The sequence below is a fragment of the Nilaparvata lugens genome, chromosome X, assembly GCF_014356525.2.
Source record: "Nilaparvata lugens isolate BPH chromosome X, ASM1435652v1, whole genome shotgun sequence".
NCBI classification, from domain to species: Eukaryota; Metazoa; Arthropoda; class Insecta; order Hemiptera; family Delphacidae; genus Nilaparvata; species Nilaparvata lugens.
In genome coordinates this window covers 970,985-1,033,071 of record NC_052518.1, presented here as the reverse complement: position 1 = coordinate 1,033,071, position 62,087 = coordinate 970,985, and the positions used below count along the sequence as shown (strand labels likewise).

Genomic DNA, 62,087 nt, shown 5'->3' with positions numbered 1-62,087 from the left:
TATGAAAGTCTGTTTCCTCAATAGGACTGCAGGGGAGGTTGAGCCAGTGAGGTTTCTCAGCTTCTGGATTGACACCAAGCTCAGGTGGCACCATCATGTGGCTGAGGTATACAAGAGATTGTCCAGAGTGATATACCTCCTCAGGAAGCTGAGATACATCATTAGTAGGGAATACCTTGTCTCAGCATATCATTCGTTGTTCCACAGCCTCATCATGTGTGGACTTCTGTTGTGGGGGCATGCACCTCTTTTAGACATGAGTGCTACTGTTGCAAAAGAAGGCAATCAGGGTCATAACTTTCACGGGTCACATCAAAGATGTGGAGATTCTCACCATACACGGCCAGTACATTCTGTCCTCCTTGACCCATGTCAGAGATAATCTGCAGAGGCTTGGGAGAAGAGATTATATTCACACCAGTAGTATAAAAATGGGGAGTCTGGTGCACAAGTGCACCAGACTCCCCATTAACCTTAAGGTCATCCACGTCATCCAAACCTAACCTCAAGGTCATCCACGTCATCCAAACCTAACCTCAAGGTCATCCACGTCATCCAAACCTAACCTCAAGGTCATCCACGTCATCCAAACCTAACCTCAAGGTCATCCACGTCATCCAAACCTAACCTCAAGGTCATCCACGTCATCCAAACCTAACCTCAAGGTCATCCAGGTCAACCACACCTAACCTCAAGGCCATCCAGGTCAACCACACCTAACCTCAAGGCCATCCAGGTCAACCACACCTAACCTCAAAAATTAAAAAAAAAAAAAAAAAAAATGGGACATTGTGTCTTGTGCAGTCGTGCCACCAGTATGTGTGTGTGGGTGATTTTCGTGTAGTAATGAGATCACACCAGATGAATATGTCCATGGTAGACCTACTAGATCAAGATGTCCATGGGAGACTCTAGATCGACATTTTTTTTTCCTATTTTTTTAAATTTTTTTTTTGTTTTTTTTTAATTATTATTTTTTTTTTAATCTTTGAGGTTAGGTGTGGTTGACCTGGATGGCCTTGAGGTTAGGTGTGGTTGACCTGGATGACCTTGAGGTTAGGTTTGGATGACGTGGATGACCTTGAGGTTAGGTTTGGATGACGTGGATGACCTTGAGGTTAGGTTTGGATGACGTGGATGACCTTGGTGTTAGGTTTGGATGACGTGGATGACCTTGAGGTTAGGTTTGGATGACGTGGATGACCTTGAGGTTAGGTTTGGATGACGTGGATGACCCTGAGGTTAATGGGGAGTCTTGTGCACTTGTGCACCAGACTCCCCATTTTTATACTACTCACACCTAAAACACTCACCATGCAACAGATCTTGAGGTTCCTTGCAGCAGGCTGGCTAGTACACAGAGAGAGGCTTCCCATCAGCTGCAATAAATTTTCACAACAGACTCTCAATGGTAGTAAAAAATGTGCCAAGTGCAAGATTCTGCTCTCTCATTAGACAGAAATTGATCAATAAACCAATTTATTCATTGGCTGGCCTGTCTGATGAGCTGCTTTTTTAATCTTTTTAAACTGAGTTTCTTGTTTAATTTCTTAACTTCTTGAATTTCTTAAACCTGTTTATCAAGGACACCGATATCAAGTATCAGCATACCCCCACCTTAAACTTAGATCTGGACTCCAATGTTATATTTCAGTGTGTGAGGTATGCGACTGTCCTTGCAGCATTTGTTTTGGAATAATATATACAAACCACACAGTTGTCGCTGTATAATGGTTGCAGGAATTGGATCTTGAGTCCTCAAGTTTCACTTTTGCCACAAAGTAGAAGGAATCAGCAATCATTAAAAAATACAGATTCAAGTGGACAAATCACGTGCACCGTATGCCACCAACTCGTCTTCCACTACAAGCTTTGAAATTACAGTTGGATGGGAAAAGGGACTTCGGAAGACCGAGGAAGTGGTAGACACCAGAACAGGCTTTACAAGCCTAGTCAATAATGGATGATGATGATGATTGTAAGGTTCCATTATCAAAGAACTTGTCAACACTATAAAATGCCCCTTTCACCAAAAAAGAAAATTCATCTTTTTTTAAATATCAAAACAGCCATAGGTTATTATTGGTCAGATCAGCGTTTTGTAAATGTTCAGTTTGGTTGCCCTAGATAGAGACCTAGGTAGATGATAAATTAAGCTTAATAAATACGTTTGGTTCATTTATAGTGGTTTTGTATAAAATAATTATTGAACTAGCTTTAGCAAGTTCTAACTTCTGACTTACTGAAGGACAAAGTCGTTGTCCATCTATTTGTATAGATGTCCGTCTGTGACTATGCTACAAACTGTGGAGGGAGAAATGGGTTTCTCCTCTTCATGTTAAAAGTAATTTATCTCACACATTAGGTGTGTGATTCACTGTATGGTGTGTGAGTGTGTGTATGTGTATCTTCATAAAATTGAAAAGACAGCAGAGTAGTGCAAGCCGATCTACTAGTAATTGGATGATTGACAATTGTGACTTGTTATTATTTTGTTGAATGTGGTTGTGGAATGACAACAGTCGAGCAAAGGGTGGAGGTGACAGAGTACTACAACTGTTGGAGGGGGATTTCTGAATTAGCGGGGAAGGCCTGTCGATGGTACTGATCTCTCGTAGCGAATTGAAGAACTAACTGTTAGTCACCCACTTTACCCCCCTCTACACCCACTCGATACTGCTGGTCACCCATTAAGCGCAACGTTAGATGCATCCTCTGCTTTCTTCTCTGTGCTTTCGTATAAGTTCTGCGCACGCGTAAGATTGCCTCGAGAGAGAAAAATGAGTGACTTGGAAATTTTAGGCACTCTACGTATGTTACTCTCTATTCACCTGGCTCAGCTGTCCTTGCTCCAATCTCCCATCTACCAATCACAACGTCTCTCCCAAACCCAACCCCAACTCCGAATCAAAGAAGCAAGGTGCTGTTGAACGAAATTTTTGGACGTTCCATCTTCACCACAGATATATAAATGTAAGTTTGTAGCAGTGGTTATTCCTGTATGTATTTTACTTGGTTAGTTTTCTCTTCAATCGAATTAATTTTCAATATTTCATTATTTTCAGCTAAAATGCCGTTCTCACTCTTCAGATCAGTAAAAGCACAGGATGATGACGAATTAGTCGATCCCCAGGTCACCCTGAGAGTAAGTTATCTTTTCTTTTAATTTTATGTTGTTATTCAATATCATCCGTAGGCTAATCCAAGTATTCTAGATTTCTTCATATAAATATGATACATTTTATTGAGTATTAAGTTGATTATTTCCTTTCTCTATACCCAGAGTAGTAGAGGCTGTTTTAGCTAAGCTAAATTACAATTTAATCCATTAGATAAATTCTTCTCTCATCCAACAGTAATTCATATTTTACTTGAAAAAAGATTTGGATTGATAGTTCACAAAGCTCTTTCGATTGAGTTAGCAATCTTATCTGATGTTCAGAAACTATAAATAGGTTAGGTTCGGTTGCACAAAAGCGTAAGTAGGGTTAAATTTCAACCATGATTAAATGCCAAATGACCCAATTATAAAACTCTTCTCGAGGCATTTAATTATAATTGAAATTTAACAGACTTGCAACCGGGCCTTAGTGATTTCTAAAGACTGTATAAGTTAGTTTTACTTATGACCTCAGTTGGTCAAGTTCGATTTTGAATTCAATTTTGGAGACTTCCTAGTTCAGTCTTCATTTTTTTATAATCTCACTGATAGACTGATATGAGGTGCCTTTATTTTGAGGATGTAGCACCTCCACAGCAGGAATAAAAATGCAGATTACTTATATTGTAATTTACTGTAAAACTTTGACACCACCCATCTGGAAACCCCAGTCCTTGGCAACGACTTTAAGTATTCAAGTATGATCATTACACACCGTATACATTAATAAATTGAACTATTGGCAATAGTAACATATCATAGAGAACCTAATTGACAGTCTATTCAAAGTACATAGAAAATAGGTTACCAAACAAGTTTCATGAGAAAGATTAAATTTCTAAGGCTGGCCACTAACGACATTACAAGTCTGTCGAACATATCTGTTAATACAAGTTGTCATCGGCGAAAGGCTTCGAGTAAACAGCTCTTTGGCATAAAATCTAATCTCAAGAAATTTTGTTCGAAGCCTTTCGTTGATGATGCTACTTGTCTGAACGGTCAGGTCTGTTCAGACATGTTTGACAGAAATGTCCTGTCGTTAGTGGCCGTCTTTACCGTCGAGACAGGACAGAATGGTCTCCGATTGACGTCAACCATATAAGCGAAGCTGAGAACATTCTTTCATGTAAGGTCGCTGAGAAATCGGTACGGTAAGCGTGAAAACGGCCATTGGAAAAGCGATGGAGATTTATAAAATTATATGATATTTAGCTCAGACATATAAATATTGAACCACATCTCTGGTGGTTGATTGAACTACTAGCCTGAAGAATGCTCTGAATTTGTATTGTATATGATGCTGTGGTATTTCTCCATAATAAACATGAAGCTATGAAAAGCTCGAAACATTACTTTGTGCTTCGAATTTCTAAATAAAATGAGTAACTTATGAAGTGAAAGATTGACTATTGAGAAACGAACAAATTCATGGTGTAATGCTAGAGAAAACTAGACTCTTTTCATGAGAGTTCTATCGGTTAGTAATTTAGGGGCAGGATACTCTGAAGGTGCGTACAGACTTATGCGCCACGAACACGCGCATTTCGCTTTCCATAAGCTGATACTATGCTTATTATATCTGTATCTTACTGTTTCTGTACAAATACAGATATAATAAGCCGAAGATTAGCTGGTGAAAAGCGAAATGCGCGTGTTACTGGCGCATAATATTGTACGCACCTTCAGGCTCAACTCACACTTACGCGACTCAAGTCGAGAAGAGACTGCGATTCTAGTCTTTTCTCGACGCAGCATGTTTTTTCAAATGCTGACACTGGAATCATAGAGAAACAATAGCATAAGTAGATATCCCATGGCTTAGGGCGTTTATGTCGCAACTTTTACTGTTATCTCAGGCTGATAGTCCACGTAGTTCTTTCCCGTGAAGCTTTATGACGCTGGTAGTCTCTCATTATTGTGCCGCTCATACACTCTTACCCGGTCAAAAAAGTAAAAATCGACAGTAATCGGCTTGAGATAACAGTAAAAGTTGCGACATAAACGCTCTATACCATGGAATATCTACATACGCTATTGTTTCTCTATGCTAGAATCGACTGGTCTGAGTGTCACCATTTGAAAACACATGCTGCGTCGAGAAGGAAGTCTCTTCTCGACTTGAGTCGCGTAAGTGTGAGTTTAGCCTAAGATAGCCACACATTTATTAGACAAGCATAGCACGGCATGTTATCTAATAAACAGTACACAACTAAGGATTGGTCATTCTAGATTCACAGTTTTCTGCATTACGGAACTGTACATTTTTATGAAATCAAAATAAAAAATTCTTTAAAAATATGCCCCTGATCGTGTTTATTGACTTTTTAGTATTTTTAATAAGTTTTTTTGACTGTCGTATCATATTTTCTGTCTTGACCTTGATATTGATATAAATTTAATCTCATTTGTTTCAGGAAAAGTGTTCTGAAGAAGCCCATTGTACTACCTACAAAGCAAAACTGGACACATGCAATGCTCGAGTTCTTAGCAAGAAGCAAACCTCTGAACAGTGCGTTGAGGAACTTTACGACTTTCTGCACTGCGTAGACCATTGTGTTTCTAAAACTCTCTTCTCTCACTTGAAGTAAACTTAATAGATGTTACTTGTAGAATTAGTTTATCGTTTCCAAAGTCAGTAACCAGTCTTGTTGTTAATAACATTAAATTATGTAGCAGTCCTGAACTACAAAACAAAAGAATTCGAATGCATGTTTCTCAGTTCTCAATTATACAAAGAATATGTAATAAGTTGAAGAGATCGATTCACCTCTAAATGAGGAAATTTCTTGAAACATGATATTTTATTGATCATGTTGAACAATAATTATGTTGTCCTTCAGGCTTGGTTTTACTGCAAAATAAATACACTTGTTAAATAAACTTGAATTGTACTGTGTTGTTTCTAAAATACCCTTAGCATTACTTAGTTACCATAGATTTGAGTCAATAATCTATTGAGACAAAAATTCAGTCCAATCTCTTTTTAAAGAATATCGAACTTTCCATCAATATATCGATATATAAATTATTAGTACTCTAGTAAAGAGGGTACTAGTAATCTCTATAATTGAACAATTCAAGTAGGTAACCCTATTGAAGTACTTCATCGATTTATTAATATCCATTTTTTAATATAGCAATATTCACTATAAAGGTGCGTACAGACTTTCGCTCTGCTCCGCAATCGAACGTCACTCGAGCAGATCGATTGATGATCGACCGGGGAGCAAGAGTGGAACGCGAGAAGAGCTAACATCTCCCGTAACGTTCATGATCAGAGCGAAGGCGGAGCGTGTTGGAGGCGCGTATATCTGTACGCACCTTTAGGAGTTAAGCGAGTCTTGAAAATTAACTAATCCATAACCCCAACCCATGGGTGACATTGTCTCTTATTTTCAAAAAATATATACGGTATATTTAATAAAATGAAAAAAATATGTTCTTTCTATAATGAAAAAATACTCCAGAATACAATAAAAAATATTGTCAGTGATTTGTTTCAATTTAAGTATTGATTGCAAGCTATTTAAAATTTAAACTCCCCAAAATTGGTACAGTCACCTCGGTTTACCACTGTCTTGACTAAAATAAATGCACTTTTTGTGTAGTTGAGAAGTTCATATTGTGGTAATTATTCATATTGAATGAAAAAGAGTAAGAAATTGTCAAAAAAACACAGATTTATTGATATTTGGAAAGAACGGTTTCCAAGTATCAATAAATCTGTGGTTTTTTGACAATTTCTTAGAAAGAACGGTTTCCAAGTATCAATAAATCTGTGTTTTTTGACAATTTCTTAGTCTTTTTCATCCAATAAAATAAATGCTATTTTTGACATAAGAATTATACACAATTTGCTCTCAACAGTGCAATTGTTTAGAGCTTCAAAGGTGAATAAGGATGCGATCACATTAAATGTATATGTGCATGTCAGATCATGCATGAGCCGAAAAACAAAATTTGAAACGTGACTTGCATGTAGCTGCTCACACTGAACGCAACCAGCAAGTGCAAGCGTTCAATGTGAGTGTTCCTATTGCTCTTTCAGATTTTTCTCTCATCTGCACACTTGGCAAAGCATAACCAAGCTTGCACTTGCACATATAAGCATTCGAATGTGATCACACCCTAAAGCTGTCTGATTATCAACTTATGTGATGCATTATTTATAATAGTTATCTATTATTTATTTGATGCAACAATGTTGGACTACTAGTCGGATGTATAACCACTCCGATTACTTCAGTCTAGTCAATGGAAAGTAAAGGCTAGTCGGATGTAGGACCTCTACTTGATCGAACTCGTCCGACTAGACTTCCAACAACACCATTCACACCGTCCGATGTCCGATCCAACATTGAATGTTGGACCACTAGTCAGATAGTGAATGACCTGTTAATCTACGATTACTTGAAGGTAATGGTCGTATTTATTGCAATGTGTTTCATTCCGGGTTTAAACCAACAGCTGATCTATCTCCGTTCAAACCGAGGTGGTGCATAAGGTTCTCTAGAGATAAACACAGAGGAGGGAATCAGTGGCGTAACGTACACCCCCGCGGCGCGGGGGGGCCCGGGTCCCTAGGGGACCCGGATAATATGTAGGCTAATATAGGTTTTCTGAAAAAATAAAATTACCCGGTCTAGGGGGCCCGGGTAAGGGCCCGAAATGATAATTATATATTGCATACTTTAAAAAGAAAAATTAAATAATCATGGAAGTATAACTTTTGTTAAAAAAGCAGAAGTTTTATTGTGGAAAATGGCAGGTTTCATTCATTGTGTAGAAGAAATATGCAATAGAACAATGTTGGTTATAAATTAATATCAAGAGAATACAAGTAGAAAATAATGAATAAGGCAAGAAAGAAAAACAATCATTGTTCAAATCTACTCGTAATAATATAGTTCCATTGACAGAGCTTCAATGATTGTGTGCTGGTAATGATCGAGCTTATTGGAAAATGAGGAATGTTGTTTGTTTACAAATCATTAAAATTTATACATCCGGTGAGACAATCCAGACCAGACTGAGACTATTCAAACCACTTACTTATAGATAAGGTTTACTTCTTTACTCTCTGATTCAAACAAAGATTGTCAGAATGGTTCTAAAGTAGATCGTTATATTTATTTACTATCTTTAAGTAAGCATTGGAGGAAAGAAATTATTTTGAAATTAATTATGAACTTGGAGGCATGTAGGAGACATCAAATCAAATGTTTTTATAAATTATTAACTTTATTATTTTAATAATTCATGAATGTTAAGACTAGATACTACTTACTAACTCTAGTTCTAGCTCTAAAGGTTGGATTCTATATTTGTAGCTTAAAACATAATTCTTGACTTGAATTGTAGAATTCAATCGAGAACAAGTTTTATTTTTTCAACGAAGCTATGTAAGCTATGAAAGATGTACGTTCACATTAGAGTTTAATGCTTGGGATTAAGGGAGAAGGGGGCTGGAGAAGGTGGTACGATTTTAGAAGAGGGGCCCGGAATTTGTTTTGCGGGGGGGCCCGGTTTGGAAACGTTACGCCACTGGAGGGAATTTTATACACTAGAAAAACCTAATAATTTATAGTGGTTCCATTATCTAGGTTTTTATAAGAGAGCTAATAGAATCTGACCATATCCAACATCATTCCCAAATCAACGAGCTCAAACTGGTATCTCCACTGGACTATTACACTAATATCATCTAGCCTATTTTAAAAGGAAATTCTGTAAAGTAATCAACTGAAATGGTATGAGTTTCGTTTAATATTATAAAATGATTAACATTGCATTCAATTATACGACATGATTTTTACATTACATCTCTTATTAGTCACATACAGCAAAAAGAAATAAACAAACAATCAATCTACAGTTAAGCGAGGAATACTGCACATGTAAAGTGCAACATCACTGATAAGCACATCATTGATTACAAATAATTTTCATGTAAATGACTGCTTACACGCGAAGAAGCAAGCATGCTACAATATTCCAGGCAATCTGTCAATCAGCTCAAGGCTTAGTATCAAGAAATCCAATAAAACTTATTGCAACGAACAATTATATGGCACAAAGTGGAATGAGATGAAGATTGGTTGAAATAACCAATTTAATACAAAATGAATGCTGACGACCGAACATTCGCTAAATGTTCATGAAACGTTGAGATGAATATGTTGATGAACACTAAAAAATACTCAAGTTTATTAACAGCTCTCTACCCCATCATAGAGTGTTAAGTCATGTCATGTCTCGGTTCATAAGTATAATACAAAACTGTACACGATATAATCATAAATTGTATACATTCAAAAATGGTTAACAATCATTAATGTCAGGTAATTGATAACACCACTGAAATCGTTCTAAAGAAAAATGCAATTCCAAAACAGCATCTACTCCATGAATACATACTCTGTGATGTGTTAATACATAAGCAAAACTATTATTCAAACACGGAAATTTATTATACACATATATATGTGGCACGTTACATTTATAGTATAAAAAATAATATTTAGCATTGTATAATAAAAAAATGGATAATGAGCATTTTTTGACTAGGAAAAGGTCTTGGATTTGAAAATGTATTATTTCTTATTTATTGATATTATATACTACTAAGTTGAAAAGCAAGGTAATCGTAATCTATTATATCAGTTATATTAAGGAGTAATAAGAAGCAAAGAGAATACAGGCTTATTAACTGTTTAGGTCTAATAACTTGATTGAAAATAAACTCATTCAAATAGTTGAGAACTAAAAACCACTTGTATGTTGAAAATAATTTTGATTTAGCTTATGGATTAGATAAATGATCGAGTATATGAAAAGGGAAAAACACACACAAGTATTCACTAAAATTTCAAATACAAGACTTTAGATCAAACATTAGAGTAATAAAACTTTTGCACAAAAAGTCGCACACTATTGATCACACTAATAATTGAAATTATACTGATTCCTAGAATAAACTAAGAAAAATCATCATATTTTGAAGAGTGATAAATTAATATATAGGTACTTAATGGTATGTCATGAACTTGAGTTTTGAAATAATAATATTCATTGTTTGATTTATATTCTTAACCTTACTTTAAATATCACAAATATTGAACAGTACACTCTGTTTCAAATAGAAAATATAATTACACTGTAATAATATCAAATCAGGAGAATTACTTCTGGCCTTTTAGATTCCCTGGGCCAATATATCTTTCCATCAGTTGGAGCAAATCAAAACATTTACAAATAATCATTAAAAATATAAAATTTGTCGAATAAAATAATAATTATCATTATTAACATTGAATTTGATGGACAGTACACTCTTATAATAATATAAAAATTCAATAAGCATTTCGAACTATGGAAATATTCTACATCTATACTATTAGATAGAAGAACTATCAATATTAATTAAAGAACTGGATGTGGCACATTAGATTCTCACAATCTATTACATTTCTCGTATACATGGTTATTCAAGGATTTTTGGTAATTATCAGAATAATATTCATCTAAAATCTTAGATAATTAATTCTATTTACAATTCTATTCTTCAAAGAACACAAGCAGTGAATTCCAAAAACAAAATCTGAAATCACACAGAACTGGAATTTTGAAGCACTATAAACATTCGAATCTGATACAGTAACCACTTGGAAAAAATTTCTAGAAAAAAATTACATTTAAAAACACAAAAAACGTGCATTCACGTTTAGTGCTTCTCTAGGCAGATTCTGGGAACGAGTTTAAAATTATTTTCAAAAAAATGTCTCATGTTCACGTCTTTCAAGCCGATTTTGTTTTTCCCACATTTTTTGATAACGATTTATCCAAAATTTGGTTACATTTTGAGTGTTCAAATTTGGTCAGCTATGAACTAAAGAGTGGTAAGGGTTTGAAAATATTAGATAGAAGAACTATCGAAATTAATTGAAGAAGAATAGAAAAAAAAGTTCAATTTCCCATTTTGGACGTCATTAATAGAGTTCTAATTCGGCTCACAAATTGACGTTCTATGTAAGAGTATGAGGTACCATAGAGTACTTTGCATTTTCAAAAAATTATGAACTAGATACATACCTGAATTAAATACTTGGGCGAGCGAAGCCAGTATTTATTTTCAATATTATTGGTATAAAGGTTTGATTTCAGAATAAATATGCACCAAAAAATTAACTGAGAAACGTAGTTACTGATCATTCGTATGACTAAGCTACAAATTCCAATTCAAGTTCAAGGTATAATCGTATACTATATAAAGCATTATTAAATGTATACAACTGCTTCTACAAAGAACTATAATAAGAGTTCAATTTGGCTTTTCGAATATGAAATCTACCTCTATGTTCAACGTATATGAAAATAAATACAATACTATGAAACTAAATGAACAATGCTTCGTGTGCCAAATTAAATGCTTTATACTAAATTGGTTGAGTATACATATTCGATCACATAATTAGAGTATTTACTACATACAGACGAAAGCGTACTCATAAACGCTTTTATGAACAATAAGGAGGAAATTATTCAATTAAAATATAATTTAGATTGTTTTGAAATGGCATTTCTGAAAGGGATTGAACTAATTGTGGTAGAATTCACTATGCTACTTCTTTTCCGAGGAATCATTTTATGGTGAACTTGTACTCAATTATCAATAATTTGACAACTGCTAGTATTATTTTTTACCTCCTGATATTTCTAATAATAATACTAGAAGATATACTATGCCAGTAAATAGCTGTTGTAATATTGCATTTGAGATAGCAAGATTCCAAAATTTCCTAAAAATGGGGATGTCTGATTGCTAATGGATAATAAAATTCGGGAAAGAAATAGCACAAGGTTTCCTTATTTTTTCTCTCTCAATTATTTGAATAGATAAGTAGAATAATTTCCTCCTTTGAATTTTACTTATTCTCGAGAAACATAGCCTATAGAAACTCTTAAAGGCTTAAAGCTAAAGAGGTTATGCCTTGTAAAGTCCAATTTTAAAGCGGATCAAAACCTCAAAATGAGCAATAATTACACTTACACAATCACACACTTCTGTACACACTTAGAAAATTGTTGTTTGAACCCTTTGTCAAACCATATTTAGACATACATTATTGATGGTAGAGAGAAAAATATCCAATGATTTATATTTCAAAAATTCTTCGTACAATTTTGCTGAATAATAAAAACGCATAGTACCACCTATGGAATATAAGTCATTGACAAAATACATATCTGAATCAGGAGCTAGTATTCCATATAAACCACAAAAAATTCAGCACCCAATAAGTCACAACAATAACAAGCCCAACTTATTGCAATTTAATTTCATTCATTTATTGATTCAAGATACACAATTATTCATTAAAATAATCAGGGGAGGCACATCCCAAAACTGTTCCTTCCCAGAATTTTGTTGATTCATATACTAGTCCAGAAAGAAGGTTATGTCTTCCACTTTATAAAAATTTAGTGTCCAATTTACTGAGAAAACACAAACAAGAAATTTTGAATTTAGAAAGATTGATAAACAAATTAAATAACAAAATTACTCTTACTAAACATTTCAAACTGTAAAAGATTATATAACTGGCAATGCAATTTATAAGAGTTTGAGCTACAATTTCCTCATTGCAATTAGAGAGATCTCCCATTATATAGGAGGAGAGAAGATGGTTGCAAAGGACAGAATCTAGTGAGAACTCATCCAACAAAATTGGAATTTCCTTGAAGGGCTTCAGACAAAGATAATAATTTTTCAGTGATAATTCTTGTGTACAAAATATGAACAAAAAAGAGCTGGGTACATAGGATATACAATAGAAGATACTTTAATGATAAGTGATATTGTATAATGGATGAATATAATTAGATTAATAAGAAAATTGTTCAACAGATATATGATATATATGATCGAGTACAGGTTGGATAAAACAAGGTGAACAAACTAAAAGTAAACACAAAACAAAAGAACACTCAATGTCTAGATGTTTTTCAGTTTACTAGAAGAGTAATACAAAAGAAGTTAATTCAGTCAACAATGATATAAAATGACAGATAAACCATTTTATGATTTTTTGATTGATAACCTTTGACGAAATGCTTTGTCAATGATTAAATTTATAACCATAAAATAATATCTATATGAGGTTAAACCATTAAAATAATATCAATATGAGGTAGGCTAACAATATTTAACATTGAATTGACATGTGATGACAAATAACTGTGATGCAAATAATTCATAACTGCAATGGTCTATCCCTATGATTGGGTGAAACCCGAATGGGTTTCGTGATGATTATAAAGAAAAATAATGAATAAAGTCTGATTACATTTCCCGAAAAACTTCACTAGAATTGGCAAAATTGTTATGATTTACAAAATAATAAAAGGTATTCTTCCTCGCTAAATTTGCCAATTTTTGGGAAACAAACTTTCGAACAAAACAGTGAGCGCAAAACTCAAAAATTATAGAGGGAATCTCCACGTCCCAAAAATAATTGAAAAATAGAGTTTAAATTTTAAACAAAAATTGTTTAAAGAAATAAAATGATATATTTGTAAATAAGACAATTTTTTAGAGGGTGTTGCCCACCCAGGTTTTTGATTGGGTAATGTGATATATATGATAATGATGAAAGATGAGTGGACCTACAGTTTTAAGTGGGTCCAAACCACCGAATACATTGTACTGACAAAGATAAAATAGAAATTAATTTCTAATTATTTAAATAAATTGTGGCAAGTTCAAGTCTCATTATTTAATGAAGCTGAAATTTGTGTATTTTGTTGAAATTGTAACAGAATACAACTAAAATCTCTGAAACTTGTGTCTATGAGACTCAACACTTGGTACCTCCGTTATTTTACGAAATAGCTCAAGTCTTCAAGACGTTCAATTGCGTAGTAATTTATTGTTTGTATCCAGAGCCAAAAGGGCCCACGGATGATATTTTGTTAGTCAATCATCAATGAAGTTCATACAGGTTGCAAATAGAAACGAATTATCAGCCAAATAGTGCAGTAATAAATGAAAGGCACTTCTGACTTTCTGCATTACCATACGAACTTTTGATCATTATTCTAAATGTGTACACACACACATACGTAGGCTACTAATAATAAACGTGTAAGTTCACAAAATTTTTTGACTAAGATTATGCTTACAATAATTATTATTCGTATACTTATACTTCACAGCCGCTGGTCAGTGAAAACATCACTGTTCAGAGTCTTCTTGTTGACTTGTAGGGGTGGTAGTTATGTTCCCCGCTCCCCCCAGTTCACCACCATCGCTACAACTGCCCTCTCCTTCACCCCCCTCATCCAAGTCTTCTTCTTCTTCACAACTGCTTTCCAATTCATCATCCACGCTCAGCAAACTGGAGTCTACAAATAAAACAACATTTAAATCTAAGTTTATCTATTCTTTCAAAAACGATCATCTATTTATTTCAACAATTTTGGTAATATATCTATACCTACAGAAGCCATAATATATAGATAGAAGATATATATCTATAATATAATCTATTTACTTGAAAACTGAACTTTCAAAAACTGTATTTAATCAAGGAAACATAATAGAAACTTGGGTTGTAAATCAAAATGAAGAGTATTAAAATAAGTTTTTCCCACTAGAAAACAAGTTCACAAATGTTCAATGTGACCCCCTCCAGACAATCGAGTGATATCAATATGATACTCGAACTCGTTCCACTCCCTCTGCATTGGAGACAGAGCACTTCATCACTGGCCTCCAAGAAGCCCTGGCCTCACCCCCTGAGATTTTTTTCAATGTAGGTACGTTAAAGATAAGGTGTATCGACCGCCTCTACCAGCTAACATTGAGGAGCTCAAACAAGAAATAACAACATCTAACAAACTGTTACGCCCGATATGCTACTGAGGGTGTGCAACGAGTTCGAGTATCGCATTGATATCACTCGAGTGTCTGGAGGGGGTCACATTGAACATTTGTGAACTTGTTTTCTAGTGGGAAAAACTTATTTTAATACTCTTCATTTTGATTTACAACCCAAGTTTCTATTATGTTTCCTTGATTAAATACAGATTTTCAAAGTTGTGGTATTCTTTTTGAATCACGGTTTAGATAAAGATTGAACATAACTTGGCAAATTCATGGTGTATCTGCAAACATAATGTTAATTATTAAGTTTCTATTATGTTTCCTTGATTAAATACAGATTTTCAAAGTTGTGGTATTCTTTTTGAATCACGGTTTAGATAAAGATTGAACATAACTTGGCAAATTCATGGTGTATCTGCAAACATAATGTTAATTATTAAGTTTCTATTATGTTTCCTTGATTAAATACAGATTTTCAAAGTTGTGGTATTCTTTTTGAATCACGGTTTAGATAAAGATTGAACATAACTTGGCAAATTCATGGTGTATCTGCAAACATAATGTTAATTATTAAGATTCTAGATTTAATCATGTCCAACTATTAATGTAGCATATTGGTTGCCATGGAAAAATTTATAATGTGAAATTTTCAGCTTCAATACTATTATCAAAATTTTATATTTGTTTGCTTTATAAATGTGAATTGTGTTTAAAAATAAGTTTTCTCATTTTTAACTTTATAAAATAGAAACTCATGAAGTGAAAGTGCAAATTTTTACTGAGAAAACATGAAGAACCCAATATATAACCTATAAACTTGAGTGTTAATAGGAAATGACATTGGGTAATACGGCAAGGCAGGACATCCAAAAGGATCTCTCTGCCGATAAAAGCCATATGAATAGATAAATGTGTTTGCCAAGCTCCGTTCAATCTGGTAGAGTTTTGTATTTTTTCATAAATACAACCCTAAGGCTAGTTACACACACATCAATTTTTGTTCGTACGGTATTTTACCGTCCTTATAAATTCTATTAAATGAAACATATGATTTCAAACAGATGATGTTTGTCAAGCTCCGTTTAATCTGATAGAATAATTTATAAGGACGGCAAAATATCGTACGAACAAAAATCGACGTGTGTGTGCGCGGCTTAAGGCTGGTACACACTCATCGATTTTTGGACGTCCGATTTATTGCCGTTTACGGGCAAGCCACATGAGGCTTTTTTTACACTGGCGGCGGACGAGTCGGAAGGAAGCTCTCAATCGTCCGCCGTCAGTGTAATAACGCTTCATGTGGCTTGCCTGTAAACGGCAATAAATCAGACGCCCAAAAATCGATGTGTGTGTACTAGCCTTAACCACACACACACACACACACATCGATTTTTGTTCGTACGATATTTTGCCGTCCTTATAAATTATTCTATCAGATTAAACGGAACTTGACAACATCATCTGTTTGAAATCATCTGTTTCATTTAATAGATTTTGTAAGGACTGCAAAATACCGTACGAACAAAAATCGATGTGTGTGTAAATAGCCTCAGTGTTGTATTTATGAAAGATTCTCAAGAACGATCTTATCCAAGTAAGATTGGCAAAGCAATCAATGCCTCTGACTGGTTACAATCCTACTTGATTGGTTCTACTAAATCTGGTTTAAATTGGTTTAACTATAGTTAAACAAAGCGTGCATGGCTGAAAATATTCTTGGGAATTGTTTGTGATGCAGCTCTTGGAAAAATGGCCGTTCACCATTTAAACCCGCAGAGCTGTCTTTCAGACAATTACTTTATCAATTAATATTACACTATGTACATAAATGTTGTGTAATTTCTCCATATTACGGTGAAACGAAAGATATGTTGTCAGTTCTACATATTTCATTTGAGCCAAACTATAGTTTCAATGTACTTGAGGCATCATCATTATCAGTGGTACTCTTTGGTTAGACTAAACCAATGGTCGCCAAACTTATGAGCCTGTGAGCTAGAATAGAACTTATAAATCTTCTAGTGAGCTACCAAGAAATATTAGACTGAAGAAAGTACGGTACGCAAAATGAAATTTTCACACTTTTATTGCCTATAAAGATACATTTATAGTGTTGAAATCTACTTATCTCATAGCAAAAAGTATAACAAAAGTTGAAATGTACATTTCAATAAGAGCAGTGGAACTCTTTTTGGTCATCAATTATTTTCTTGATGTTTGGAGTGTACGTTGTAGCCGCCATTCTGATGCAGTTGTCCAAATGTTCATCGGTCAGTCTGTTCCTATATAGATTTTTTATGAATTTCATACTTGAAAAAGATGCTTCACACAAGTAAGTAGAGCTGAACATAGCTTTCAACCTCAATGCAACTTGAATAATATTTGGATATTTTTATTTGGGGACTTGAGACCAAATATTTCCAGTTGTAGAAAGTGATCTGAGAGACAGATCATTTTGAAAATCCACAAATTCCATTTCAACTGAAGCCTGATCTCCACCAAAATGTTTTACAACACAAGCTGCAAAATCTTCTGCATAGTTATCTACAAAAGATAGTTCATGAATTGTACCATATTTGATATGCTTTCAAAATCTTGAAATCGTTGATCAAACTGTTGTCTCAAGTCTGAAAGAATTGTAACGTATTCTTGGTTATTGCTGCGGTGCAGCGGAGGATTTTTCTCGTCGTTGATTTTCTTCAGACTGGGAAAGTGTTTATATTCAAACTGGACGACATTCTTTTGCACGAGCATTTGTGTAAGCTACCAAAAACTACCCCACGAGCTACCGGTAGCTCGCGATCGACTGTTTGGCGACCACTGGACTAAACTATGGTTACTTAAATGTTTGGTTACTTAACCTAACCAAACCTACCCAGTGACTAATGATGATGAACCTCAAATGCTTTGACACTATAGTTTCGCATAAATTATGTGGAACTGACAACATCGCTTTCATTTCACCTTAATTACATTATTATCTCTTCGAAGCCATATCTAGAGATGCGAGTCCATTCATCATGATCAGACTTAAGGCTGTGCAAAGGCTAGAAATAAATTTTCTACTCGTGATATTTTTCAAAGTTTTTCGATTTGTATATCATCAAGCTATCAAAATGAAAAAGTTTTCACAGGGAAAAATGTTTTTTTCTGATCATTACTTCTTGAGATATGAGCGCCTAAATATTAAATTTTTGGGACAGAACATTTCAAATTCGGTAAGAGATATATCCATGAGATTTAGAGGATAGATTCTTCATGGTATTGTTGATCTAGTAAAACAAAAAAATCTGAAAATACCAATTTTTAAGATAGCTATTCAATTTACTAAAAATAACTTCAAGTTGAGTTATTTTTGGTAAATTGAATAACTTTTTCAAAAATTGATATTTTAAGAAAATTTTTGTTTTACTATAACAACAATACCATGAAGAATCCATCATCTAAATCTCATGGATTTATATCTGACCGAATTTAAAATGTTTTGTCCCAAAAATTCAAACTTCAGGCGCTCATATCTATCATTACTTTTTGAGATATGAGCGCCTAAATATTAAATTTTTGGGACAGAACGTTTCAAATTCGGTTAGAGATACATCCATGAGATATAGAGGATAGATTCTTCATGGTATTGTTGATCTAATAAAACAAAAAAATCTGAAAATACCAATTTTTAAGATAGTTATTCAATTTACTAAAAATAACTTTAAGTTGAGTTATTTTGGTTTATTTTTGGTAAATTGAATAACTTTTTCAAAAATTGATATTTTAAGAAAATTTTTGTTTTACTATAACAACAATACCATGAAGAATCCATCATCTAAATCTCATGGATTTATATCTGACCGAATTTGAAATGTTCTGTCCCAAAAATTCAAACTTCAGGCGCTCATATCTCAAAAAGTAATGATCGGAAAAAAATGTTTTCTGAGAAAACTTTTTCATTTTGTTAGCTTGATGATATACAAATCGAAAAACTTAGAAAAATATCGGCAGTAGAAAGTTTATTTTTATCCTTTGCACAGCCTTAATATCCATTCACAAATCTTAGAAATAGGTCTACCTTATAAAACAGCACGTCGGTTTACCACAATATTAATATGGATTTTAATTGGTGTAATGCGGCGAAATAGTTAATAGGTGTAAGTGTATTACAGATGTATAATATTATTCTATTCAAATCAAGTTATATCTAAATCAATATTTACAATCATACAAAACCATACACTAGTTCCATATCTTCTTAAAATGTATGAATTCAGGGATACTTTCATGTAGAAAATAGATAATTACAATATAAAGAAATAAGAATCTCAGTACCCTTTTTTTGAAATATTTTATCACTACATGTTTCGGACATTTATGCAATTTTCAAGTTATATGAAGTAAATGGCATAAATGTCCGAAACATGTAGTGATAAAATATTTTAAAAAAAAGGTACTGAGATTCTTATTTCTTTATATTTATATTACAAGTAGCCCTATACAGAAAAGAGATAGATAATTACATTATATTAATTCTAATAAAGTAGAATTACAGTACCCTTAGAAATTAATAAAATAATAATACCGAAACGAGTAGTTATAATTTATATTCTTATTCTATTATTTTATTAATTTCAACGGATACTATGAATCTATTTTATCCATACACTAGTAGTATATTCATATTTTATATATTGAAACAAACAATTTGAAAACAATGCAGATAAAGCTTGCAATGTACCAAATATTAACTGCTCATTTCTTGATACTCCAGTGAGCGGACGGAAATTTCTTTCTTTGCGCACAGTACATTTGTCACGTCTATATTTTTTCTTTCTTCAAGTAAATTGTTATTTTTTTTTTAAATTTGTCTATATTTCAAAGTGTAATTAAAACAAAAATTGTGTTTTTGTGACAAATACTGTTTTCTATTATATTATTTTTTAAATTAATTTGATAATTATTTTATATATTTTAATGAATTGAGCATTTTCTCTAAACAACTTGTACTTTCACTTCATTTCATTTATTTATCGTCACATTACATCAATTTTTGAGTAACACTCATTTGACTGGTGACATGTCAATACTAGAACAAAATTATATTTAAAAGACTTAGTTCTAACTTCTTGAAAGTAAAATAAATAAATACACTCTATGATGTATCTCATCAAATTCACATGGAAAAGAAAGTCACAAAAATTAAGTTGCACTCTACAGCCCCCCCCCATTTCACAAATTAAAATTCGGCAGCAGAGTATAGGGCTTTCTCTACTAGCATTTTTCTGACTGTTAGTTTGAATTTGTTTATTGAATCTAGATTAGTAACTTCTAGTCACTAGTAACTTAATTTATACAATTGTCAATATTGTAGTGAAGACTGTTTTAGGCGTAATTCCTGTAGTCTTCCTTGTTTTTTAATAAATTAATTAATTATTTAATGAAATGCTCAGAATGTAATGAAGATAAACAAAACAATTTGAAAACAAGATGGAAAAAGCTTGCAATGTACCAAATATATTTACAATGCACAGCCTCTTCCAAACAATTAGAGATTTTTAAAATGTAGTAACATACGATTTTAGAATTATTCAAAAATATATAAGGCTTATACTTTTGGTACATTTCAAAATCCAATCTAATAATTATTCAACTTACTCCTAACAAAAGAATTGGTTGTTCAACTAACGATTTTCTCTAGTAAAGTTCATTACCAATGACATGTACATTTTCATGTATGTTTTGGAAAGAAATAAATGATTGATTGATTGATTGACATCAAAGTAGCTAACACTTCTTTCTTCGATTTATAAGAGGAATCTCTAAATTGTTCCAAATGTTCTTAAAAAAATAATATTTTCATAATCACTGTAATATAATCATCTAATATTCTAATAATCATCTCTAAATTGTTCCTAATGTTCTTAATAAAATCATATTTTAATAATCACTGTCAATACAAGCTCACAACTTATATATGTGATTTTAATTTTAATAGTCACTGTAAATAGAAGCTCTTAACAACCATTTTGAATACTCACTTTTCTAATCAGGGCTACTGAGATTAAACACAGTGAAAGTTATCCTTTTATTCCATCACAACACAGGTAGTTTCTACTCTGAGATTGAAAAAACACAGTTTTCATTTTGTCACATCCACATTTATTAAATTTGTTGACAGGACTGCAGATTCTTGTTGAAATCAACACATTACAGCTGAAGATGTGTTGATATGAGCACGAAACTGCAGTCCTGTGTACAAGTCTAATAAATGTGCATGTGACAAAAATAAAACTGTTTTTTCAATTATGGAAAAATAATTTCTTATTTAACATAGTTTCAACTCTTCAAGAACCATTTTCAAATGTAAACATTAAAAAATTTACACTTGAAAATGGCTCAATTGAAACAAGTTGTGCAAGTCTTATTACATAGTTTCAACTCTTCAAGAGCCATTTTCAAGTGTAAAAATTAAAACATTTACACTTGAAAATGGCTCAGTTGAAACAAGTTGTGCAATTCTTATTACATAGTTTCAACTCTTCAAGAACCATTTTCAAGTGTAAACATTAAAAAATTTACACTTGAAAATGGCTCAGTTGAAACAAGTTGTTTTGTAATAAAATAAAAAGGTACTTGATAACTTTTATTGTGTGTTAATAGTAGCTTATAAAAAAATTGAAGCATGATAAAAAACGCAAAGTTTACCTTGAGTGTTATCAAGTGCAGACAATCGAGCTATATTGTTGGGCCAAAATCTTTGTGCTGGAGCCTGTTTATTTGCCCCAGATTTTGTCTTTTTGTTGCAAGCTGTACCACTGGATGCTTTACTTGACTGGCCATTACTACCGGTCACACCTGAAAAAATCAAATCAAAATGATTCAAATATAATAAGCAACATGATTTAAATATAATAAGCAACATGATTTAAATATAATAAGCAACATGATTTAGATATAATAAGCAACATGATTTAAATATAATAAGCAACATGATTTAAATATAATAAGCATCATGATTTAGATATAATAAGCAACATGATTTAAATATGATAAGCAACATGATTTAACCCTGATTTAACACGAGAATGATGTTCCCGGGTTGACAAATAATTTTTGTATTGTAGCGCTCATCGAATTTCCATCTAGCTGTTTACCCTGTGGTCAATATTTGCAGTAGCAGAAGTCTTCGGGGTGATTTACAGCATTTAATTGGGATTTTCGTTTAATAATAATTAGAATGAAGTTCTATAGTACTATTGCTGTTACGATTCTCTTATCAGGTAGATTTGGTAGAGAGTTAGTGGGAAGGATATTTTAATATTCTTTCCGAAGAATGGACATTGATATGTCCAAAGCTCCACCAATTTATGTAGATGCATAACAATATAATTATCTATTGTTATTATATTACAAATTTCTTTTTCATATCATATACAGTTCAATAATTATTCTATTAGTCTATATTATGTAAATTCATCTATAATTTTGCTGTATTGTAAGCTATTGTATATAAGTGTATAAGCCAGTATATATTGTAATCTACATAAATAAAGTACTCAATCAATCAGGAAGTGAGAATTGGATTCACACACGGTAAATGGACATTCGAATTCAAGCTGCAGAAATTAAATTTCTATAAAATAAATCCTATATTCTAATGTAATGAATGTATTATTTTGACGATTGTATAACTTCTTAAGAACTCAGAAATCGTTGCCATAAAATTATCTATCTATCTAGGAAGGCTATTTGGCTGCACTAGAATTGATAAAATTGGAAATACTGATATAAGACAGGTTTTAACGGTTTTTCCACTGCTGGAAGAATCATACAAAATAGACGCAACTGGTGCAGTCATTTGAATAGAATGCCACTTGAAGTTCAGAAATATAGACCTACTGGAAAAAGATGTAGGAAGGTCGAGATATAATTTATTCAAGCCAAACTATAGTTTCAAAGCACTCAAGGCATCATTATCAGTGGCCAGTGGATGATAATGCCTAGAGTGCATTAGAACAATAATTTGGCTTAAATAAATTATACGGAGCTGACAACATATCTTTCATTTCAACTTAATATGGATAAATTCCACAACATCTCGGTTCCTAGTGTAAATTTTATAGATCAGGTACATTGCAACATTTAAAAACTCAATTTCAAACTTGTTTTTCTTCAAGTTTTGAATGAAAATAATGATTAATTACCATCAGCAGGTGAAGAAGCATCCAGCATTGGTTGCAGTATCCTACGGCGGGCATTGATGAACCAATTGTTCACTTGTAACAGTGTTAGATTTGTTTGAGCTGCAATTTGTCTTTTTTCATCCTCTGTGGGATATGGATGCTGTAGCAAATGAAAGAACAAATATTAAAACTACAGAAACATCACACTAGAACTCAAAACTAGCATTACTTTCTAGCACAAACAATACAGTTCACAGAAATATTTCAACAAGGAAACTGAACATCAATCCAAAATTGACAACATACAATCTGCATGGTCAAAAAAGGTAAACTTCAAGTTCTAATCCTACCATTTCTGTCGGTTTTGGGACTGTTCTAAAACGCTTCTGCCATTTCGTTTTTCAACTTATTTAGTGCTTCAAGGATTACAAACATTGCAAGTTTCTCTGTGGCAAAAATCACAATGTAATTCTTTCTCAATCGCTCCTTTATTCAATTGATTATTGTTTGATTGATAAATTTCAATTAAATTAATTTGATAGATTTGATAAATTCTTCTACAATAGAAACAAGAGGAATTTTAATAACTATAGCAATTCATGTATGTTGTATTTTACACTCATGACATTTATATTACCGTATACTTATAATATCAATTCATAACAATATCATATTATATCAGCCTTATTGCAAGGTTGAGTGGTTAGGACTAAAACGTTCTTACTCAGACTAATAAAGAATATTTTTATTTCATCAAGTTTTAACACTAGAATTACTACTTGCAGACTATATTGATTGTGAAAAATGTGAAATATTTACTCACTGGCTGGAGCAAGTTTTCGAATCACAGTGGGAACACTGTTGACAATCCAATGCGATTCGAAAGCATACTCCAGTCAGTGAGTAAATATTTCATATTTATCACAATTATTATACAGAGTGTCTGATAAGTCACTCCCTATTTTTATACAGCTATAATTTCTTTATTCATGAACCAATTTGGTTAGAACTACATTTTTTAGATAGAGCACTCCTTGAGGTTTTGTTTAACACCAATTTTCATTTGTTTCAGTTTAGAAATGCCCCCTCTCTTGACTGTGGAAGAACGAGCCAAAATAGCAGCTCGTTATGAGGTCTGGGGATCTGTGGTGCGAGTACAAAGGTGGTGGAGGGCTGAACGAGGGATCCATGCAACACTGGATGCAAAAACTGTTGAAAATTGCCATTCCAAATTACTAACAACAGGGAGTGTCACAGATGCAAGACGATCAGGAAGACCATCAACGTCAAGGACAGCAGAGAATGTTGACAGAGTTCGTGAAATGTTCATGAGGAGCCCTAAGAAATCACTGCATCAAGGATCTCGTGAAAGTGGTATTTCATATCTCTCAGTTTTAAACCATGGAAGCCACTAGATCCTTGATGCAGTGATTTCTTAGGGCTCCTTATGAACATTTCACGAACTCTGTCAACATTCTCCGCTGTCCATGACGTTGATGGTCTTCCTGATCGTCTTACATCAGCAACACTACCTGTTGTTAGTAATTTGGAATGGCAATTTTCAACAGTTTTTGCATCCATGGATCCCTCGTTCAGCCCTCCACCACCTTTGTACTCGCACTACAGATCCCCAGATCTCATAACGAGCTGATTTTTGGCTCGTTCTTCCACAGTCAAGAAGGGGGCATTTCTAAACTGAAACAAATGAAAATTGGTGTTGAACAAAACCTCAAGGAGTGCTCTATCTAACAAATGTAGTTCTAACCAAATTGGTCCATGAATATGTAGTGAATAGGACGTGGGAGTCGATGCACAAACGCTCTTCCAGAGAGTAGGCGTTTAGTGACGCGTTTTCCCTAGTTAACAATTCTCTTTGTAGAGGATTTGCGACACTTGCAATCGAGTCTTATGCGAGTACGCATTGATTTGGTGATCTCTCTCTCGACATCTCAACCACAGGGTGTGGTCGTGATCCTGCTTCTTCCTTCTCAAGGTATCTGAGCATCCTCAGTGATCATGTTGTGGTGTAACACTGGACTTCAAGGTAATAAACACGAACTTTATTATTGCTAAAAATGTGTCTTCCTTCTAACATTTCCGAGCCCTTAAGTTCCTCCGAAGCCTCCGAAACCTATGACCCGCTCGGGCCACTACAAATAAAGAAATTGATCTGTATAAAAATAGGGAGTGACTTATCTCAGACATTCTGTAGTCTGCAAGTGGTCATTCCAGCGTCAAAAACTCTTGATGAAATATATGGTAGTTCGTAATGGATAAAGATTTTTATTTTCACTTCAATATCATTTATTTAAATTGTTAACAATCTTGGGAGAATAAATTCTTGTGTTTTGATGTACTTACCACCAAGTGCTGAAAGAGCCAAGACCGCATTATACTAGTGGCTTGTTTAGGCAAAACTCCTCTTTTCTGCTTCTTCCTGCTTCCAAACATATCGTCATCCTCGTCTCCTGATCCACCACTTGTGGCTGAGAGTGAGCCACCTGCAATCACAAGGTTATTTAATTTAATCACTCAATTGTTTTAAATCACAAGGTTTTTTAATTTAATAACTAAATTGTTTTAAATCACAGGGTTTTTTAATTTAATAACTCAAATGTTTTAATAGAACCTAAAACTAATTAATCATGAGAAGCTGCAATCCACACAATTCCTTCTACACCTTTTTCAGTATTTAAGAAAATTGACACACACAAGGTACAAATCTACAAATGAATACATGCAAATAATATGACATCAAACAATATGCTAATTATTAATTTTGGTGCAAAAATGGGAGAGAATTGAAAGGTTTTTTTTAACTATGGTATCCATCTACTAGAGTGAGGTCCACGTTAAAATGGCAGTGGAGAAAGATAGGAGAACAACGTTGCTGAACCTCTGTCTTGTCAATGCCTTCTATAGACGGTAGCTGATACAGGTTTATCAATGTAATATTAACTGTTCATTCTTGTTTAAGGCTGTGCAAAGGCTAAAAATAAACTTTCTACTGGTGATATTTTTCAAATTTTTCGATTTGTATATCATCAAGCTATCAAAATGAAAAAGTTTTCCCAATAAAACATTTTTTTTCGATCATTACTTTTTGAGATATGAGCGCCTAAAGTTTAAATTTTAGGGACAGAGCATTTCAAGTTAGGTAAGAGATGAATCAATGAAATTTAGAGTATAAATTCTTCATGGTATTGTTGATCTAGTAAAACGAAGATTTCCTGAAAATATCAATTTTTGAGAAAGTTATTCAATTTACTAAAAATGACCTAAAATAACTTTTTCTGAGTTTTTTTGGTCATTTTTGGTAAATTAAATAACTTTCTCAAAAATTAATATTTTCAGTAAACTTTTGTTTTACTAAATCAAATCATGGTATCAAAAATACCATGAAGAATCTATCCTCTAAATTTCATTGATTCATCTCTTACCTAACTTGAAATGTTCTGTCCCAAAAATTTAAACTTTGGGCGCTCATATCTCAAAAAGTAATGATCGAAAAAAAATGTTTTCTTGGGAAAACTTTTTCATTTTGATAGCTTGATGATATACAAATCGAAAAACTTTGAAAAATATCACCAGTAGAAAGTTTATTTTTAGCCTTTGCACAACCTTAAAATAATCAATTATATTTCATCAAGCAAGAAATTACATTTTCAATGATTTCATAACGAATTTTCATAATTAAGATGAAATATTTTGTTAATTAATTATTAATTCTACATTGTTGAAAGACGATCTGGCAACAGAGCAAAGCGAAAAAGAGATGGCGCTATCCGCTTTGTCGAATGATAGACAAGGATAGCAATAGCATTGCTGATCAAACACTGCCATTATAACGTGAACCTCACTATAATTATTAATTGTGGTGCAAAAATGGGAGAGAATTTAAAGGTTTTTTAACTATGGTTTCCATGCAATAGGAAATCCTTAAATCCTTGAGACGGTAAAAGGTTATCAGGAAGTTGAAGAGAAGGTAGGTATGACAGGATGGGATGAAGGAAGGTATAATGGAATGGGAAAAACGATAAGACCAGATGGTAGACATTTGAAAGAATTACAGATCACAGAAGTATCCGCAAAAGGATCCCTCATTGTCTAGCAGCTTTGTCTACATTGTCTTCCTGTTATAAATTATCAACATCTAGGTAATTTACTAGATTACCTAGACACAGAATAGATACAGAATGGAAACTGTCAATCAAACGCCTATCCAACCAATGCTTTTTACATGGCACAAATACTAGACACGTCACGCGACCTTAGGAAGTTCCAATCCTGGTCTTCTGATTGGCTCGCGGCAGTGAACGAGATCAATTGATCCGGATCATTAAAGTGATCCGAACCTTCCATCAATACTATTACAATGCGGAACCTCCTAACAAGATGGCGGATTTTTGCGCCAGGGTTCTAGCCGAGTTTCCATACTGTATGTATACTGTGACCTAGATGTCGTTGTATTGGTGGAGTCGAGATTGACTCTCAAAATCTTGGAGGTGACAGAAATCTTGGGTAAAAATACTGAGCATAAATTGAAAAAAAATCAAGGAAGGAGAGTTTACACTAATCTAAACGGCATCCTCCTTTCAAGCCTCCTCGCCAATCCTCCTTAGTGCCGGTTGCACAACAACCGGTTAAATTTTAACCGTGATTAATTTCACAAGAACCAATTAGAGAAGCTGTCTTTTTAAAAACACCTCTGATTGGTTCTCGTGAAATTAATCACGGTTAAAATTTAACCAGCTGTTGCGCAACCGGACCTTAGTCTAGCAGCTTGCCTTGACGTGGTTGTATAGATTGAACCATAGAGAAAAGATGGCATAAGAAGGTATTCTTATGATGTTCATGGTATAGGTAGTTTATATTCCAAATTTCAAGCAGATTTTTTGTCAACTCAAGCCGATTACTGCCAAATACTGTGTATTATTACTGTTTTGGCCGGGTGAGAGTGTAAAAACGTAAAAACAGCGTCAAGAAAAAAAAACTACAGGGACTATCCTTGAATTATTTGAATAATTTTGTTGAGCAGGGAATATCCCATGAACATCAAACTTGAGGCAGGAACAACTTGATCACCAACCGCTACGAGTATGCTAGCACGCAAAAAACATTTCTATTCATTGGTGTGAAGCTTTTTAATTCGCTCTCTGAACAATTTAGAGGTTTGCAAAATCTAGTTTTCAAGCGGAGGCTAAAAATATTCCTAATCAGTAACCCCATTTACACTTTCCAGGAGTTCTATGAACTGGCTAGGACTTTGTAAAATTATAAATATTATGTTGAAGTACCTACATTGAGTACATACTGTATCAACTACTGCTACTTTTCATTTTTGTTTGTTCGTTTTTATTTGTGTGACTGCATTGTATTTCAAGACCAGAATATCTTATATTTGAATATATATATTTTTTAAATATCTTTCTTTGTTTGGACATGATATTAATATATCATGATATTGTAGTTCTTTTAGAATAGTATGTTTCCAATTATTGTATTGTATGTGTGACATTTGCTGTACATTGTGACGGAGGTAATGCTTCTGAAGACCTCAGAAGCGGTTACAATAAAACTTATTCTATTCTATCAGCTTGAGTTACAGTGAAATTTCAAAGATACCAAGAAATATTTTCACGGTATGGGTCGTTTATGTTCCAAATTTCAAGCCGATTTTTTGTCAAGTCAAGCCAATTACTGTCTATTATTACTGTTTTGGCCGGCTGAGAGTGTAAGAACGGCACAGTATGAGAGACTACCAGCGTCACATAGCTTCACGGAAAAAAACTACTGGGATTATCGGCTTGAGTTACATTGAAAATAGGAACATAAACGCCCTATATACCTATCTTCTTGTGCTATATTTTCTCTATAGTTGAACCGAGCTTGACTCTCGGAATCTTGCAGGTTCCTGGGTAAAAATATTGAGCATAAATTAGAAGATAAGGAAGGATAGTTGTGACTTTACCTTGCAGAAGAGAGATATCACTGGAGGGAGGAGGAGGCGGAGGACATGGATTGGCTCCAATCTGCGACAGCGGCGTGCTCCCATGAACTATGTGCTGATGCTGCTGCTGCAGCTGTTGTTCAACTAAAACAGCTGTAGCTGGTACCATCTGACTGCTACAGCTGTTGTAATGATGAGTCACCATATCATCGACATGCATGGTGGCCGCAGAGCCTCCTACCGCTACTCCTGACCCCGTTAATAATCCTCCTTCATACCCTGTTGGAGACACCACCTGTGTTAATCATAATCGGCGTTAAATGCACATTCTATCTAGTTCCTCCTTAACCAAACAAAACACTGCTGCCATCACGACAAAACAAACCTGTGTTAATCTTAATCGGCGTTAAATGCAAATTATATCTAGCTCTTCCTTATTTACGTTAAAATGCAAAATCCATCTAGTTCCTCCTTGACCAAACAAAACACTGCTGCCATCACGACAAAACAAACCTGTGTTAATCTTAATCGACGTTAAATGCGAATTATATCTAGCTCTTCCTTATTTACGTTAAAATGCAAAATCCATCTAGTTCCTCCTTAACCAAACAAAACACTGCTGCCATCACGACAAAACAAACCTGTGTTAATCTTAATCGGCGTTAAATGCAAATTATATCTAGCTCTTCCTTATTTGCGTTAAATGCAAAATCCATCTAGTTCCTCCTTGACCAAACAAAACACTGCTGCCATCACGACAAAACAAACCTGTGTTAATCTTAATCGGCGTTAAATGCGAATTATATCTAGCTCTTCCTTATTTACGTTAAAATGCAAATTCCATCTAGTTCCTCCTTGACCAAACAAAACACTGCTGCCATCACGACAAAACAAACCTGTGTTAATCTTAATGACTATGTTCATTACAATGGTAGTGATGGATTCTTCATGGTGGGAAGCTTTTATAGGCAGTCTCAACTTGATGTTGAGACTGTTTCAAATGTATTGTTTCATTTCCATAAAATGGAATTAATAAATTTAATTTGTTACTTCATTTTTGAGGCTAGCTACTCGACACGAGTACAATAAATTTCAATTTCAAGTTACATTTTACTCATTTTCAAATCTGTCGACACAGTATACATTCCACATGCGCTACAAAAAATAATCATTGATTGTGGGTGGGTTTTCAAAAATTAATTATTCTCATCTCTGGAATTAAAATATGATTTACTCCTCACTACGATTAGAATTTTAAAAAATGTCATAGTTGAAATAGAATAATTATATACAATGACAAAAATATTTTATTCAACCAGAAGAGTTTTCAACTTACTTGCTTTAAAAAACCAATGTACAGCATTTACCTGTAAACTATGCGCGGTGAAGGCTGAGGGACTATTGCTATCGCTCGAATGACTGCTATTATTGTTTGTACTGCTATTGTTATTATTATTTTCAACGTAGCCAGTGGCATAGTCTGATCGCAGCAAGTTTTCGCTCTGCATTTTTCCCTTCAAACATGTTATGTAGCGGTTGCAGAAGTCCTTGCACAATTCCTGAACTTTTTCCAACTCTAGCAGATGGATACGAAGCACCTGGATAGCTTTAATCATCTGGAAAACGTGAAATGTGCCATAAATAAGGACTTCAATATTCATATAAACGATCATCATTCTAATTTTTCAATTTCAATTCTATTTATTTCACCAAAGCACAGAAAACAGTACAAAGATGTGACAATCAGAGAAAAAAAGAACAATAATTATTATTCTAAATATTTATATCAACTATCTGAAAAATACGGCTGGAGGTGAAGAACTACTGGCATAAGTAAAACACTTGTTCGCCTATTATTACAATTAAGTACATTTTGTTATTATTAAACAATTATTACAGTTAAGTACATTGAGTCCAAATATTGGAGAGGATAGAAAGTGATTTCAATTCATTAAAACTATAACAAGGATCTATAATACAGATACAAGGATTGTCTTAGAATTAAGTTACAGTTTTTTTATAATCCTGTTTATGGCAGGAAAAGACTGAAATTTTCATGGAATTCTCTTCCAGGAAATTTTGTTTTTTATACAAAAAAGTTGTTTGCATAGAAAAAATCGTTCTTCATTGTGAAATGTTATTCTTCCTTCCTGTGTGATCACACTGCATACGTATATGTGTAAGTTCACGCTTGGTTATGCATGACCAAGCTTGCAGATGAGAAACAAAATCTTGAAAGCGCAATAGACACTCTGGGCCACTCAAACTAAAAGCTTCACTTGCTGGTGTGTTCAGTGTGAGCACTGCAGCTACATTCAAGTCACGTGTTTCAATGGCATTTTCTGAATTTTGTTTTACGGCTCATGATTCGACTTGCACTTGCACATATACGCATTCAATGTGATCACACCCTTCAACAGAGGAGTCTTTTATTCTAAGGAGCCTTTTCAGGTTGGTACTCGTGATATTTAATCATGATTAAAATTTAACAGGCTCTTGTGCAACCGAGCCAATCAAAGGAGCGCTTTTTTTTAAGGGCCTTCTCTGATTGTTACTTGGTCATGATTAGAATTTAACAGGTTTTTTGTGCAACGGGGAGAATAGCTATCAAGTTCAAGGAATTCCAAAAACAATATTTTACTCAATTTTTATCAAGTTTAGTGACTTTTTCCAATTTTACATAAATATTTCACTTACCAGTCCATCAACTTCTGAGTCATTGACAAGAAATGGCTTTCTGTCTCTCTCTTGGTGCTGAACAAACGCCTGAATATCTAAATTGAAACTCTCGCTATTTGGGGTCTCAGCAGATTGGGTAGCCTGTTCACATCGTTCAAATAACAATGCCAAAAGTGGAAAAAGAGGATGTCTGAAAATGGAAATAGAAGAAAATATTATAGAAGAGGTCAACATCAATTAAAGAAAGATTCATATGAGAAATAAAAAAGGTAAAAAAGAGCGCCAATCTTTTAAATTTACAGATTATTTGAAACCACCTTTATGTTTTCAATTTCAATTTATTGGAAAAAAGATACATTGTAGTGAATGTGGTTGTGAATCAGTGTGGATGCGACAGGCACACTGCCCAAAACCGCACTTCACACAAAATAATACAGAAGAAAAAAAACAACTTATACAGAAATTAAAAAAACTTCAGGATTACATGCTAAATCTACCAGTTTTACCAGTTATCCCAACCGCATTTAAATAGAGTCAACATTCATCTGTTACACCTTTTTCATCAATGGAATGAAATGAAAATAGCCTTTAATAGGATATCAATCTAAGTAGATTTTTATCAATCCAAGTTTGAACAGAAAACCCCAGTTTGTGTGAGATAATTTAGATGATGTAACAATAATTTGTATCACATAGTTTTAATAAATGATGTAGAGATAAATATAATATTGTAGTAGGGAACATGTCCCAACTGATAGGTTTCATTCATATTATTAGAGAAAAGGATATCGTGCTAGTTATTCACATTCAATGAGAAGGATTGAATTGAATGTTTCTACATAAAAATTTCTCTATATTTATTCATTAGTGTTTATTTCTCAAGGGAATGAGCTTGAGTACAAGCTGATAAGTTGTTACAAAATGAATGGATCTTATCAAATGTATCTCTACGTCTGGAAATAAATTGGAAATTACATTTGTTCAAATTAATGAATAAATATTATTAAACGAAAATCCCAATTCAATGCTGTACATCACCCCGAAAACTTCTGCTACTGCAAATATTGACAACAGGGTAAACAGCTAGATGGAAATTCTATGAGCGCTACTATTGCGCTACTTAATTGGGATTTTCGTTTAAAAATATTTATTTATTAATTAGCATTTGAACGAATGTAATTTCCAATTTATTTCCATATGTAGACTGGCTGGCTGCTATGGCTTCGTTATAATGAGCGTTGCTATCCAGAGATTGACAGTTTGGTGTAAGGGTGAGCATTCCTGACCGGCAATTAGAAGGTACCAAGTTCGATTCCTGGGCGGACGAATAATTTTTGTAGCGTAGCGCTCATCGAATTTCCATCTAGCTGTTTATCCTGTTGTCAATATTTGCAGTAGCAGAAGTCTTCGGGTTGATTTACAGCATTCAATTGGGATTTTCGTTCAATAATATTTTATCATTAGCATTTGAACAAATATAATTTCCAATTTATTTCCAAATGTAGAGATATATTTGATAAGATCCATTCATCTTGTAACATTGTAATGAATTATCACCTTTTACTCAAGCTCATTCCCTTGAAGAAATAAATACTAAAGAATGAAGATCTTATAATGTGATGTGACATTTTTATATAGAAATTAAACATTTAATTCAATCCTTCTCATTGATTCTGAATAACTAGCATGATCTCCTTTTCTCTAATAATATGAGACATAAATATCTAATACAGTTGGGACATGTTCCACTAATTCCTAGTCCACACTATCGCCAAGTCGCTAGCCACGCTGGTAAGCTTGGCCACGTTAGTCTTGCCATCCACACTGCAATATGACCATTTGTGGGGCGCGGCCGGCCACTCGCCTTCGCTCGACAAAAATCGGAGTAATGGCAAGCGAAGACCAGTGAAGGCGAGCGCTGGCAAACCACCCGTGGATGCGGCATAAGAGGAAGGCTGTTTAACAAGTTGTAGCCTACCATCAACATAAAATTAACCTACTTGAATACCATGTTATAAATATGTTACTTTGTTATACATACAATATATTTTACTGAATAATATTTTATCATGAAAACCTACTTCAATACTATGTTATAAATATGTTACCTTGTTATATATACTATATACATTGCTGAATACAATTAATCATGAATAATATTTTATCATGAAAAAATGGAAGGAGGAAAAATTCTATCTATGATTTAAGACATAATAAAAATATACATGAGTTGGTTGATATTGTATGATAGATATTATATATATAGTAAATTCGTATGACTTTTGTTGGTGGGGAGTCCCTTGCGGGAAGGTCCCACCGCCTGAATATATAATTTAAGCCGTCAATGGGCCTTACGACTGTCATACAGTTTAACGTGCACATCCGATAACACGGGAGTGATCTGGTTAAAAAACCTTTTGGTATTGAGAGGGTTTGAACCCGGGATCTCTATGCTGCTACGCAAGCACTCTATCCACTAGACCACGGATCACTATCTATATGAAAGAGGAATAGTACAGGCTAAGCTTAGTTCTCCTCTTTCAGATTATGATATCTATTGTAATAATTGCATTGATAAGTAAATGATTGATTGCTACAGAAAACAAAGATGACGATAAAGAAGATGAAGCACTTACTTGTAAACAGCTCTTTTATCTGCTTCGAATGTAGCCTGATCAGTAGGACCTGTGTTTCCAGGCTGAGCTCCTGAGATATTGTCTGGATAAGACACCATTGTAGCGGCTACTGTTGTATCTTGCATTTCAGCCCATCTGCAAATAAACCGTCTATGAAATATATCTGATAGGTTTGCATGGAATTACATCATTGTTAAATCCAAATTGGACTGGAACGTGTTATCAAGTTTTTTTGAGAACGTACGGGAATCAGCTGATGATCAGCCAATCTGAGAGCTTTTTGCTCTGCCGAATCGACTCAAAAACGCTTCGTGTGGCTTGGCCCTTGGACGCGCTGGTTGTTTTCGCTTGTTAACCGGATGCATCGTATCTTATAAGGTAAACTATACGAGTGTAATAGCCGCTCCCTATCATAAAAGGCCATGCATTCTGAAGACGCGCGAAATAAATACAGCAAGTCTAAGGGTAAACATGAAGCGTTTTTGCACTTGCGGTGGACGAGTCAGCAGGGCATAAAGCTCTCCAATTGGCAGATTATCAGCTGATATTGGCCAACCCAATCAGCTGATAATCAGCCAATCGGAGAGCTTTCTGCCCTGCCGACTCGTCCACCGCAAGTGCAAAAACGCTTCATGTAGCTTGGCCCTAAGGCTGACCACTCACGGTAGGGCATGCATGATGAACATGTGTGTACACATATCATCATACATTGTTGTCACATCACAGCGAACGACATTTTTTTAGGTTAGGACTTGCCCTAGGGCAGAATACTGATGATGATGATAATTTGTAATTTTCCAGTGGTTTATTTATTGTTTATTTATTCCAATTTAATTTACGTCAAGGAAAACTCAGAAAAATTTTCCATTCATGAAGATTACCATGCATATAATACCAGGAACAGTAGAAACATTGTAGCACCACAAATAAGACTCACTAAAACTATGAGAAGCCATACTTTCCAACAGTGTATATTGTTTAATAAACTGCCTCAAACAACCAGGAATCTGCCTCCAAACAAATTTAAGAAAATTGTAAACAGTTATCTGAAAAATAATGCCTTTTACTCACTTGAGGAATACCTGAATTGAATGTAATATAGATATGCTTCATCAGGTATGATTTTCTGTTCAATTGTGTGTAGCCTACTTTTAAAATGTATATATTATGACTTGCCTAATGCTATAATTGTAGCCTGATGGTTAATAAAACGAATCTTGAATCTTGTTATTGGTTGTTTATTTTATGTAATAAGCCTCTCGCTGATGACAAAACATGCATGATGAACAAATGTGTGTGCATGATAAACATTCATTTACACACATATGTTTATCATGCATGTCCTACTGTTGGATTCCAGTCAAAGACGCCCGTATAGTTGGGATCTTAATCATCTTGGCTACCCTGGGAGGCCAAGGATAGCAACTGGCCAATTTAGTAGCAACTTACTACACTTCTGAAAAGCTATCGCAAACAGATGTTGCTCCTAAAGATGGCCATTCACTATCCGATGTCTTGAGGTCCAACATTCAATATTGGATTCGACGTCGGACCGTGAATGGGGTTGTTGATGTTTGATGTCTAGCCGGACGAGTTGTATCAACTGTAGGTTCAACACATCTGACATCCCAAGGCCAGCTGCCTAGTCAGAGTCGAGTTGGAACCTGAGTGGGGATGTTGGACTAACTCATGGACAACCAGTCGGAGCGTAAGTGGTGAAAGATCCAACTATACTCCTTACAAAATTACTTTTGACTTGGGAGGGACATCCGCAGCAGAGAAGGCATACAGCGGTAGGGATACAACGGCGGCGATGTTACCGTTCTAAGCCGGCCAGCGTTCTCTAATTTCTAGTGAGTATTCAAGCGCTCATGTTAAACTTACGAAGTTTCCTCTCTGAAAGCATTGATTCGACTGAGTCTAATCGACAAATTGGCAACTGCGCTTCTACCTATGACTCTAATTACTGATTTTATATCAGTATACATCACTGTAATTGGCTGATCTCCCTCCATTTCTCTACGCCGCATATTCCTCCAAGTCAAAAGTTATTTTGTATGGAGTCTTACTACTATTGTTGGACCACTATAGTCGGATAGTGTACGGCCCGCTCAAGTAGGCATTTATAGCCTACCACCACCGTAAGGTAAAATGGTAAGGTTATAATTTGATGAAGGCGATTTCGACTGTTTAGGCCCAAAATATACAGAGTTCTAACATGCTAAAAGTTGGTAAGTGATTGAAATCCACACTGAGCAAGCAATTAATCCGGAGTCCGGTCCCACAAGGTGTAAAATTACAGTATCAATAACTCAATAATACTGTTAAAAATCAAAAATATGTTCGATGATGGATATAATTTTGATAGTCTTCTATTAGACTATTATTCTGTAAGAAATTTCTTAATTTTACCAGACAAAATTAGGTAGGTTGGTAGACTAATAATAAATTTCATCACAAATAAAATTTCCTCAGAATTGAACCAAACAGAATTGTAAAAACACCGACTTCTTTTAAAAAGGCAGGAATTTGTGGTCGATCTAAATTATATTTATTTTTAAAATAAACTGACGATTCTTGATCAAGTTAAAGCTTCAAACGCTATTGTACTATGTATCATAATAAATCACTTACATCACATTGAAGCGTATTATGGAGCAAAATAGTGACGAGGGTATTCAATTTTCATGGACATGTCGCAGAAACCAAGTATATTACACAATCCTAACAATATCAACAGATTCTATAAGGAAAATTCATTCTTGGGCAAAAATAGATTTTTTGTTATATTGATACTAAGGTATCAAGAATTAATATCACAAAGACCACACATTTTTTGCAACAAATACAATCCACAGAAGTCAATCTACACTACTTTCACACAAAACTCGAATATAACCTAAATTGGGTAATTTAGAGGGTGAAAATAACTACAGATCCGTTTGAGTGGCAGCTCGCAGATGTCAATCAATGGCGTTGCGTCTCCTCCCAGTTGGAGTTCTTTGAGATGAGAGCAGTATGGGATCTTGGAAATGAATATTTTCTGATGAACACACAACAAACTAAGAGAATTTTTACACTTTAACTCTGAAAATTTTCTCAAAACAGAATTTTTTGGTTATTTTTACCTTTTCATGATTTATTTTTGGAATACAGATGTCAAACTCATGATGTCATTTCCGAGTATCCCTTCAAGCTCGAGCGAGAAGGTTGGCCCTTCTAATGACCTTATAGGATTTGGGGGAAATTCTGTATGGAAAATCGACAATCCATATACTGCTGAAGGGAGACTCTTTTCGGAATTAGATTCCTATTTCCCTGAAATTGGAAAGAAACTATTTTTCATTGAATAGGCTATTCATGATCTGGATAAAAATGTTATTAGTTAACTTTATCTTTCACTTGAAGCTCCTCAAATTGAAAAATAAAAACTATTTATTATTAGATTGGCATGGACTTGCAAATGAAAATAATAAATGGAAAACTGGATTTTGAAAATATGATTTTGAGCTAAATAACAATATTACCGTATTGATTCTTTGCAAGATAATGTCTGCGGTCCGATGAAAGATGAAGATTTAGATAAATTTTATATTGGCCTCTTTTATAATTAATATTTTAAGCTTCTAATACTAGAAATACTGTACCTTAATATTGGTTATTAGGCCTATATATGAGTAAAAAGAGTTTGTAGAATATTTACAAAATTAAGTTTAATTTATTAACTTCCAATACTACCGGTATTGCATTAATTACCGTATTAGCATTAATAGCATATAATTTTAAATACTATATACAGTATATTTTATAGATAATTGTCTGTGTTTAATTAAACAATGTGTATTGAATTTGATACAGTAAAAAATACAGTGATAATAATTAGTAGGTATCATAGTAATAAAAGCTACATAGGGTATTTTTAATAAGAAGTGGATTTTATTGATATAATTACTTTTTATTTGTATAATAGGATAATTATTCTTCCTTTTGATGAAATCCTTCCATCCCTTCAAACACAATAGAAGAAATATTCAATTTGAATTTAATGGGACGAGCATGAAGGTTAGGTTACCGGCGTTTCAGATCCCTGATGCGCACCACCAAAAATTGGAACTTAAATTTTTTAAATAAAATTTGAATTTGAACAAAAATGTTACTCTTCTAAAGAGTGTTTGGATGCAACCGATATAAGCTTTAGGTAAGCTTAATACAAAATAGAAAAAAAGGATTTGTTAACCAACAGAACCAATAATTTATTATCCTTCCTATAAATAAGTTTATTACAGTAATCACAATGAGTCACATATAAATGTTATGTGCTATCAACTATTTGAATAAGATATTTCGAGTGGAAACAAAATATAAAAATACTAATTTTTACAATACGGTGATTATAAAGTACGGTACGGTAGCTTATTTCCAATTTGCAAAGAACAGACACTTATCAAATACGGTATCCTTCTAATTTTATCAATAACAAATTTTCATAGAAAATTACACATAAATTGTGTTTTAAATCAGTTTTCAAATTGATGGTAGCTTAGGACTATATGGAGGAATATATAAAAGTTTGATTTTTTGTGTAGTTGATAAAGTTGATATTGTGGTAATTATTCATATTGAATGAAAAAGACTAAGAAATTGTCAAAAAACCACAGATTTAAAATCTGTTGTTCTGAAATCTCTTTTTCATTCAATAAAAGATTGATATTAAGAATTGAATAGACTTAAAACGTTGTCAAAAATCCAATTTAATTAAATAAAAATTAATATTTTAAGTCTATTCAATTATGGAAAAGTTCCACAACATCAACATTCACGCTACAAGCTTAATTTGATATTAAGATAACAATATTTTTCAGCCTGAAGGGTAATGAGTATAATGATGCTAAATCTTTTTTCTTCTCTTGGTATTTGAAAATAGAATATTATCCTAAATTTAAGTTTTAGCGATCTTATCATTGAAAAGTGTTTATTCAAATTACAATAGTTTAATTACACACTAGCCACTTGGTGAAGTGGTCAGTTAATTTCCAAAAAGTGTTGAAATTTCTGTTTTTTCGGAATAAAATTCATTATTCATTCATCTATTGAATAAAAAATAAGTTACAAAGAATTGAAACATTTCTTTATGAAAATATCGTACCTAATTATTTATATGAAAACTTTGAAAACATTGAAAGGATTATTATTTGGAGATGTTGTGTTTATCATTCACGTCACATCAATTGAACCTGTTAAACATGTGACCAATCAGTTATAAAAGAGACACATAAGGGTAACCTGTTGTATCCATGAATAAATGAATAAATCATATAAGCCTAACAGTTAGGCCAACTTTGTGCATACCCATCAAGGGAAATTTGATGGGGGAAACATTAGATCTTGTTTGGAGAAGAGTTGACACTTAATTTTCCTAGTAAAAAAATCAGAATCATTAATTTAGGCCTACTCACATACCTCTTTATTTATTTTATTTTATTTTCTGATGTCTTCCTAACGGTCCTGGGATCAGGAAATCGTCAAAGTCCTCTTTCTAAGAAGTCCATCCTATTTACAATTAAATTTGTAAAAATAATGGAATTTAAAATCTAATACCGTAACTTCCTTTCAAAATCAGAAGAAATACAAATATGAGTAGAGAGGTTTCATTTGTGATTGTATTTCAGGCTTGGATACCAGTGGGGCACATATGCCTTCGACGCACAAGCCTAGAGCTTAAGTGGGTATCACCCTCAGCAAAAAATATCAATTTAAAACCTATGTATTAAAAATATATATCAATTCAAAATCGAATTAACAAGGTAAGCTATCTGTTCAAATCACATTGGATGGAATAAATAGAAGAAACATATTTTTATTATGATACTCATGCATTTCTATTAGCAACTCTCTCTACGACAGAAATTAGGCCATGTGAGGAGACTTCTTCATACTGATTGTTTATTTTTGTTGTACCATAGTGAACGAAGAAGAATAAATTTAAATTTCAATCAGTAACATTCTGATTAATAAGCTTATTATTTGAATTATTACAAGTTCTCATCTATCATCAAGATCAAGTTGAAACTTTATCTACTCGTATATTTTTTTATTCATAGACAATAGATGCAATCCAAGTATAAACAATATAAAAAGCTAGCTTAAAAACTAATCTCGAAAAAAATGGAGTTGAGAAGTTCTACACACACACACATAACATTAGATAAAGTCAATCTTTGAATGTAGCAAGAAGCAGAATCCACAAGACAGATCAAAGCCCCACTATTGCCGCAATCAGACTTATGAATATAGGCTTCCCATTGAAATAAGGAAGCTTAGTTACAGAAAGATTAGAAATGTATTAGAAATATTACTTATGAATAATCCCTTCTAGTCTGTTAGAGAATTTATGGAAAAAAGTTTTATTCAAGGGATTTTGAAATAAATAGTAAGGTATTATAGCATATTAATAAGGTAAATTTGAGTCCAATATATGTACCTACTGTGGCTGTTTATTGCGGTGTTGTATAACCCTGTTTTTATTGTGTATTGAATTGTGTTGACTGGCCTATATGTCAAATTGTGATATTCTATTGAAACTAATAAAGATATTCTATTTGTAAACTAGATGGTGGGAATAAAGAAAAATGTAATAGTTTTGGTCATTCAGGGTTTTGGGATAAAATACAAATTATTATTTAGAATTATGGATCTGAAAAATATAAAAATATACAATTAATTATTATCTAACTTTACCTTAAAAAGAGTCCCTTGGCCTGCTCCTCAAGGTCCAGTTAAACCACTCCCGACTTTAAATAAAAAAAAACTCTGCCAGTTGATTGAATCAAAAACACCAGCTTTCCCTACAAGATTCAAATCCTAAAAACACAATTATATAGGTTTAAACTGCCCGGACTGCGACAGCCTATAATTGAATTCTCAAGACAGAATACTTCAGGTTACCAATGCCTTAACACAATAACTAACTTCCACAAACGGCTCAAAGAATACGGGCCTCGAAAGAAAAATTCAAAATCTATCTATGTGAAAAACACATGCAGCCTTGATTCACAGACCAAAAGTCAACTTACTCTTGTTTGTATAGCATTGAGCTAAAAACCATAATAATGCCTTCACGAAACGTGATAAAACACACGTTTCATCTTTGTATATTGGAGATCTTCTCGCTTTATCAATTACATTTAATAATTAAATCCGCGACCAGATCTCCAATTCCAAAATAATATTTCAAAAATTAAATAGGTTTTGATGTCATGTATGAAATATTCTAATATTCTATATATGATAATTATGAGAGTGTGCTTTTCATTATTTTGACTTTCTAAAGTCTTGAAGTTACAGTTTAAAGTTATGTACGAATGATTAATAAAAACAATATAAAATTCGTAGTACCCTTTATTATTAAAATATTCTAACGACTAGTTTCGACCATAGGTCATTTTCAAGTTAAAATGCAGGAAATGAATAAACAAGTTGATACTATATAGTATTTTCAAGTTTTTAATAATAAAGTGTGATATGAGTTGTTATATTGTTTTTATTAATTTGTACAAAAGTAGCCCATTTAAGTGAAGTGTTTTTACTACGAATGATATATTTATGGCTGATAAAGTAGCCACTAAAAAATTTACTCATAATTTACATTGACTATTATAGAAATGTATAATTCATACAGATTTTACACATCCACCTAACTTTTATGTAGGTGCCAAGTGTACAAGCCACTTTCTGATGCATGTAGGTAACGTATACTCATTCATTGCAATAGAGAATGGCTTACTACTACTAAAAAAAAAACGATGTGGGATCCTTACTTTTTACATACGTATTTTACTAATTATTATTCATTACCGGTATATTTATAAAAATTGTCATTTATTACATTACTATAGCCTAATAATAATACAGTATATTATAATAATAAGCTGTGATTATATTGGACAATATATTGTATATGTGCGGTAAATAAAACACTAGTTTGTGATCTATTACACTTTATTTAAATTCATGTAATGAAAGTATGCATTTTGTATAAATTCATTGAATATTACATTAATATTTATATTTATCACATTACTATAGATTAATAATAAATTATGATAATATGGGATAATATATATTGTGTATGTACCGCAAATAAAACTCTATTTTGTGATCTATTTTCAAAAACCTTGTCAGGTATAAAAGTATGAGTGTTTTTTAAAAACTTATTTATTCAGGGCTACATAATTTGTTAGTTGTGAAATAATACCATAGTACCCTTTTGAAAACTTTCTATTTTATTTTATATTGAAATTTTTTAAAAGGGTATATGGGTATTGAAGGGTAATTTTACTACTAATATGAGTGCACTTTAATTCATAATAACTTTAGTGTAGGTAGGTAATGCTTTATTGAGGCGTACAAATATTCTCAGTTCTATGTTATTTTAAGAATACTCAAATTAAAATATTGATACTCACAATTTATGAAATGTTATGTAACGTTCTTCATGGTAAGGCATTTGTCTAAGAATACAGAATATTACATAATCTCATATTATAGCACTTCAGTGTAGTAGAATCGCAAATTCAAATTATGGAGGGAAAGAGATGCCAATCAAGAGAGGCTAATACCACTAACATTTAATTATGTAGTGTATTTTGAATAGTCGGGTGAAAATTCTATTAATATTATCATACTAATGTAGAAATTATAACGATTTTTAATGACTATTCATAAAAATGTGATGTCAATATGGAATACGCCTAGTTGTAGCGTTTTTCAAAACGAGACTGACAATTTGGTAACTGGTACTGGTAGCTGAGAGAGGTAACTGTTACCAGAACGTCACTGATATTTAGTGAGAGATTTCTGATCAGAAAACACAGTCGACTATTCTATTTGGTGACTAGAACTATGACTGTTAAGGGAGGTTTTCCCCCAACAGTCTCCTTATCTGGGTTCTTCTCCATGGGAATCCTAATTTATCACAAAAATTTTATCTGAGCATTCAGAACCTAAAAAATCTGCTAAATTAATTACATCTTCCAAATGTCATACCTCATCTGTAAAATCTTCTCTTTGTTTCCTACATAATTTTTCATTAAAAAACCAGCAATGTTTTGAGAATTGTTGTGGTATCAATAATATATTGAATAAAATAAGAGAATGAAAATGTTAAAGCTGAAATAAAAAAATATGTTATGGAAAATGAAAAAAGTACAGTTACTATGAAATTACCAGTTTCTCTTTTCCTGCTTTTATTGCTAGACATAGTAGCCTATATGATTGTGTTGAAGAAACTGGGTGTAGGATATAACAAGTTTATAGCTCTATGTTTATAAATTTCATTTGTTCCATTTATTTTAGAATATTTTTACCTGTATGTGATATGATAAGACTGGTAGCAGAGAAAATCAGAGAAAATCGAATATGTTTTCATCTGATAGGCTATCATAGCAGAATCAAATGTATTTTCTTCTATTTTCAATTTATTATGCTGAGTTTATTTATAAATATAAATGGAGCAACCTTACTCCTTTGAGTATTTTTATTAGGAGTAGTACACCCCATACTGGCTTATGCGTAGGGTAGTCTACTTTAATTTCACATATGTATCTTTTTTCTCTGTTATTTTATATTATGTTTGTTTGTGATATGAATTAATTGATTGATTTGAATAGCTGTGTTTGATTAGCAATTGTATTGCTATAACTTTCTATCATTCAACAAAGCGGATAGCACTATCTCTTTCTAGCTTCGCTCTGTTGCCAGATCATCTTTCAACAATGTAGAATCATTAATTAATTAACAAAATATTTAATCTTAGTTATGAAAATTCATTATTAATTTATCGAAAAATATAATTTATTGCTTAATAAAATATAATTGTTCATTTTGAATGAGAATGAACAGTTAATAATATTGCATCAATAAACCTGTATCAGCTTCCATCTATAGAAGGCATTGACAAGACAGAGGATCGGCAACGTTGATCTCTTATTTTTCTCCACTACCATTATAACGTGGACCTTATTATAGTGTGCAATTTCAAGTGCTCCTGTGACGTCATTGTAACAACCAGTATTCCGGTGAGAAAAGGCTATCTGTAGGGGCACTCTACAATCTATACACTCTAATGTCAAGTTCTACATAGGCTAAACAGATGTATTTTGGAAGCCATCAGCTGTGCATCATGCACACTAAAATGACAGAATAGCTTCTGCTTGTGGATTATTTTCAAAATGATTTCTTATTTATATTGTGCTTTGTCAAAAATGTTATCTTATCACCAGAAATGTTGATACATGAACAGGCATCGAAATTCACAGTTTCCAGAGACAGAAGATAAAAATTCAATCTGCTGAGAACTGTGGTTAGCGATGCAATGTTGAAAACATTCAGTTTACCAAGTGTCAACCTGATCAGTGGATTAAATGATTTAGTTTAAAGATATAATCGTTATTTTGAATAACATTACCATGACTACAAAGGATTTATACTCTCAGGTATGTTGATTTAATTTTTGCTGAGCATTTATAAACATTTTAATAGCTTTGTTGAAATCATGAATGCTGTCGCTATTGGATTGATTATTCTAGCATGCACTATTTAGAATAAGTGTTTATAGTCACTCAACATAATTTTATAATGAATTTCTAATCATTTATCTGCTGACCCACTCACTCTCAGTAATCTTTATAGCAATACCGTAATTGATGTTGTTTATGATTTGACAATGTGTTACATCATAGGTCTGGGCCAAGCAGTATTTTTCTACTTCTATTCCAGATGCACTAAGGGTGTACTGGGACTGGGGCATACGGTGCCCCAAATAAAATGACATATCATATTTTGTATAAAAAGTTATTGAATGTTATTCATTAATGTATACTGGTATGATATGGTTTCAACATGAATATCAACTCAAATTGTCCCTATTACTTAGTATAAAAAGCGTTCTTTGGAACCCTGTCAAAAATCCACAGACAACAGATTTTCATGCTAAAAAACATTTATTTTCTCATAATAATCATTCATTCTTCATAATCATTGAACAGCATTCAAAAATTATTTTTACAAGTTCAGGCGCGGATCCAGGACCCTGACCTGGTGGGGGGGGGGTGCGATTGCGATTGGGGTGGTCGTCCAGGGGACCCTCCGTTCGAATCCCCCACCACACGGAAAATTTTTGAAGTTTTTAATTGAAAACAGCATTTGAGAGCTTCATTTGTTGAAATTGGTTGAAGATTTAATTGTTAATTTGAATGCCAAGTTCATGATACTTCTTCTTCTTCTCTGTCTCTCCCCACTATGCCTTTACAGCGTTGGGGTAGCCTCGACCCAGTTCTTCCATACCCGTCTGTCCATCGCCATTCTTCTCATCTCCGGAACAGTCTTCCCTCTTCTCCTTCCAATCTCCTCAATTCTGTCCTCATATGAGTACCTCGGTCGTCCTACAGATCTCCTTCCCGGCACTTTCACATTCACAAACTGTTTCGCTTTTCTACTGTCATCCATCCGCTGTATATGTCCATACCATTTAAGCTGCCTCATTTCTATCCTCACACTTACATCTCTCATGCCAACTTCCTCTCTTATTCTGGTGTTTCGTATTCTATCCCTTTTTGTCTTCCCCAATGTTTTTCTATGACATTTCATTTCCACCGTTCTTATTTTATTTTCATGGCATGATCTCATGGGCCAGCTTTCACTCCCGTACAGTAAGATTGGCTCAATTATTGATCTGTATACCTGGTTCTTTATCCTCTTACTGATCTCTTTCTTACCAAATATACAGTCTTTGACGTCATAGTAAGCCAGTGGACCTTTCCTTACCCTGCTCAGCACCTCAACATCTATTTTTTCATCTTCAGAGAACCACGCACCCAAATACTCATATTTCGACACCTGGTCAAGCACCTATCCGTCAACCCTAATTTCCACATTCTCTCCTACCTTTGAGACCACCATCACTTTGCTCTTCCTTACATTGAGAACCATTCCTTTTTCTTTCAGTTCTTCTGACCATTCCGTCACAGCTTGCTGGAGTTTTTCTGAGGACTCAGAGATCAGGACAATATCGTCAGCATATAGGATGGCTCTTGTACCAATTGGCCTCATATTCCAATATCCTACTACCATGTTCTGTGTCCTCCTCTTGCATATCTTGTGTATATCGGTCATGATACTTATTTCTGCAACTACAGTAGTAGTCTAGTCACTATATACATTGCTGCTTGCATTTTATATTGTAGTTCTGATTTTTTAATATAATGCTTGGATACATTAGAGAAAACCAGAACCAAGTATTCCATGGAAAATTCCCCTTGTGCTAGATACAGAGTGGACGAAAAACCTCGTATTTTCTGTTCTTTTTCCAGATTTTAGTGTTATTTCCACCAAATCCTGTAATCGATCAGAAAAATTTGCTTCCGCCTTTTATTTAGATTATGAAATTCCTAATAAATTGAGATTTAGACGAAAATATTGCAACTCAGTACTCATTGAAGATAGAAAGTTCCGAACAATCTCAATTTATTAGGAATTTCATAATCTAAATAAAAGGCGGGAGCAAATTTTTTCTTGAAATTCTACATATTTACGAAAATATTGCAACTCAGTACTCATTGAAGATAGAAAGTTCCGAACAATCTCAATTTATTAGGAATTTCATAATCTAAATAAAAGGCGGGAGCAAATTTTTCTGATCGATTACAGGATTTGGTGGAAATAACACTAAAATCTGGAAAATTAACAGAAAATACGAGGTTTTTCGTCCACTCTATATCTAGCACAAGGGGAATTTTCCATGGAATACTTGATTCTGGTTTTCTCTAATGTATCCAAGCATTATATTAAAAAATCAGAACTACAATATAAAATGCAAGCACACCCCCTTTTTTTATGTCTATATTGACTGTACTTGAGTACCGGTAACTGTAGATTTTTTCAAACACCACTGGGAAAGTGCCCCCCCCCTGGATACGCGCTTGCCCAAGTGAAATTCATGAATTTGACACATTTTATTGTGGTTTGGGAGTTTGCTGGAGTGTTTGAACAACTTGGATGAGGTTCTAGGGGAAGTTGTCCTGATCAAATTTTTTTTGTTCTCTTTTAGTGTCTTCATCTTCACTTCCATCAGTCAAATTTAGAGCATATATTTAGCATCAAATAAATCTGGCTCAACAGATGCAAATGATATCTTTCATCTTGTCATTCAAAGGCTTTTTCTACTTCTTCATCATCTGATCCATTACTAGTGTTATTTTCTTCAGTCGGTGGCTGCAAGATGTGGAGAGAGATCTGCGAGTGTTGGGAATTAGGGGATGGAAGAGAGTTGCTGGTGATGGAGACAGATGGAAAGGAATTGTCATGGAAGCCAAGGTCCACATAGGACTCTAGTGCTGAAGGAAGAAGAAGATTTTCTTCAGTCTCTGAGAAGTCTATTTTTGTATTGATGATGAAAAATTAGTACAGTATCACTTATGAATGAAAATGGCATAGCAATAAGTTTTTAAAGCACCGTAAATCGACAAATAGCAAATAAAGTTTATTATCAAAAGTATTCCACAAAAGGTATACTGGGACACTGTATGCCCTACGACTACACATCAGCTGATAAGAGTCTTGTGAAAAAGTATAAGTCACGAATGTTGAGGAATAACAACCCTTATTATTATAAGTGCTACTTGCAATTAAATTATTATTTTAATTGTCATTATTAATCATCCATGAATTAGTCATCTATTAAACTATATATGTCAACTCATTACTACCTAAAATTACAATTTTTGTAATCATAACTCTTATAATAGATCTACAATTTATATTTCATGCCTGTCTTTACCTATTGTTTTCATTATTACTGCACTTATTTATTTTAATTAATTTCACATTATGTTTATTCATGAACAGTGCTATTTTGTTTTTGCCACAAAAGGGTCGAATCAGACACAGTGGAAATTGTACAAATAAAATGAAATAAATACTGCAAATAATAATTATTCTCTATCTCTTTTCTGTATAGGGCTACTTGTAATATAAATAGAAAGAAAAATAAATTTACTGTCCTAGTTCATAAAATCATATGAATACACTAACATATGATCAAAAATAAGAATCTTCCAGCAGTATTTATTTACTTCATATCACTTGAAAATGGCATCAATGTTGAAATATGTTGTGATTAAATAATTCAAAAAGGGTACTGAGATTTTTTATTTTTCTTTCTATTTATATTATTCTCCATTTATTTCTAAGAGCAGATGATTATATTAGCATTCATCACTATAATTCCATTAGTTTTGCAAAGATTGTGCAACATGAACTTGAGGGTAGATAACTACCCTAAGGCTTAACTCACACTTACGCGACTCAGGTCGAGAAAAGACTCGACTCTAGTCGAGAGCATGTGTTTTCAAATGGTGACGTCGCGGAGGACTAGAATCGACTGGTCTGAGTGTCACCATTTGGAAACACATGCTCTCGACTAGAGTCGAGTCTCTTCTCGACCTGAGTCGCTTGAGTGTGATTTGAGCCCAAGAGTGAACTAGGGCTTTCTAATTTTTAGGAATCTTTCTAGTGTTTTGTTTCTTTCTAGTAATTTGAGATTTATCATAGTATACATCACTATAATTTTCTTTGTTCACTTCACATAAAATAATAACCAAATGTTACTTTTTCACTGTACAAAAATGCAATTAGTTTTCTCTAATTATTTTTTTCAATAATAATTCAAATTCATTTTTGATTTACACAAGTGCTCTTTGCAATCATAAGTATCCCTTGTACACATTGAAATATAAAATAACATTCTGCCTTGAAATATTATCTATATATTCCTTATGGAAACGTGGGTCCTTAGGACCCAGGCTCTCGACTAACGCCAGAGAAGTTTTGGATTACGACTAGAAGGCTAAAATAAAAATCAATTAGATTTTGTCTATTTAGAAAATAATAATCTATTTCACTTTTCATGACGAACTGCTAGCTAATAATTCCTTTTTGAACTATTTTTGACGACAAGTACACACACAGTAGGAACTAGTTAAAATAACGTAGTGTCCTAGTTCAAAACTGAAAAACATTACTAAAAATATTTTCGACTAGCACCTATAATTAGCATTATTATTATCCAATGAACTAATTGAATGAGCAAAGCGAATTCTATGTTTCAAGTCAATCGGCGTTTGTCTGTTTGTTTGTACCGCAGTTACAGTCGCAGTTACGGTCCGATTTGGATAAAATTTGGTATACAAGTACTTTGAAACAAGACGCAGAAACGTATAAATTCAAAATTTTCAAATTCATCCCCGTTTCAAGATGGCGGCTCTTTATTCGGAAATTTTACCCCAAAAATCAACCTAACGTTTCAATACTTAATCGGACCAGGTTCAAATTGGGCTCATTCTTCTCAGCGCTTCAAAGCGTTGTCATTTCATTTCCCAATCCAAGTTTAAGATTTTTTATCTTTCCAACCGTGCTTTGAGCTCAAAAGTGTAGAGGACCTTCATTTTTCAGCACTCCACGGTGGTCTTCTTTCATATATCACATGTTCAACATTATAATTCGATAATTTTTTTCCAAGTCCCATATTCCAAGTTTCAGATTTTTTAACTCTTCAACCGTGCATCCTAGCTCAAAAGTGTAAAGAACTTATATTTCTCAGCGTCCTCCACCGATCCTTCTGCATGTAATCATCATACTCTAAATACAATTTTTATGTTTGTTTGTGTGTGAATAGGTGGGCGTGTGGAGTAGTGATGTTAGTGAGTGTAGCGAGTTCTTCTGTTCTCCGAACTACTAGTACCTTGCAGCTGACTTGAGACTCGAACCGTAGCCTACATCATTTACGATATTGAAACTACTTTAAAATATAAATACGATATTAAACTCCTTTTTTTACTCCTTTAAAACCTAAAATTCAAAAAATATATACATCATCACTCTAAATTTGTCTTGTTCAATCTAGTAGCCTACAGTAAAATAAAAGATGCATCAACTAAGTATATAATCTGGCACACTCTGCCTTTTAGGTCGGAAGGTCGATGGTTGAAATTAAAATCTGAGAAAATAATTTACTAAATAATAATAATAATAGTAAACGCAAATTGGAGAGACGGGTGGCTCCATATATTAGTGAAATTGGTGAATTTCAAAAGCAGTAAAAAAAGTTCAAACTATTCAAGATTCATTTATTGTCAGAACACTTTAACAAAAATGCAAGACAAAGTCAACAATTCAATAAAAAAATTCTAAAATATAACAATAAACGTTAATAGTCATCACAGTCACATCGTAATATATACAAAAATAAGACAAAGATAAGCAAATTCTATATAATATAAGAAACATTTTTAAAATAGGTATATCACAGAATAAGAAAATATAAAGCCATCACCACAAATCCTCATAACCATATGGACAGCAGTCAATTAGAATTTTTTTAACAGAAACCTTAAAACTATTAATATCACATTCTTTAATATGAGCAGGCAGTTTATTAAATAACCTCTTTCCAAATTCAACAAAACGTTGGGGGTGTCAACAAGTCAAAATTCAACAAGTCCGAAATTTTGGGGGTGAAGCCGCCCTCTGGCGTGTCAGCAAATTTCAGATTCGAATTCAGCGCCCCTAAATACATAAAGAACAGTCGAGAAAAATTCTTTCGGGGCTGTTTCCTGAAAAACGATCATTCGACTGGACTAACACCTTTATTCTATGGTAGTACTTAGTTGTTTCGATTAGAATTGCTCACACAAGATCTCACTTGGAGAACCTTGGGAAAACAATAACCAAAAATTGAACTGTTTGCACAAGGTGCTCAAGTGAGATCTTGTGGGAACAATTCATTTGTTGATATGTGAACAACTGAACACGGAACCTGACTAATGCAACTCACTTTACTCATGCGAGAGCTGGCACTTCAAGTCTGGTTTTTATGCGAATTTCAGTACAAATTGTCCCCAAAATGGATTTATATTGCACATTATGATGTTCCTCATCAATTAAAATAGTTGAAATTGAAAGATTTTTATGAAAATTGCAAGAATAATACAAAAAACTGGATAAGCACGATTTCAATTACGTACTGCGCACTCTAGTGGCGTTGTCGGAAGGTATTTGCAAAATAATTCAAAAAGCATTTTCAACTACAATGAATTTCAATCTCTCATTACGACACAGAAAATGTTCATAGATAATTAAAATAGTTGAAATGGCAAGATTATATTGAGCTATTTTGAAAACAGAATGAAGTGCCGAGAGGTTAAACTTTTTCCCTGTTAATTACGTAAATAGCCTACTTCAGAAACGTCACTAACCTGCAAAAACAATGAAAGTATTCACAATCCTAATAATGTAGCTGAGTAAAAATATGCATTATAATGACAAATCTATTAATTTATTTGATATATTTTTACTTTCCTTGCCCTACTACCATAGGTAAGGAAAGTATTGCTTTCCAAAAAAAAATTAAGGTACTCCAATTTCAAGTTTTCTATACGTTGTAAGGTCCCCTGAGTCCAAAAACATGATTTTTGGGTGTTGGTCTGTGTGTGTGTGTGTGTGTGTGTGTGTGTGGGTGTGTGTGGTGTGTGTGTGTGTGTGTGTGTGTTTATATGTGTGTGTGTGTATGTCTGTGAACACGATAACTCCATTCTTAATTGACCGATTGACTTGAAATTTTAAACTTAAGGTCCTTATACCATGAGGACCCGACAATAAGAAATTCAATAAAATTCAATTCAAGATGGCGGATAATTACTAAAATTCACGGTTTTCTCGAAAACGGCTCTAACGGATTTCTTCAAATTTATACCATGGATAGCTATTTATAACCCCTATCAACTGACATGAGTCTCATTTCTGGGAAAATTGCAGGAGATCCATAATATTCTTGAGAAAAATGGCGGATAATTACTAAAAAACCATGTTATTCACGGTTTTCTCGAAAACGGCTCTAACAATTTTCTTCAAATTTATACCATGGATAGCTATTTATAAGCCCTATCAACTGACATAGGTCTCATTTCTGGGGAAATTTCAGGAGCTCCGTAATATTCTTGAGAAAAATGGCGGATAATGACTAAAAAACCATGTTTTTCACGGTTTTTTCAAAAACGGCTCTAACGATTCTCTTCAAATTTATACCATGGATAGCCATTTACAAGCCCTATCAACTGGCATAGGTCTCATCTCTGGGAAAATTTCAGGAGCTCCGTAATATTTTTGAGAAAAATGGCGGATGATGACTAAAAAACCATGTTTTTCACGGTTTTCTCGAAAACAGCTCTAACGTTTTTCTTCAAATTCATACCATAGATAGATATTCATAAGCACTATCAACTGGCATGAGTTTCATTTCTGGGAAAATTCAATGAGCTCCGTAATATTCTTGAGAAAAATGGCGAATAATGACTAAAAAACCATGATTTTCACGGTTTTCTCGAAAACGGCTCTAACGATTTTCTTCAAATTTATACCATGGATAGTTATTCATAAGCCCTATCAAATGACATGAGTTTTTCTTCTGGGAAAATTGCAGGAGCTCCGTAATAGTCTTGAGAAAAATGGCGGATAATTGCTAAAAAATCATGTTTTTCACGATTTTCTCAAAAATAACTTGACCGATATTTTTTTCAAATTCATACCCTGTATAGTTATTTATCAGCTCTATCAACTGGCATAAGTCTCCTTTCTGGGAAACCAATGGAGAGTCCACCCCATCCTTGGGAAATGGACTTAGTAACCTCCTTCTCGTGCATGAGGTAGGTAGGTAGCGCAGTTCATAAAAAGAACACATAGTCGAGATATTTCATCTGTAGAACAACTGTTTTGACGACTTTAAAAAAATGCCGACCAAAAAAAATAATCGAATTTTACAATTCACACAAAGAAAAAGTACTCTGAAAACAATTATTATAATTATATATAATACACATATACTGACAGAAGTCTGATCGTAGTTTCAAATATGAGCAAGGAAAGTTGTGTGAGTGTACCACACCAGATTTTTAGGTTCACAACGATGCCAATTATGTTTTTGACAGTGTAGATATATAATTAGTTAATGCAGAGAATCGGAATCGCTATTCTTCTATCTTTCTCCACTGCCATTATAACGTGGACCTCACGATAGATTACGCTATTCCACTTCACTGCTGCCAATTGATTAATCTTACCGTTTAATCATTAAGGTTCAGAGATTGTATTACTTTGTTAATTTGATTAGAATTGCTCACACAAATTTTCACTGGGAGATAGCGAACGGGGCAATATACAAAAATTGAATCGTTCACTATCTTCTAGTGAAAACTTGTGTGAACAATTCATTTTTGATGTAAAGTGAACCAACTGACGGGAACCTGACTAATGCAATTGTCTTTACTCGCGCGAGAGCTGGCACTTCAAGTCTGGTTTTTATGCGAATTTCAGTACAAATTGTCCCCAAAATGGATTTATATTGCACATTATGATGTTCCTCATCAATTAAAATAGTTGAAATTGAAAGATTTTTATGAAAATTGCAAGAATAATACAAAAAACTGGATAAGCACGATTTCAATTACGTACTGCGCACTCTAGTGGCGTTGTCGGAAGGTATTTGCAAAATAATTCAAAAAGCATTTTCAACTACAATGAATTTCAATCTCTCATTACGACACAGAAAATGTTCATAGATAATTAAAATAGTTGAAATGGCAAGATTATATTGAGTTATTTTGAAAAAAAAAAGAATAAAATGCCTAGGTTAAACTTTTGCCCTGTTAATTATTACGTAAATAGCCTAGGTACTTCAGAAAGTACTAGAACAGAATAGGTAGGCCTACTAGGCTACTTCGTCACCAATCTGTAAAAACAATCGATGAATTGACAATCCTAGTAATGTAGCTGAGTAAAAATATGCATGATAATAATATATTTATTAATTTATTTTATATATTTCTTTATTCAAAAGATGAGTCTATACTTATCCTTCATTTTTTCTAATAAAACCACATAAATTACTGTCAAAGATCTATAGATAATTTATTAAAATCATCGTTAACTCTACCAGTATGAAGGGTCTTTCGTAGTACTAATTGGTTCTGTTTATTTATTCATTCATTACATTGTGTACAAATAATTATTGTTGTTAATGTTATTTTTGAAGGGACGGATTCTTGGATCCAAAGGTTCAAAGAACCCCACACTTCAACCGGAGCTTATTGTGTTCCCAAGTACCGTACGTTAGTTAGGCAAACCAATACCTGTGTCCTTTACAAGATCTAGGAGTTTTTCCCTATACTAACATCCCATTCATCACCTGGTTACTTGCAGCCAAACAGAGTCCTTCTCCTTGCCCGTGGTCTCTCGCAATCCGCCAGTGTGATATGCTTGGCAGTCTCTTCAGACTGATTGGTCCTGGTGACCTACGTGAGTACCACTCCTGGCCTTCTTTGTAGGTCCTTCCGCTGAGGAAGGGGTTGCCAAATTGCACTAGGGCGCCCGGCCACCCTTGACTCAGTCTCTTGACCCACATTTGTGACTGGAGTTTCACCCATCTCTGGTCTCTTGCGTTTTTCTTTTTGCCCCTCCGAAACTTTTGCAGGGTCAAAAGCTTCACCTCTCTTAAGATGTTCTGCCTGAACGACCGCCCTTCTTTGAGCAGTGGTGAGTTTTGGTCTCTCCACCTGTAAACTTGTGACCTACGTGTGAATTCCACTCGTCATCCTGGCCTTTTTGTAGGTCCTACCGCTGAGGGAGGGGTCGCCAAACTTCCTCGCTAGGGCGCCTGGCGCCTGGTATCCTTCAGGCACCGTCAGAGACACCATATAAAAGCACCACTCATCAGCACGGTCCACATCACACCTTGGGTTGGCCTAAGAAGAAGTAAGAATATGACCAAGGAAGGCCTACAGGAAGAAGAAGAAAGGAAGAATTGCACAAAGCCAAGTCAATGGAAAAGTGTCATTCTAGAAATGAAAAGTTCCAAAGCATATTAAGGCGGAGAAGAAGGGCTTTTGGAAAGTGGATCCCTTTTAGTCGCCTCCTACGACAAGCAGGGATACTGTGGGTGTATTCTGGTTTTCAACTAATTCTTCAGTTCGGCTCAAAGCTCCTCAACCCACAGGGGGCTGCAAATACTTAACTGTTGCCAATGTTTCTCAAGTTAGGACTTTTCTGACCTACTTTTTGAAATGATTCATCACCTCAATTTGAAAGAGAAATAACATAAGGATGACCTTAGTATTTTATCTACAAATGCTACTAAGTTACATCAGTGTCATGTGTAACATAAATAGATAATATTCAATAGCGTTCCAGAGGCTAATCATTTTCGTTATTCTGTGCTTGAATTTTCATGTTCAATTCCCTTCAATACAATTGAACTCAATTGACAATTCACAAATTTAGTTGCCAGAGTTAAGCAGTAGATTATTGGTCAAGAGTTTAAAAACTCATGAGCAATAGTCTCCAAAAGCTGATTTCTGAAGAGTAATCCTTTCAACCACAGTGGGGTTACAAATAGTAACTTTACAAAAAAGGAATGAAAGGTTACACCTTTTCTGTGTTTTTCTATGAGTTTGCTATTTTCATTTAAATGTATGCATGACATTTTATGACATTGGCTCTTATACAATGCTAGGTAATTAAATATGAATTTCTGTTTTTCAGGGAGCGAGGGTATGGATTCCTCACCAAGAATTGGTGTGGGAAGGCGCAGAGGTTTTAGAGAATTACCAGGCTAAGGAACTGCAAATTAAAACAGAAGATGGACAGGTATGTATTTTAGAGGGTTTGTGTCAGATCCAGATAGTGATTGAAATTTGAAATTTATTCATTGCAAAAGGAAGACAATTTACTGTAAGGACGACTAGTATTTTATATTTTAAGGTATAATATACAAAGAGGTACATACAAAATACTGTAGAAAGGAAGAATACAATATAAGATTATGAAGAGATCATAAAGGTTTTTCCTGTGTATTTGGAAATACTATAACTAATCACTATGTTTTGGCTCCAAATAGTCTTATCTTAATGGTCCATTCCTGGTTATCTGTATTCTGTATTATTAGATCATTCGCTTTAGATTATGCTAATGGAATATAATTAATAAACAAGTTGATATCAGTAGTTAACTCATCTGTATGATTCACTGGTTGTAAAGATTGCAGTTCCATTTTGCCATAACCATAGTTGAATTAAATTCTAAATCCTTGAATTGAAAAATTCAAATTAGGTTCTGTACAGGTAGGATGAGTTGAAAATCAAGAAACATTTTCTAAGTCTAGGGCCCAGTTGCACAAAAGCATGTTAAATTTCAACCGTGATTAAATGTCATGAGAACCAATCAGAGAAGCCTTCGTTTCAGAAAAGATTGGTTCTCGTGGCATTTAATTATGATTCAAATTCAACAGGATTTTGTGCAACCGGGCCTAGGTTAGTTGCGATTGAAGAGAGAAATGGGGAGATCATCAACTACAAATATCGGTCAGAAATACGTCAGTTGGAAAAAGGAGTGCCACATGGAACTATACTTGGCCCAATATTGTTCTCACTGTATATTAATGACTTGCCCTGTAATTTACTGACAGGTGATACATTTGAAGAATTACAAATTGAAGGAAAAAAAGTAATCAAGTGCATGAAGGAGTGGTGTGAGGCTAATGACAGTCAACGTAAAGAAAACATCCTATATGAGCTTCAATATTGGCCATTCGGACACACCCAATAACTTTAATTTTGCTGTGGATTCAACAAGTATAATGCCAGAGGAAGAATGTGGATTCTTGGGAATCAATGTTGATGTCAGACTGAAGTGGAACAATCACATTGATCAGGTGGTAAAAAGGCTCAATACAGCAGGGTTTGCAATATCAGGTGGACCAGAGAATAGTTCGTATAGCGTATTATGGATATTTTCAGCCAGCTCTAACGTATGGCTTGATATTCTGGGGTGCGGCACCCGCTTCGTTGATGGTCTTCAGGCCGGTTATAGAGCTCGACCGACCGTCAGTGCGTATGTATCATCCTGACCATACGCATCCATAAATCAGTTTTACACATTCAGAGCTCGACCGACCGTCAGTGCGTATGCACCATCCTTTCCAGACATCAGTTTTTCTGACTCACAAAATGGACGCATTTACACATTGTTTAATTGCAGCTTATTATCTTCGTAAACGAAAGATTAAAAGACGTAGATATCGAGTTAACCCGATGGTCGCCCAAAGAGCATTTCAAGGGGAATTCAGTACCATATTTACATCATTGCTTGAGGATGGAGATAATTTTTTCAACTACTTCTGAATGTCCATCAGAAATTATGATGAGTTATTTCGAGCTTGTATCACTATTGGGAATACTTGCAGTCACTTTAAGCTACGGATCAAATAAATGTAGATAATAATAATACAGTATATGATATTTCCAATAAAAAATTTAGAAATGATTGAAGAAATGTATAGAAAAGCTCTGAATTCAAATATGACACTATTAATTGAATTCATTCATTATGCTATTCAATTCAATATCAGCTCATTGTCGGGCAGAGGTGTCAGCGATCAGAGTATGGTGCGATCGGGCTACTAATCAGTACAGCTCTGAAAGCTTCTATTTGCTTCAATAGCTCGTCAGTCGACCGATGGAACGGATGCGCACGAGCTCGACCGTTGGTCTTCGTACGCAGTGTAAAACGCATGGTCCTGACCGTGCGCATGCGTGACGTCAGTCCTGCTCTATACGGATACATGGAATATCTATGGAAAAGACAAGCTCGACTGACGTACGCACTGAGGGTCGGTCGAGCTCTGTAACCGGCCTTAGAGTGCAAAAACGGCTGCTACTGACAATGATGTTTAGGAAGCCACCAAAACCCCATGCACAGAGTTATTCAGGGAATCTAAGATCCTGCCGTTGCCATGTCTGTATATCTTGGAGGCTGCATTGTATGGATTTTGCCGCAAGGACGAGTGGACTACAGGCGCTACCGTACATGGCTACAACACACGGGCAACGAATATGCTGAGACTCCAACCTCATCGATGAAGATTTTTTGAAGCTAAGCCAGAGCATATCAGTCGAAGGATCTTAAACGCACTATAAGTGGGAATTCTCGATACTTCAAATAACAGAACATTCAAGTGACTACTGAGGAATTGGCTACAAGAGAGATGTTTTTACAGCTTGATGGAGTTTTTCTCATATACAGTGTGAGAAATGAACATAGTGAAATTATTATAATTAAGATGATGTCATCTTTATTTTTGACTCCAAATATTCATGGACATTTTAATGACCTGACAAATTGTATGATTTTTTATTGTAACTGACAACTGCGAAACATTGAATGTAAAATGTACATGCATGAATAATAATAATAATTATTATAGGTTGCATTATCGATATAAATAAACCTATAATAATAATAATATAATAATAATAATAATAATAATAATAATAATAATAATAATATAATAATATCGAATGATCTGACTGGCTCAGGTCTGGTGTCAGAGTTTTCAAGTCGCAACTGATCAATTTCAGGGCCTCTGACATGACCTAACGACATGACATAAACCTAATATAATAATATATTATTTTGAACATGATCAAAATCATCATTAACATCATAAACATCATTTATAATAATAAATTGTAAGAAGCCTGTCGTATAATTATTCGTATTGAGTAATCAATGAAACAATGTTTTTATTATTAGTAATAGAACGACATGTTGCTCTATAATGGGTTTGATGAGTTTGGGGCATATTTTAATGAACAGTGTTTAATAGTTGTTCATCAGTTGTATATTAACTGGTACAACTTGAATAGAATTCAATTCATTGAAAAAATGATGAAATCAAAAAGCTGTGTTGAGTGATCCCAAACTTCATGCTTGTTGAATTAGGAGACATGATAAATCTCTATGAATATTCCTATTTCTATTTGAAGTTGAAAATTTAACTTCGAATTTCTGTTTCAAGTTGATGTACCTAATCTTGATTTTTTTAAGTAAGGGATTTATAACATATTCTCATTTGACTTATTATATTTTATGAATTTCACCAATACATAAAAAATAATATTGAGTCATATCTCACTAGGCGTCAAATCATCAAAATCCATAGAAATCTGAAACATACAAGTAATCAGAATTGTCCATTTTCAGGTGAGGAAATTAACTATAACAAAAGATGAAGATCTACCACCCCTTCGAAATCCAGATATCCTTATTGGAGAAAATGATCTCACTTCACTGTCCTATCTCCATGAGCCTGCTGTCCTATATAATTTAAATGTTAGATTCTGCCGACAACAAGCTATATATACATACTGTGGTGAGTATAAACTTAGTCTCTGTGTTTATTAAAAATTAATAATTCATTAAATAGTCATTATTATAGAAAGTGGGGCAGAGCCGATTGACGAGTTTGGAAGGGTTATAAGTAATGAATAGTTCAACTTGGAAAAAAAATTAATGGGTTCAATCATAGAGAAACAATAGCATAAGTAGATATCCCATGGTATAGGGTGTTTATGTCGCAACTTTTACTGTTATCTCAAGCTGAACTTAATATCAGATAACTCAGATAACAGATAATATCTTGACTTTCTCAAGCTAGAAAGTCCACGTAGTTCTTTCCTGTGAAGCTTTATGACGCTGGTAGTCTCTCATATTGTGCCGTTCATACACTCTTACCTGGTCAAAAGAGTAAAAATCGACAATAATCGACAGTAATCGGCTTGAGATAACAGTAAAAGTTGCAACATAAACGCCCTATACCATGGGATATCTACTTACGCTATTGTTTCTCTATGGTTCAATTCAGTTAGAAATGTAGTTTTTATTGTTAATTTTTGAGAATTATATCAATTTAATGGCGACCATCAGCAGAAATACACTGATGTAGCGTATTTTTGAAGTTTTAAAACGCATTTTGGCACACTGCGATTGGTAAGGCCTGGATCTCTTCTCTGATTCGCTCCTTTTATTTCTTCCAAGGTGTGTGGTTAATGTTTGAAAACTTTATTTTTGAGGTAACCCCATAGAAAAAGATGGCATATGCTTAAATCTGGTGAGCGTGCCGGCCACCTCAAGTCCACCCTTAGTGAGATAAGCCGCCCTGGGTACATTTGTCTCTACACATTCATTGAAATGCGCCCTGTGTGGGCTGTATAGCTTCATCCTGCTAAAACCATATTTCTCCCAAGTTATGTTCCTCAGCAAGTTCTTTTAATTTGGGGCGCAGAAACGTTTGTAACATTGTCACATAACGTTGGGAGATGACATTTACGGTGATGTTGCCATTCTCAAAGAGCTATGGCCAGCACGCTCACCCGATTTAAGCATATGCGATCTTTATTTCTTTGGGGTTACCTCAGGGGCGCCATTTAGGGGGGGGCAAGGATCAAATAAATATTGAAAATACGGGTCTATCTACACGAATCCTTAGAATCTCATTCTGATTTAATACTTTTTTAAACAGTAGTATAATTCCTTCTACAGTATCAACAATGTAGCAAAATTGCCTTGAAAGTATGGATACGGGTACGGAGTAATCAGTGCTTAATTTGTAAATTTTGAGGTGCCGGAACTCTGTCTGGCCCGACTACTGGGGGGTATGAAATATCCCCCAGTGGAAGGGGGTCCGGGGGACCCGGAAAAATTCTCTAAATTTAGCCTTAAAACCTAGTTTCAAGTCTGTTTTCAATTATTTTAATTTTCAATTAAGTTTAACGTGAAACAAATACAGATTTGATCAAATTAAATGGTAAAGGATAATACTTTAAATTGGCAGAACCTGCAACTACGTTTCAGTACGTTCCGGTCGCCCTGGGAGGTACCGGAACGCCGTTCCGGTGCGTTCCGGCACAAATTAAGCTCTGGCAGTAATAAATAATATATTTTTCTCTGTGGTATAGTTGAAGCTTGAATATAGAATAGGTACAATTATTGATCAGGGCACAATAAGTGAGTTATTGCAAACATTTCAACGTGAGAATAAACAAGTTGCAAGGTGTCACAGTGAAAGCAAAAGAAAGGCCACAATCGGACAATCAAAAATGTATGTACAGAGTTGGTGAGAATTATGGGAACAGCTTAATGTTTCTTTAGCTTTTAAACTGAAAGTTATTCTCCAATTAGAATATGATCCCAATGAAATTGTTGAAATTGTCATTGTAAAAGAAAAATTTATCTTTTTTCATTATTTTGAAGAAATCTGTTTCAGTGCTGGTCCTACTTTAGGACCTCTCTGTAGACCTATATTTCTAATAAATATTTCATGATTTAATAACTAATAATGTATCTCTTTCCTGTATAGGGCTACTTGTAATATAAATATAAAGAAAAATTAAGTTTATAAAAATTATATTATAAATTAAGTTTATTATTTTATCTCTGTTTAAACAGAAATCCAATTAGACACCAATAACCCCATTTTTGATAGAATCATGCGAATTTAAACCCAAAATTTACAGTCCTAGTTCATAAAACATATGAATACACTAACATATGATCAAAATAAGAATCTTCCAGTAGTATTTATTTATTTAACTCATATCACTTGAAAATGGCATAAATGACCGAAACATGTTGTGATAAAATATTTTAAAAAAGGGTACTGAGATTT

General features: G+C 33.8%; 3 protein-coding genes across 3 annotated transcripts in view; 2 read left to right on the top strand and 1 right to left on the bottom strand.

Annotated features, from left to right (window-relative positions):
- The first annotated feature begins 2,639 nt into the window (after window positions 1-2,639).
- Window positions 2,640-6,046, top strand: LOC111045064 (cytochrome b-c1 complex subunit 6, mitochondrial). The gene is made up of 3 exons (XM_022330371.2): window positions 2,640-2,973; window positions 3,066-3,145; window positions 5,575-6,046. The coding sequence occupies exons 2-3, from the start codon at window positions 3,071-3,073 to the stop codon at window positions 5,746-5,748; spliced, it is 249 nt and encodes an 82-aa protein (XP_022186063.1). The 5' UTR covers window positions 2,640-2,973; window positions 3,066-3,070; the 3' UTR covers window positions 5,749-6,046.
- A 2,862-nt stretch (window positions 6,047-8,908) lies between these two features.
- LOC111045077 (homeobox protein Meis1) lies at window positions 8,909-37,466 on the bottom strand. The gene is made up of 9 exons (XM_039442207.1): window positions 37,115-37,466; window positions 34,481-34,615; window positions 31,863-32,034; window positions 30,533-30,781; window positions 29,187-29,460; window positions 25,577-25,716; window positions 23,237-23,375; window positions 21,738-21,887; window positions 8,909-14,563 (listed from the first exon to the last, which is right to left on the bottom strand). The coding sequence occupies exons 2-9, from the start codon at window positions 34,603-34,605 to the stop codon at window positions 14,394-14,396; spliced, it is 1,419 nt and encodes a 472-aa protein (XP_039298141.1). The 5' UTR covers window positions 34,606-34,615; window positions 37,115-37,466; the 3' UTR covers window positions 8,909-14,393.
- A 7,173-nt stretch (window positions 37,467-44,639) lies between these two features.
- LOC111064266 (unconventional myosin-Va) overlaps window positions 44,640-62,087 on the top strand; it is a 124,409-nt gene continuing 106,961 nt past the window's right edge. Inside the window, 3 exon segments of the mRNA XM_039441412.1 lie at window positions 44,640-44,973; window positions 56,126-56,230; window positions 59,624-59,792. Of these exon segments, the coding sequence (XP_039297346.1) occupies window positions 44,947-44,973; window positions 56,126-56,230; window positions 59,624-59,792 (301 nt within the window). The 5' untranslated portion in view covers window positions 44,640-44,946.

What these genes read in the sequence shown, in the direction of transcription:
- LOC111045064 (XM_022330371.2), top strand. Translation starts at nt 3,071, where the DNA reads ATGCCGTTCTCACTCTTCAGATCAGTAAAAGCACAGGATGATGACGAA. An exon ending in ATCCCCAGGTCACCCTGAGA is followed by an intron (nt 3,146 to 5,574) that starts GTAAGTTATCTT and finishes CATTTGTTTCAG; the next exon opens with GAAAAGTGTTCTGAAGAAGC.
- LOC111045077 (XM_039442207.1), bottom strand. Translation starts at nt 34,605, where the DNA reads ATGCAAGATACAACAGTAGCCGCTACAATGGTGTCTTATCCAGACAAT. An exon ending in GATAAAAGAGCTGTTTACAA is followed by an intron (nt 32,035 to 34,480) that starts GTAAGTGCTTCA and finishes TTCCATTTTCAG; the next exon opens with ACATCCTCTTTTTCCACTTT. An exon ending in TGCACTTGATAACACTCAAG is followed by an intron (nt 14,564 to 21,737) that starts GTAAACTTTGCG and finishes TTTTATTTGTAG; the next exon opens with ACTCCAGTTTGCTGAGCGTG.